This window comes from Ochlerotatus camptorhynchus, unplaced genomic scaffold (assembly GCF_037179485.1).
Source record: "Ochlerotatus camptorhynchus isolate MF236.1 unplaced genomic scaffold, CSIRO-AGI_Acam_v1.1 ptg000062l, whole genome shotgun sequence".
Classification (NCBI taxonomy): Eukaryota; Metazoa; Arthropoda; class Insecta; order Diptera; family Culicidae; genus Ochlerotatus; species Ochlerotatus camptorhynchus.
In genome coordinates this window covers 8726271-8798359 of record NW_027040552.1, presented here as the reverse complement: position 1 = coordinate 8798359, position 72089 = coordinate 8726271, and the positions used below count along the sequence as shown (strand labels likewise).

At 42.8% G+C, this 72089-nt stretch overlaps 2 protein-coding genes and 1 pseudogene across 2 annotated transcripts; 1 reads left to right on the top strand and 2 right to left on the bottom strand.

The window, feature by feature from the left end:
• Positions 1–26268: 26268 nt before the first annotated feature.
• On the top strand, positions 26269–67501 carry ca (claret). The gene is made up of 9 exons (XM_065239782.1): positions 26269–26372; positions 26614–27012; positions 39603–42013; positions 62721–63695; positions 63763–63932; positions 63992–64073; positions 64133–64378; positions 64439–64900; positions 65009–67501. The coding sequence occupies exons 2-9, from the start codon at positions 26754–26756 to the stop codon at positions 66425–66427; spliced, it is 6024 nt and encodes a 2007-aa protein (XP_065095854.1). The 5' UTR covers positions 26269–26372; positions 26614–26753; the 3' UTR covers positions 66428–67501.
• Positions 57045–59085, bottom strand: LOC135696870 (uncharacterized; annotated as a pseudogene).
• A 63-nt stretch (positions 67502–67564) lies between the features above and the next one.
• mRpL55 (mitochondrial ribosomal protein L55) lies at positions 67565–68055 on the bottom strand. Its single transcript, XM_065239696.1, has 2 exons — positions 67818–68055; positions 67565–67759 (listed from the first exon to the last, which is right to left on the bottom strand). The coding sequence occupies exons 1-2, from the start codon at positions 68013–68015 to the stop codon at positions 67613–67615; spliced, it is 345 nt and encodes a 114-aa protein (XP_065095768.1). The 5' UTR covers positions 68016–68055; the 3' UTR covers positions 67565–67612.
• Positions 68056–72089: the final 4034 nt, after the last annotated feature.

The following is a 72089-nucleotide window of genomic DNA, read 5'->3' as shown; positions in this document are numbered from 1 at the left end:
CATGGAACCTCGAGCCAGGAGGTTCCCAACCATATTACCACCTTCAACGGGGGACGTGAAGTCGTCAAGATAAAATATTCATTTGAGTCATGTTATTCCGGCGATAAACAATTCATTCGCTCATTTTTTGATAGCCATTATCGCGTGTTTCTCACTTGTGTGTGAAATCAGCACATAAATGGTCCAAGATTGACGCCATGAAAGAGGCATGGCTTCTGCACGAGAAGAAACCAAGTCCGTGACCATTGCGCCCCGTTGGATCTTGGACTGGACTTCCAAGATAATCTTTATTGTATTTCAGAAGCTCGTATTAATTGGATGCGTGTCCGTTTGCTAAAATAAATATAATAAAAAAAAAAAGATGCATAACAAAGCTCCATAAAAGTTATACGGACGACCCCCGAATCGGGCCCTCTTATCAGCTCCGGCAGGTTTATGTTTGACGAAAAGGTCGTATATTTTGTTTTTTTTTTTCGTGTTGTGCCGTTTTCCGGCGGAGAAAAATGAATTATTGTACGACTTTCATTATATTCATCACCATCACCCGGAGTCTATTTTCTTCGTCTTCACAGATGTAAAGTCGTAATACAAAGCACCGAAAAACTTCCAACCATATCCGTATACGAGCGACAACGACGACGGCGATCAATAAATCAAGCTACATACCTATTCCCAGAGTCAGACCAGCCAGGGGTTGGAAAAAGTGCGATTTTTTGTCTTTTTATGACCTTCTTTCTCCATCTAGAAAAGGATGGGTGCACACAGTTATTAAAAAATAGGTCGTTAAAAAACGACTGGTGTATGGAAATAAGAATCGCTTGAACCGGTAGGAAAGCTATCGCGCGTCGAGCTTAATCTTTGGGAGCAATCAGATTTTTATTTATCTACTGCTTTGCTATTGAATTATATGATTGTTTTAACAATAATATTGTAGATTTGGGATTACGAAACCGTTGGCATAAAATATGTTGTTTACCTATGTCATGAAAGGTGAAAAGTAAATTTTGCTTGTTAAAGCTAATGAATAAATATCTGATGGACACAATTAGAGCTACAATACTCAACATCCGGGGTGTACGCGCATTGTAAATCTGGTTGTAAGGTATTGTTTCAGTATGTTAACTATGTGAAGCTATATTTCTTATTTCCGACCCATAAGTTTTATTGCAACCAGTGGTGGTAATTAACAAAATATTCAATTGCATACACAGCCATCAAGTTATTGAGCCTTCCAAATCAACGAACTAGATAAAAAGTAAGAGGTTGTATCCAAGACACGACCTAAGATTTAACGTAGGATTACGTGCTCGGTATCAATATTTGTCGACTGTGTTAGGGAAACCACTTTTTCTGATCACGGAAATGCCTCGTTTTCTGATGACATTCAATAGATAGGTGGTTTATTCAATAGATAATAAAAAAGAGATATTTGCGATCAATCATATTAATTCGAGACATTTTTGCTTCTTTCTAGCGTCCTAGAGAAAGCCTTACCTTAATTCGAAGTGTTTCTGGTTAATTGACAAGGTTATGTGGTATTCGGTAATTGCGAGAATTTGTATGTACCACTTCAATACTGCTACGCTTTTGACCACAAACTTTTGGTTGCTGGGTACATTATCAAAGAGATTTGGGGTTAATGTGGATGGCAGTAAGGCGAGCGAACGTTCAATGAAAATTAACTCTTAAACAACAATAATTTATGGTGATCCTGAAAAGAACTGTTTTGTCGTGATGGTTGAGTAATGCTGAGCTATTAGGGTGTTCAACAAGAATGAGGCTGGCGAGCTGTTTGTTGTTTGTAAAGAGGGTGAAGCGCTTGCCATAGATGCCCCACAGCGGATCACGACGAGCAACTGAATCCGATCAGTAGCGATGCGGCTTCTTCCTCCTTCTTCGGTGAATCGAGGGCTCTTGAGAGCAGTCTTGATACCTAGCTCAGCGTTGCCAGATATTCAGATTTATAGGTATTTATACCGATTTCCGAACTAGATACCGATATACAGATAAGATCGGTTTTCGCGACCGCCGATTAACTATCGACCTACAATTCAGTTTCGAAGGGGAGAGATATTGAACCCGTACCCGGCGAGTGCTGAATTTCCACCTACTATAACAGCACATCCAACCAACCGGTCAACTTCAACTTCATCGTATGAGGGGTGCTCATGCTCATGTGTTTTCAACGCAATTTACGTGACCTTTGGTGGAAGAAAATGTGTTTCTGCTTAACCTGATGCTCTCTTCAGAGGTAGGCTGTGACTTACCGGATGCGGCTGAGAATGAAATTGACGAGGATCACGACGTTTCGCAGGAGATGGACCTGACGCACTTTTCTGAGGCAGACTGTGACGAACCGGATGTGACTGGTAGTGAATCCGATATTTTTAATAATATTCTAAGCTATGACGAACAAACGAAAATTTCATCTGAAACACATTCTACGGAAATTGTGGTATATTGTCTGAATTTTAATCGAATGAAAAGCGCAAAAATATGCAGGCAATATGCTTAATTTTCTAAAACGTTTCGGTCTCCACTTTAAAGATCCTTATACAATAAAATCACTTTACGTTGCTTATGTGAGGTCAATTTTAGAATATTGTAGCGTTGTTTGGTCACCTTATATGACAAAGCATGAAGAACGACTAGAGTCAAACCAAAAGCAAGGCTTTTACTCTCCCGTCATATGAAGCAAGTTGCTTGTTGATCAGCATTATTAAACAAAATCATTTCGCAACGCATTGACTCAACTGATCTATTATCAAAATTAAATTTATATGCACCTTCCCGACAATTACGCAACCGACATTTGTTCGCAGTAGATCGCCATCGGACCAATTACACTAAATTTGGACTGGTAAATCAGATGATGACTGTTTATTATCATCATTGTGAAATTGATTGACCTAAATATGCCCTCAAAAAAATTAAAAATATATTTCAGAACCCTGCGAAGTCATAGAACATCAGTCCTAATGTTAATATATAGTCTACGATTTGATTGATTGACGAATAAATAAATAAATAAACAATAAGGTTCCTCAGCATAGCGATTTTTGAGATCTTTACCGATTTATACCGATTTTTTCAAATAATCAGAATTATTATTGCCTGCCTGCGCTTGAATTAAGGTGAAAATTATTGTGAGAGACTTGAATCTTTTAGAAGATCTAAAATGTTTTGAGCCTTCAAAATTAAAAAAAAAATCATATATAAAAATGTCTTACGCTTGATACCCTTTCGACTAATCTTTCCATTTTTTTACCGTTTTTGGCTACCCATAAATCGAGAAACAGTCGATGGCTCTTCCGGTAATTCCTAGGGAATCGAGAAATACTTTTTAAACATTATTTAACTTCCTAAAGCTGGAATTTTCGTCTACCTTTTTTTTTCCTCTGTTCGGGACCAAACACTACTGCGACCAGTAAATTGATCTATTGTAGTATATCCCGTGTCCTTAGTTTAGTGCATGTCGTATTACTCCATCACTATTGAAAAATGATGAAGTATACGATTTTTTACAGTTGTCACTCTTGCATTTATCGCAAGGATCCGACTCTAATTGAAAGGTCCCGCTATTTATACCCTTCGGAGTGCTGAAACACCCTCCAAAGGCGCGCCCCTTTGTCAGTCAAAATTTGATTCCTTAGCAACAAAATTAAGGTATGACACCGATAATGACCATGCATCAGAACCCTAGTATTAACCACTTCAAACTAGGGAACAACGAATAGAAGATTAGGAATCACATAGATGAAGACAAGTAACTCATTTTTTTTTCCTTGTGTCAAGATCATCCTCGGTAGACAAAGCCGAGTCTTGTCACTATCAAACAAGGCATAAAAAGTAACAAGGGCTAAGATGTGTTCCTTGGATTATTGAAAAATCCTGTTCCTCTAGTTTGAAGTAGTCAGGACTAGGAATCGGTGATAGATCTTACATCCCGTAACGTATCACGAAAAGGTGATCCACCCACATTACGGGGCTGGTGAGCAGGTTACAAAAATAGATGACGCACAGTGGCTCACGACGAGCAACTGAATCTGATCAGTAGCGATGCGGTTTCTTCCTCCTTCTTCGGTGAATCGAGAGTTCTTGAGGATAGCCTTGAAACCTAGCTGCTTGCGGAAAGCCTTTCGTTGTGTACTGGAGAAAAATGTACAATGCCACTTGCTGAAAGTACTGCAGCTGATGACGAGACGACTGGACACCAGAACTCTCACCACACACGCCAACAAGCACCGTTCGGCGAGACCGGATGGAATTCGATTGTGAAGGCTGTGTTAGGGAATCCACTTTTTGCAACAGTTGTACATTTGTGTAGTTTTGAATAATGACATATTGAAAATTGATAAAATGTTCATTTTAGCAGATTCGTAGAAAAATTTCTAATCGATTGGCTAGTTTTGAATTAAAATCCATCCGCTATTGACAGAGTTATAAGTGGTCAAAACCTGACCACTTTTCGTAACGCGGTCGATTTTGGTTTTATGAAATTGCACCCCCAAAATGTTGCCAAAAGACGTAATCCTACGTCAAAAACCATAAATCCATCAACTTTGCTACATTTATTTTTGTTTAGTTTAACTACTGTCAATTGAGGCACATTCACATTAAATTGGCATAAGGCAGTGGTCTTGACATATCAACCCGATGTCGAACAAATGGTTGGTATATACCGTATGCGTGATAATGTTTGCACCATCGTACAAATAAGGTTCCCGTTTCACCTGTGCAAATGCCTTGGTTTTCTTTGCATGCACGTAACTTATAGCTCATACCGTAGTAGGCTGTGTATAAGAGAAAATGATTTACTTAGTTTGACAGTTGCACCATGACGAAGTGACAGTGTTCGTGATTTGTCCCACGCGCAAATGTCGCAAAAAGACATTTCAATCGCCGTGGGAGTGTCAAAAGGGTTTTAGACCGAGAAAAGAAAGGACAACTATCCGTGAAGGTGGCCACAGGTCGTCCGAGGTCAGCTCGGGTTCCGAGGGTTATCGCTGCTATCAAAAGGAAGATTCGGGTGAATCCAGTGCATTCATTAAAGAAAATGGCAAAGGAACACGGGATCAGTGACTTTACGACACGGAAGATCGTAAAGGACGATTGCGGGGCGAAGTCGAGGACACGGAAAAAAAACTCACATGATTACCAACCGCATCCGGGAGCTACGAGTTGAACGATGCAAGAAAATCTTGAACTTCCTTAAGCGAAAAAATGCGGTGATCCTGTTCACCGACGAGAACATGTTTACCGTCGATCCCGTATCAAATTCCAGAACCGACCGGTATATTAGTTCTCTTCCGGTAAAAGACGTGGCCGACGAGCATAAGAACGTGTATCTGACCAAGCATCCTGCTAGCGTTATGGTATTTGGATTGGTGGCTTCCGATGGCAAAAAATGGACCCGGTGTTCATTCCAGAAGGCGACAAGGTCAGCACGGAGGTCTACATCGGGATTTTAAGTAAGTATGTTCTTCCGTGGATCAAAGAACAGTACGGTCCGAAGCCAAATGTTGTATTTCAACAAGATGGGGCTCCATGCCACACCTCGAACCGCACTAAGAAGTGGTTGCAGGAACATCTTCCGTTCTGGGCGAAGGATATGTGTCCGCCATCCAGCCTCGATCTTAATCCGCTGGATTACTCAATATGGCGCGTCATGAAGGCCAAGGCCGGTTCTAAACGCCACCCGAGTACAGCAAGCCTCAGACAAACATTGACCCGTACCTGGAGATAAATGGATCCAGACTACATTATTAGAACCTGCCGTGCATTCCGCAAGCGTGTGGAGGCCATAATTGCAGCAAGTGGAAACTCGAACGATGATTAACATAGTTTAAGACTCTGAGAATAAATAAAAAAAAAACTCGAAAACGAATTTTTTGGGAATTTTTATAATTTTGACATTGCTTGATGGTGCAAACATTATCACGCATACGGTAGGGTGTCCTAGAAAGTATAAGCACACTTTCAACTCACCGCCATTTCCACCCAATGAAGGTTATCAGCTGTTCATCGATGTGTGTTGTTGTTTACTTATTTCACATTAAGTTTGTATGCGCAAAGTGCATTTTTTTTACAAAATCATCAAAATGTGAGACATTTCCCCGGAAAAGCGCAGACGGACCGTGCACAAATGGTGCACTATTCCCAACCTAACCCAACCTTTAAATAGAATGATGTCTTGTTATAATGAACATTATGAAACAATTGATTTGACAATGAACAAAAATGCTCTTGAAAAGCTTTTATTTTCGAGGTTAGTCAGAGATTAAAATTAAAATAGATATTAAGTGTTTTTTGTAACTTAAACTGGTCTACATTTGATTGACGACGAATATATAAATAAGTAAGGAAGTTGGCGAAAATGGAGGAAGTAAGTATCGGAGCAGTCCAAACCGCCATCCGGAAGTTCGGTAAAGAAGTTAATTTCGAGGACACATCAAAATATGACCGTAAATTGAGACCGGTGGACCGAAATGTGGACCAGAAGGTCACCCAAGCTTTCGTCAATAAGAAAAGTGCATTTGTTCGAGATTTGGGCAAAAAACTGAGAACATCTAAGAGTGACGTCCAAAGTGGCAAGGCAAGAAACGGACTGAAAACGTTCAAGAAGCAGAAGAATCCAAAACGGAGTCAGAAACAAACCGCATCCGTCAAACCGAGAGCTCGGAAGCTATTGACAAATTCATGTTTTAATCGACCACCGTGACGCGGTGATAAGTCCGAAATAATGTGTCAAACTGAATACATTTTTGAAATTTCAACCAAAAAACTATAATTTTCTATTTATTCTAGCGAGTTTCTGTGGAAGTCAAAACATGATCCGAGCAAAAAAGTAGTACTTGTAATAATGGTATATAATGCTGAATTTTATTGTGCTTTGTTTCGAAAATATCTTCCAAATAAACAAACATCATCCAAATCACCCGATTCGTCCACCGACTAAATCTATTGCCACTTAAAAATTAATTTCAGCCGGTATATAAATCAGCAGATTAAATCGTTTTTCGTCTGGTGCTACACCGAGCAATGGGCCTATTTAATAGTTTTTCGTCGATTGATTTATTCGGCCAACTTTGTCTGCTGTTTAATCGGTAGATGATTTCAAACCTTAACATGTTTTCAGTAATTTATAAGTCTTGAAGTTGCTTTTATTTAAGAACAATGCATTACAAAATAGTTTTATGCATTTTGTACAAGATTCATCCATGCTGACAAGAAATTTTCATGAAATTACATTGAAATTAAATAATTTTGCAAACAATCAATGAAATTTTCAAGGGCTGTCACAGACTTATCACCATCGGTTAGTGCTTATTCCTGCCACCAGGCGCACAGGAATTTATGTTGGATTTCTCAATATGATAGCCTGCTGTGTGGAAAACTGGCGTGTGTTATCATGGATGATGAAACATACGTCAAATTTTACTACAATACGCTTCTGGGAGACCAATACTACACAGTCCGTGATATTTATGTATCGGCCCAAATTAGGGACACTTAGGCCGACATTACATACATTTCCCTTATCTACGGAAACACTTAAAAGCAGCGAATTCAATCGAAGAATTTGAGAAAGACTGGACAAAAGTGGCCAAAATTATCGCCAAGGAATCTGTGCTGAAACTCGTGGGCAGCGTCAGAACAAAAGCGGCATACGATTAAAGGAACTGAGGATTATTTTCATCCAATATAAAGACAATACTATAAAGAACTTATACGGATGAGATTTGGGCGTAATTGCTTTTGTAAACAAACACGTCAATCGCCGATTGATCGTGAATAAAAGTTCAATCTTGAAAACAAACTATATCAAATGATAGAGGAGTCATTCCTTTACCTGTTTGTGTTGTTAGTTTTCGAGATTGAGCTTTAATTCGCGGGAAAACGATGATTGACATGTTGAGACCCTAATGACATTGACGCCCTAATCTCGAAGTTCTCCGGATACATATATGAAATAAAAAATTGAGTTTATTAACATAAAGTTGTTTTATTCCAATAATAAACTGTGCTTATACTTTCTGGGACACCCTATATCCATAGAAAATGTCACTTTACTGTCAGTTTGGTGTCTGGTACAAGTCATGTTGGTTTAAGATCGGCTCACCGTTTGCTTTGTAATGCTGAACACACGTCTTTTGCTCCGTAGGTTACAATTGGCTTAGCTGGGGGGAATTTTTGGTGTTTTTTTATACACCGGTATTTGGTCAAATCTTACTAAATTCATCGACTTATCAAACTCTGAGAATTATCAAACATGTTAATTTTCTTAATATTAAGATCCCTAAAATCCTTATGAGATCCGAAGAGATGAACTAGCCTATGGCTAAAAATCTCTATAATAAAGAAAAAAAAAAAAAAAAGCCTTTTGAGATCCAGACAATACATAATTCCATCACAGAATGCTTGAACAAATGACCATTGCTTGTTCAAAATCAGTAAGATTTTAAGGCAGATATTAAATGATTCAAGCTTTATGTAGGGTGACATTGGACCGGAGCATAAATTTGGTTAAGATATCTTAAAATATGTAAATGTAACGGAATACACTTGGTTATAATCACAATGTACTTCATATATATGGCTTAAGAACACGCATCTATCCACATAAAACTGTGTTCAAACTTTTGTATACCTGTGGACATTTTTAAAAACGTGATTTTACTACTATTTATGACACTTAATTGTACTGCACTATTTAAATAAAACAATTGGTTAATATCAAAGTGTTTTTTTTTTAACATGAAGCTTCAGTGTGATAATTTACTAGCTAGAGAATGGTCTGAAGAGGGTAGGTAGATAGTTCCGCTAGAGTACGACAGTATGAAAATTGAATAGAAGTTGAAAATGAACGAAGGGCCATTAATGCGACAGTACTAGTTACACGCACACTTCTTTACCTAACCCATACAATGTAGGAGGAGATTTGAAGTATTTCTTCAAATCTACAGGCAAAAAAGTGCACGTTTGACTTGCTCATATACTGTCTGCAGCTGTGGAATTCAATCTCAACATTGCATTAGGTCCTAAGTAACAATGATCGATTCTCTTTGTCGATCTTCTCTTTCGTTAATAACATGAGCAGATAACCGTTTCTTGTTGTGTTTGTCGCATTAGATGCTAGATAAAAGCTTTTTTTTTATCGAACTGTGTGCTGAAAATACCTGGGAATGTCTTTACCTGTCCGTGCGTATACAAAGATAAAGTTGACGAAGAAAATCTGTCAATGTTACTTAGCACTTACTGTTCGGTTTGAATTATTCTAGCAACATTTCATCACTACCTAAAGCCCCACGTTGCCGAAAGCATTTCTAGTCGATGGTGTGTTATCATGCAATTCTTCTTAACCCAACTATTGTGTTGTTCCTTTCGTCATGACCAACTTAGTCATCTCAGAGAGAAACCAGTATGTGGTTGACATTATGTCTTTTTTTCAAATTTGGTTTGCTATTCTAGGCGATTTTTAAGTCATTGTTGGTGTTTCTAATAGAATGTTTGACGTCTCAAAGCCACTTTTACCGTTTTTAGGGGCCGTTGATTCTAGGTTATTTTTGACGTCTATAGGATCATTTTAATGTTTCCAGGGACATTATGAAGTTTTTATAGATATTTTAGCAGATATTGGTAATTTTTCGGGTGTCAAGGTCTAATTGACATTTTTTGTCGATTCATCAGCCATTTTGGTATTTTGAGATCATGTTAGGCCTCACAATATTGATGGGTCGAGATTAGTCTCAAAGTTGGTCTCAATCATCTAATGTTTGAGAACCACTGCGAGCGTGACTCGCTCTAGAAATTGGAGACTAGCAACCACAAACCGAGTTGGGTGTAAAAACGTATGGATGATTTTTCACGAGGTGGAGGAGATTATTCTAAAATCTCTCAAAAACTGTCCCCGTGGCTTATGGACAGCCTATAATGCATGCAAAAACAACCCAACTCATCAATCCGCAGTTAGTAATGGCTAAAGTGAGAAATATTACAAACTAACACCTTCCATCTCCATCTATTAACCCATTTGAACCTTGTTGGCGGCACCATTCCATATTGCCAACGTTTCCATCATCTCACGGTTTAGATTATTTCCCCGAGAATCACGCCCCACAAACGCCGGCTCTCGATCGCGGCCCCATTGCCAGTGCCCTCGAGGGAAAACTGGGTGTTGTGCGTCTCTCGTCCCATGGACCAACGAAATCCGATCCCACCGCAGGATACCGCAGTGCACCGTTCAAATTTTGCATCATTCTCATAACTCGCTTGCAACGCCCCTCATTGCCGCAAGTGAATCGTTAGTAAATAATGTGCATACTGCTAAAAAAAATATGATCGCTATGCTTTTGAAAGAAGCACAAAAAATGTGCACTCACGATTTCTCCTTTATTGGACCGTTTTCTGCATTCCTACGACGGCGGACGTACCCTCTGTGGCGAATGCAATTGCACTTGCATATAGCAGGGTCCATACTGCTGCAATTGCACTTTTCCTCGCCTCGATGTGATGCATTCCCTCTTCTTCCGTCCGGCAGATTTTTCACTTTACTTTTCATATTTTTCTCCCGCTGCAAAAGTTCATTATCGGAGCGAAAAACCTGTTAAAGTTATTGCCAATATAATGCTGATTGACCTTTTGCACGATATCGACTCTTGTTTTATTATTATTATATGGTCTTCCCTATATACACACACATTCATCCAGGGTTAAGAGGCGACCCCTTACCCGGTGTGAGCTTGCACTTTATAGTAAATTAATTCGTTAGTTTAAATTATATCTGCACCCCCTGTGAGACAATTTGCTTTCCTGTCTTTAAGTTTGACGTTCGTTTGGTTGGCTCGTTTGTGGGCTATTGAAGGAAGGCTCGTTTGATGGGAAAATTGGTTGGTTTCTGCACGAGACAGCAATAAACATTATTAACGATGGATTGTTAAATTTCATGACGATATTGAATGACTTATGAAGCCCATCACAGATAAATAGCTAATTTGTCGAAAAATTACACACGTCATTTGTTTTCTTCATTATGCTGCTTGTAATTGGATCAATTTATGCGTTCTTATGTGGATCCCGGGGATTACAACAGGAAATTCTCGATAATCTGCGGGTTCCGTAGAGCTGAAAAGGTATCGAATAAAAGGAAACATTTACTATCTATCTTATGCACCACCACATTCCACTTAATTAAACGAAAGCATTGTTCAATTTTAATAATCCTCCAAACAAGCAACATATCTCGCATTTTAGACCTAACAAAACCTAGTCTATCATTAGATGCGGAAAAAGCCACCCCATTTTCCACCAACAGCAGTAAACACCGGTAGCTTTCACCCACCGAGTCCCATCGTCCCATTCGTTGAAACAATCGTATTTATGCACCTCTTCGACTATGGACTGATGGTGAATGCCTACTCATTAAAAGTTGCCGTTTTCGACGAAACGTACTATTTATTCAAGATTATCGCACCAGGTGCATCAGTGAGTGCGCCCAAGCCGAAGCGCTTGCGAATTTATTTTCGCACAAATTGTCAAGCACAAAAGGAATTGTTCATATTTTTACGAGCTTTGTCGATTTATGAACCTGCTCACTTTTCCACGAGGCAGAGCTACATGCAGGGAAAACGCGGTGACCACACGTCGCGGAGTGCGGTTGTGTGGGAGAACGGGTTGCGTTTTTGTGCGAACCTATGCAAAATATCCGTCGCATTATCACCGAGAGCATCACCTGGCAGCCGGCCGGTAGTCACTAACTGGTGTGGAAGCCGGAATCAGTGGACCAACAGTTTTACACGTTTTTGCCCGTTCGGGAACAATAGGATGGACATGATCCAAAGCACATCTCTGTTCGGGTGTTTGTTGCTATGTGGACTAATTATGGTTTGTGTGTTTCGAGTTAGTATCAGTGCAGTCATGGTGGATTTGGAGCTGGTTACTCACTGATGTTTCATATGAGGAGCACCCATAATGGTAATTTAGGAATGTACATACAACTTAGTTCTCTCTAATTAAAACTAGGGTACTGATAAACTTGTCTGATATCATCTTGCCGCAAAACCTTAAAATACTTAATTTTCGTATATTGGCTTTTCAGTTTAAGGTTAGATCAAAACGCTAGAATGTTTTATGTCCGACGTTATACGGTTTTTGGATTTGACCTTGTTCAGGGGATATAAAGTTGTATCGTCTTTCGTTCAGCTCAACTATCTTTATGATCTTCAACTAAAACTATCCCTGATGATGATTCCAACCCCTGGATCGAAACGTTGATGATGATTAACTGTAACACGTTTTCATGCAGTATGAAAGCCGACACAAAATTACCAATTCTTCAAGATCTTAAAATTCCCCGAAAGTCTAGACCATTCTGATGTTTTCGTAACTTCCCTGAAGTAGTTGGAACTGCCCTAAACTTCTCCTATCTTCAAGAAAATTTTCTAGACCTGAATTTCTCAGGGGTTTTAATAGTTGCCGCGATTTTTCTGATGATAATTGAATTGTCCCGAAGTTCTTTGATCAATCCTGAAGCTCACACAATTTTTTTTTATGTTTTATATTTAGATACTTTCCCATGCAATACACGCAGGAATCGGGTGCTACATGCTAAGACAGAAATACCTAAAATTCGGTAAAAAGTAACGATAATTGAACAAAAGTGCACATACCTAAATTATCGGTAAACATCGATTACCTAAAATAAGGTATTGGTAGTTGAGAATCGTAAGCGTTAATTTGCCTATTTTCAAACGTTACTTTTTACTTAAAATTAAGTTTTCTTTTGTTTTTGTTTTATAGGTTTTTGCAATGCGAGCGCGGATGATATTTTAAGATTTTTTTTCGAATTTGATGGTAAATTCAGTACTCAATCAGAATTACAGAAACATGCAAACATATTCAAAATTGTTACAGAATACCTTTAATTGCATTTTCGCAAATTACACCGCAAATTTGACTGCTCATTGCGCCCCAACGCTTATTAATCTACGGTCTAACACGAATGCCTGACCAAACTCTCCCCTCCCCTGCCTCTGATCGACCACTCCGATGACTAATCTGCTTTCGGAATCTGGTTGGTTTCCGCAAACCGTCGATGGCTCGAGTACTTTTCCGCAACTCAACAGCAGTGGGAGGAAGCAGAGGAGATGCCTGCTAGATGGACGGGAGGGATGCCTGCGGGATGCTGAATGGTCTGAGGTTTCATTCGATCAGAGAAGGATATTTTGGTACAGTGTAGATCGCACTCATTCTTCGGAAGGGAAGTTGGTCCCGGCCCATGTGTGTTGAATGGGTGCGATTTCCTACACAGGTGTGGAAGCTGCCTTCCTGCACATTCGTTTGCCGTCAATGGATGGCAATCGATGTCCGTCGGTGATTGGCACTATAGATTGCGGAACAAAAACCGACGTTAAATAAACGAATGAAGAAGAAGAAGAAGAAGAAGAAGAAGAAGAAGAAGAATAAGAAGGAGGAGGAGGAAGAGGCAGGATGCTGATAACTAGAATAGACAAAACAAACAAAATATCGATTTTGCTTGATCCAGTTGGTAATTCAATATCAACAGTTGAAATAGCCACATCAGCTTTTGTAAACAATACTTATTGCGGCCTTTTCCGTGAATCGGAGATCACCTACGCATACCAACAACGCTTTCAGATAGGGGAAACTTTCACAGGTTTGCCCAGGTAAGCTCCGATCCACGAGAAAAGACCGCATGATGTTTTGTTTACCGAAGCTGATGAGGTCTTTTAAATCTTCAATCTTCGATTCATTTTACTCACCCTACTGCTTGACTGTCGTTTAGTGATGAAAGCCACTGATCGACCACACGGAGGACCACCAAGAGGACCACTCTGCTTCCCTAATCTGGCTGGTTTCCGCAAGCCGTCGACAGCTCGAGTACCTTTCCGGAAGGATTACAGCAGCTGCAGCAGGAGCAAGAACAAGCAGTTGAGATGCCAGCAAGAAGACGGGACGGATGCCTGCGGGATGTTGAGGTGAAATTGGCTACTGATAGCTACAATTAGATAACATTAGCAAAAAATCAGTATTTGACCATGATTTGGGTTCGCGTACGATTACATGCACTGAAAGACAAAATAAAGTGCCCACCTCATCATTTTTTTTTTTGAATTTCTCTCATTTATTTGGTTAAAATTAAAGTAAATAGCCTTTTTTGATATCTTATTTTTTAAATTCTTTTAAAGTTTCACTTCCTTCGGCATTCCTTGTAACATTTTGTTTTGCACAACCGCAACAGAAGCTGAAGTTTGTTGTCGATGATTAAAATTTCTTGTATGATACCATAAAAAGGGTAATACTCATCTAAATGCTTTTTTACGCCTACTACTAGATTAATCCTGAATTCTACTCCATTCAAATGCGCCGTTTTGGGTACTAAAATGAGTTGTACGGAATGATCCAAATGAACTTCGCTCAGACATTCTTCGCGATTAAGAAGCATTCCAGACGGAAAAGTAAGCTTGTCGCATAGAGGGTTATCCAGTATGTTGATGACCATTCTAGCACATTGCCGTTTGGCTAGGCTGTGGCAAATGTTTTTGAAGTTTTTACACGTTGCAGATTGATCTTTTCCTACTTTATTAGTTTGTTCAAATTGCAAACAATTATACTGCTTCATGGCACCACTTTTCATTATGCATAGAGCGTAGTGTTTTAGATGGTGAAGTTTATTTATGTGACGGTTAAAAGTTGTATAAAACGTTTGTTTGAAGAAAGTTAGGTGATCCTGTAATTGAAGTAGCAGGTGTTCTGAAACTATTGTAGACATAATTATTCTCACAATGTTGATTAAGTGCCCGATCATTTTCATCAATTGGCAATCAGATGGGATTTGTGACCAAAGAGAAATGAAAAACTCCTCAGAAGTAATAAAGTTTGTGCCGATGTTTGCTTTATTCTGTGTAAATTGGGATGGGACAGCATTTCCTCCGTAAAGTTTGCTTTGTTATGGCGATCAGTGTATCCATAGGCAAATGTGTTTATACGATTGTTTATATAGGTTGCATTAATTTTCAGATCCTTTTGCTTGGAATAATTGGAGAGTACTAACTGGATTGACAATGGGACCACTCCTTCTGCTAGATCATGCATACCATCAAGGTTATAGTTTGCAGATGTGTGAAAGTTTTGAAGTTCGTTGAGGACACAACCGGTAGGCTTCAATCCGCAATCTTTCGAGGAAACCTCTCCTTTTTGGACTGCTTTAAGTTGGTTGTCATACCACTGCCTGTTTCGAAGGGGGAATTCACCAGAAGGATTGTTATGAAACTCGGCCCTGGATATCTGGCAAATACGGCAGAAATACTTGGCACTTGGCCCTAACAGCCCAAACACGTCGTGTACCGCTAATGTGTCACCACACAACATGGTGACCACTGCTTTTATCACAAATTGTTGATTGCCGTAGAACACTGTAACACCTCCTTCCAGTCTTTTCAAATCATCGATCAAGGGTTGGAGTACTTTTTTGTATCCATGCTTTTTAGCATCAATGGAGGTGCAGAAAAGTAATGGAAACACTGTTCGGGGTGAGCTGTTCCACTTTTCTGGTATATTCTGTATTTTAAAGCTGAAGGGGGAGCTAGCTCATCGATTCTTCCGGTTCGCCTCCTAGCATCGTGTTATAAGGTACCAGGCGATAACCAGGGTAGTTGATCGATAGCTCGATGACGTCGTTTCGTTGGGAAATGCAATGGGAAATTCTCATAGCAGGCGTTGACGATGGGACGTTGTCAAGTTGTTGAATACCAACTAACGTGGTAACTCACCGATTACCTGTCGATCTGCCAAATTTGGGAAGACGTCTGCATTGAATTGTCTCATATAATAATATTCCGCCCACTATATCACAAGAAATTGCGAGTAGCTGAGAGGAATGAAGATAAGTTAAGCATTGGGTACAGGACCAAGTCTCCCCTGGGTGGTGCCAGAAGATGAGCGCAATAGAATCATCAAGTTGCCATAAGGCACGGAATGAGACTATTGCATGGCTGGGTAGTCAAAGTCTTCCATTCGTTAGTCATTTCAGGTGGATTAGAATAGGTTTAGGTTTAGGGTGGGCGTTGACCAGATTTGGATTTTTCAGATATAATCCTAAATAGGACCTAGATTATTTAATACACTAGTAACCTCAACCTCTGTCACAATGTTTCATTGTGATTAATCAACACTCAATGGGTAAAATATCAAATTTGCAGTAAATTTGAAAGAAAGGGAACTTGGGAACACTGGACGATCCTGAAGCCTGGCCAAGTGAGTGGGTTACGGGTTTATTTGATTGTACATCACTTCCAAGTTATATATAGATACATTCATACCATTGGCATTTTGTATTTGAGATAAGACAGAGATAGGATGCGGAGAGCCCGCTTAGGGGGAGCGTAACCCATGTTATGGCTTCCATTTATTAAATAGTTCAGATAGGCTGGAAATGATAGGTTCATGGTGAGAAAATGTACCATATGGTGCCCGTTCACTGATCAAAATTAGATTAAAATTGTCAGGCCCTGCCCTGCATTTGCATATAATTGTAAGTTTAGGTTTGCTTTTGTAATTGTAAGATAGATAGTTTGCCTCATTAAGTTGTATAAACCTGACGAATCATACCTCTAAAATAGTAGTAGTTACAGTGTCGCATGATCTAACAACCATTGCCTGCAACTAATGTTGGAGGGGCCGGCAGGGCTGATTACGGATCAAAACTAACAAACTCTAACACTGAAATGATCCCGATACTAACGCTCATTCATTGCACTTTGAGTCATAAAGTAGTTTTATTTATTTTCCTACTAATCTATCTACACACTTAGTTTTTTCTACCGAGCTCGGCTGTGCGGGTCTCGGCGGGAGTGACATTTGATTGCTGAGTCTCGGATAATGCCTTTTCTAATAATCTGCCTACGTTTCTTTTCTTTGTTATCTACTTTATTTTTTTATTTTTCTGCTCTTCTTTCCTCTTCTCTTCTTTTGTTTTATTTGTTTACATATAACTAATACTAATACCTCCTTGTTTTCTCTCTAATTTGTCTACTATGTCCCACCATCACGATGAGAGATGAGCTACCGTACATGGTACACGCTCATATACACTCCCAAAATAGTATGCCACAAGTAAGTATATCACAGAGGCAACTAAAGATCCAGAAACAAAAACCGATGGCGCTGAAGATAATGAGCTGTGGTGATTTATATGACTATATAGTATTATTTATTTGTACTAACCTAAACACAACGTGGGGTGACCCAAATCCAAACGATCACTAACCAAAATAATAGACTTATCTTGTTTTTCAGCAGGTGTAATTTCGTATAGTTCTGTTTCTCTCTTTTCAGCAAAACAACAACAAAAAACCTCTATAACTCTTCTCCATTAGTTTAATCTCCTACTATCCCCTATAAATGTATCGGAAACTAGTGGGACTGTCTGTGCAAACAGAAACAGGCCTGCTAGTGGAAGAAGGTCGTTATGCTATACGATCTAGCATAGGCCTACGGCCAGGTTTCAGTAGGTACAAAGCTTAACTCCAACATGGAGAAAGGTTGGTTGATCGGTAGAGAGGAGGCGTCTTGTGGAATGGGAACTCTATCTAACGACGTTAAGGAGGTAGCATTGCTTCTGATGAAAAGTTGACTATAGCCACTGATGGCAGAAAGGCTGGCAAAATATTCTGCTAGTTTATCGGCTACAACCGAAGGGTCTCTCGATAACCCGTTCTCATGTCTGATGGCTATGCCTTTTGTTCTCCTCTTTCCGCTTAGGGTGTTTACCGTACCCCACAGTTCGATAGTAGACTGGTTACTATTGATCCCGTCGATGAAATCTTCCCAATTCCTGCGTTTGGCATCTCTGATGATTTGTCTGCATTTATTTCTCCTTTACCGATATTCTGCTATCATTCTTCCTTTTTCTGGGTGATCAGGCGGAAGTCTCTTCACTGCTCTCATTGCCTTCCTTCTAGCTTTGATAGCCGCCCTGGTCTCCTGGGACCACCTATGCAGGGCTTTACGGCCGGGGGTGACACTTGTCCTAGGTATGGAACCTTTAGCAGCGTCGAAGATAGTGGTGTGAGTTGATCGATACTAGACGGGTTATTGACATCTAGACTTGCCTCTATGGCCGTTTCAAATGCGCCTGATCGTAACGCCAGCGAAGGCTTCGAGATGTCTCGGGGGGTTTAATGTTGATACCGATTAAAATGGGGCGGTGGTCACTACCCAGAGGGTCCTCAAGACAGGACCATATTAGGCGCTTCGTTATATCTCTACTGGCCAATACATCGATTGCAGTGTCCGTTTGCCCCCGTGGGAGTTCCATTGTTTAAAACAACTAAATCGTAGTCTTCAGCTATCCCTGCGCAGATAGTTCCTCTAGAGTCCGGGATGCGGGCGCCCCAAAGTGGATGATGTCTATTAAAATCGCCAAGGATCAGTCGGGGCTCGTCAATTTTATCCAAAAGATTCCGAAGTTTAGTATTCAGGTTCGGTAGATCACGGCACTGCAGGTAAATACTAACAACTGATAATGGGAAAGGCTCCTCGATGCGTGCGGCTGTTGCTTATAGGCTAGAATCCAGACTAATCGGTCTGAATGGTATCGACTTGTGTAATCCGAGCACTACAGATTGGTACATGTTGTTTCCTGACTTCAGTAGCCATGTATGTGTACTGTCCTTGAAGGCATCGATTCATGGTATCCACACTGGTTCTGTGTGTTTCCTGGATGGCTAGGATGCAGGGTGGGTTGTTTTTGATGAGTAATTCGAGATCTGCCAGGTTATTGAAAAACCCGTTCATATTCCACTGGATAGTGATTGTTGTTCAGTCGCAACCTGGTCTATACAAGGTGTGGAGATCTAGCCCTGACGTATGTGTTGGTAGAGGGAAAAATGTAAACTTTGCGGGAGACGATGGTGACGACGTCATAACACTCGAAAGGAAATTTGCGAAATAAGAAGTAAAACAAATCCTAGCTATTTTTGCATGATGATTTTGCTTGACTGTATTCTTTTGTAAAGTCGCCGCGAAATATCAGCTGGTGATTTGTTAACTCCTTACTTCAAAACAGGCAAAAACTCACAAACCGGCCGCTTTTTCATGGTAAACAGTGTGATAGTTCAATAATTTATAAATTATCTCAACATTTAGTGGCAGACCATTCGTAAATTTTGGTAACATACATAAATTCTATCATCCAGATTAATTTTCCTATGCAAGCGCCAATCGAAACAAACGCTATGACGTCACTACAAGGGTGATTGAGTGAACGAAAGAAACGAATCGTGCGAAGCGGAATGAAAGCCGAGTGAAAAACGAAGTGCACTATTACATTCAGGCCTACCATTCCACACCTTGTATAGACCAGGTTGGTTCAGTCGATCGTCGGTTGGAAAGACAGGGGTCGTGTGTTCATTGCTGGTAAGGCCGACAACATAGTAGAAGCGATTCGAAGCGATTCGATGCGATAGCAATTGGCAAAGCGAAATGCAGCGGCAAGCGAAGCAACCTATGACATAGTGAAAGCGTTTTTGAAAACATTACAGTCGCGCGCGCAGTGCAAAATATTTGTTCAAATTTGTTATTCCTCACTAGAATCAGTCCACTTGCGTTCGAAGGCGTCAAAACACAACACGAACAGCTCTGTCGCTTTGCTGAACGCTTTACACCTCTTCGCATCGCTTTCACTATGGCTGGTTTGGGCGATTCCCATAGAACGCTCATAGAGGGTGCTTTCACGCAAGCGCTCCGCTTATTGCCAACGAATCGAATCGCTTCGAATCGCTTCTACTATGTTGTCGGCCTAAGAGTTCAATCGTGGTATCGTTCGTTGAGTGAGTTGGTTCATTAGACCAATCGAGTCCGAGCGTTTCATGTTGAAGTCGGTCATATTCGTCAGCGTTTGTTAGGGCTCGGAGTGGTAGGGCCAAGGGGAGCGTAACTTGTCTTAATTGGGTCGCATCGGATGGAGGTAACACTAATGTGTCAGCTGTCAACGAGGGAGTTGCGGTTGAGAGCATTGAGGCATTGGAGTTCCTGTCCATCCAGGGGAATGGGCGTAAAAACCCTTGTCCGTCCTCTTATGCCATCCCCGGGGTGCTGGGGGTTGTCCGCCAGTTCCGGAAAAAAAAGTGACGTCCGCACTGACGGGGCCTCGGCTGCCCCGAGGAGAGGGCAGGGAAAAACCGGGGGAACGAGGGGTGAACCTCTTGTGCGTCCCGGAAACGAAAGAAGCCACTGAGCGTCGGGAGTTATCCACTGGTTCCGGTGGTGGTATAGCTTCCGCACCAGGAGTGCCCCGACTACTCAGGGCATCCGTCGTTCGCTTCATCCAGTTTCTGTTGTTGGTCCATGTTGGCGATTGAGCATTTTACGTCCCTAAATCGTTCGTATAGAGTTGTGTAGATTCGTTGCTTGTTTGTTGGTGTCGATTACTTATCTCCTCATTGTCGATATTGTTTTTTTCAACGTTGGATAAAATATTAGCCATCGCGCGATGTGTTGGAGATAGCCTGGTTTGTAGCTGTATCGACGAAGAACGAAGCTAAGCTGGCGGTTTAAGACTGCATCTCAGGGTCATCATCCGACGGGCCATGTAGGATGTCCGGCGGAAGGTGACGGTTGTCACTGACGTTTGCAGATCTTATTTTGAGGGGTTGGTTAACTTTGGGATCGATCAGCGAACGCTTGCGTTTAGACGATTTGCTTCTCGGTTTCTCGTTTCTCTTGTGGCCACGGTTACGGCTACGGCAACGGCTACGGCAACGGCTACGGCAACGGCTGCGACTCTTACGGGGCTTGTTTTGTTTCTGTTGTTGCTCAGCAGTTCTATGTCAACGATTTTTTTTTCTTATTTTTTGATCGACCTTCTACGATTATGTTGAAACGTTGCACAGTTGTTTGTTATTGTCCAACATGAGTAATAGTACGTTCAGACTACAGAGTTATAACATGTTATAGCGCTATCTTGATGGTGCTTTCTGTGTTGCAATTATTTGACAACCGTTATAACATGTTATAACTCGCCAGTCTGGCCGGCGTTTAAAAGACGGTATGGGAAAAGTGTATTTTTCTGTTTGGCGCCATATACGGCTAGCTAGTTTAACTAATTAATTATATCTTAACTTATGCGTATGATTAAAAAACTGTGTACAGCAAAGTTTGAGAAAATTAATTGGGCATTTTGTTAAAAATATTTTCAAGATTGAACACTCACGAATAACATCTCAAAAGAGCGAAAATTGCCCAAATTATGCGATAAGTGAATTTTAACCTACGAGTATCTCGAAAATAACAACTTTGGGCAATTTAAGCATTATGAGCTTTTTTGTTGTAAATTTAATGTGTTTTAATGTTAACACTTTTTCAAAGATATTCGATAACTATCGGTAGTATTTTGGAAAATACTTATTTTTTTCAATAATTCATAACTTTTTTAATTATGATTTGCCCAGCAAATACACAGTGTCAATAGGTATTTATTTACCTAAGCTACAAAATAAATATAAAAAAATATATTTTAAAAAGATATGCAATTTGAGTAAACATCTCAAAAGGGCGAAAATTTCTTAAAATCTGCGATAAGTGAATTTTAACAACTTTGGACAATTTAAGCATTATGAGCTTTTTTGTTGTTAATTTAATGTGTTTTAATATTAACACTATTTTAAAGATATTTGATAACTGTAGGTGGTATTTTGGAAAACACTTATTTTTTCAATAATTCATAACTTTTTTGTTTATCACTTCGCGTTTGGCTTGCAACGCTAACAGTTCAGCCGGCGTTCTGTGTGTGCATTTTTTCTTCCCTTTGTTTGTGCGTGCTGACGTTCCGCCTTCCGGACGAATGTTGTCATCGTCGTGTTTGTGCGTTGAGGTTGTGTTTCAGAAATGCAATCGAAGTGTGCCGTGGCCACTGTTAAGGCCGGCGCACAATAGATACGTTTTCGGGTTTTTTGACAGATAATGCATGGGCTAACTGTCAAAAAACCCGAAAACGTATCTATTGTGCGCCGGCCTTTAGACGCGTGGGTTTTCGGTCGCTGGAGATTTTGGTTCTGATTTCGGCGTTGGTCGCGAGTTGATTCGGTCGATGAGGAGCTGGCGTCGCGAGTGATTGGTGATGGAAAGTGGATGCAGTCCTTTTTTTTCTCTGCTGAGATCCCTCTAGTTGGAGCAGCTAGAGTGTATTTCGTGGTTGATGGAGTTTGCGCTGCTGTGTGAGAACCGAAAGGCGAGAGTGCTGTTTTTAACACCGGTTGAAGAAGTAGCGCCAGCATTACTATTGGAGTTCTTCGAAATCATCGTGATGTCATGGATTCCTTTGCTACATATCGGGTGAGATCTTTCCTTAATTTTTCTCGTAATCGCATTTTATTGATAGTTATATTAGTTATACATCACACTTTACACTTTACATTTACATGCTTACATTATTAGTAATTAGAGATAAAATGTATATTTGCTTAATATAACCTTGAAATTTCAGTGTTACATCCACTTGATATTGTGAGCTGAAGAAACTACGCATAGAGCTGCATCTTATTATATGTAACATAATTATTATTTTCATTGCAGAATACCAACTATTTCATCAATATAGATAAATTTATATTCATTATTTCATATTTAATGTTCTGATATATTTCATTTCTCTATTACATATATTTTCATTATATAAATAAATACTGGGTTGGGAGGGAGCATCAGGGTATCATTTGACCTGGAACTGGACGATTGGAGTGGTATAACAACCGGAGTCTAGGAGGGAATAAACACTATCATTTTCTGTATCCTTCCGATTCGATTGTGGTGGTGTGAATTCTACTCCAACAGTTTCAGTGAGATTGACGCGCCCTTCTTTACAAACCATCCTGTAGAAAGCTTAATAAGTATTGCGAATTGCGTTATCCGATTTGTTGGATCGTATCGTTGGAAGGAGATTCTTAAATTCCCGTGGATTTCGCGTAAGTGTCTCTGCTTACGGGTCCGTTTTTGGCCCTTCATACAGCGATATTGTGAATTCAGATCGGTAGCTCAAATTGATCTTACTATTAAGTGGAGCTGCATACAAGACAAGATCTTTGAAGGGATGGTGGCTACCTTACATACATTACATACATATTCTGAAGCTTGCAACATAAAGCTGAAGTTGCAAATTTTATTAACTCCAGCCCTTGAACTTAATGCATTACACAGCTCAACATCATCCTGATAGAAGTTCAAACGAATGCAGTTTGGATTTGCTTGAAATACTCATTGGTTTTGAACAATTCTCCCATTTTGAACGAGCTAAACCATAGAGGTAATTCCATAGAGGTAACTCTAAGACCACTGGGTCCCGAAGAAAATCATTATTATTTTTGGCTCACTCAATACCAGAACAACGGTCCCAAGCAGTCCCAAGCTATTTCACTCACCCCTGCATGTTCTGCATGAATCCACACACCCCTGATGTTATCTGTCAAACTTTCATAGCGAATTAAAACAAACATAGTGTAGTAATAGAATTTCAACTAGAATAGGGTACGTTAATCGTTTGCTTGGGACCAATAGGCTACTAAAGTGGTGAGCCAATTTAAAATCATTAGTTTCGTATTGATTGTTGGTAACTCTAAGACCAGATGGTCCCGAAGAAACGAGCTCAACTTTTTGGCTCAGCTCTGGTACTATCTTCGGTCCCAAGCTAATCGATTCACCCCTCGAAACATAGGAAAATCCACTAATCCCTCATTTTATCTGTCAAACTTTCATACCGAATCAAAACAAACATAGTGTAGTACTGGAAGTTATACTAGAATAGGGTACGTTAGTCGATTTGCTTGGGACCAATAGGCTAGTCAAGTAGTGAGCCAATTTAAAATCGCTAGTTTCGTATTGATTGTTGGCTAAACTCTGTAACACAAGGAGTGTCTACTGATTCTGGCTCTTCCAAAAGCTGTCTTGCACTGGGATCTCTGAATAATAATTTAAGCGTATCTACAATGCTTATGTACGACGCTGTTTCGTTAACCAAAACCTTCTTAGGGAGCGAATTTATGTGACGGACATCTTGTCGACGGCTCAACAGAATGTCTCCGGGAGCAGGGGTTTGCACGGTCATTTTATTTAAACATTTGTTTTGCTTCGTAAACGAGTCGATTTGGGAAAACATATCGTTCAGATAAAAAGTGTTTCGCAATCTTATGAGCTCGCTATCAGGAAGCGTAATGCTATGAAGTTCCAAAAACTTAAAGACTTGTTTCTCCAAGTAATCAGTAACATGCTGGATAGTTGCATCACAAAACTTGATTATTTCTCTGACTTTGGATTGTGGCAGACTAACATCGCTTGTCAATCGACAAACGTTAAGATTAATAATCCTTCGAATCTCTTCCAGTTACATTACTTGTGCTGGACTGGAACTCAAATTCTGCTCATGTTCCTACTGTTCCTGATATTCGTCAGTGTTTAATGTATGCCGTAGGTCATGTTCAAGTGTTCTGTTCATAACATTATCCAAGGGATGTTTCTCAATTATGTGCCTTTTGAGAGTGTAAATTTGGCAAATAGTGAATTGCATTGTGGAAATGCACAATCAAAAAACGTAGCTTGCGAGCGGAAATCATTATATTTTATATAGCTGTTTACATGGCGGTGCAAGCCAGCAACGTAGCCGGGAACTTGGGCATGACAAAAAAAAAACAGATTATCGAAGGCTAGAACAAGTTCATAATTAAATAAGTGTTTTATATTACTTACGGAAGATACTGACTATCCTTTCGTCCTGTCCATGCAATTTGTCTATGAAATTGTCCATTTTCGCACCTTTTCCGATACTTTTAGTACCGGCGCGTCAAGCAATTGTGAATTGTTTTGCTTTCCAGATTTGACAAGATGGCTGCACAAGGTTCTTACAGAAGTTCGGTGAGAAATTACCGATTTATGGTAAATTTCCATGTGTTACAGATAATTCAGTAAAAAAAACATTACAGATAGTTCGGTATTTATTTTTATTTACAGCATTTCGGTAAGTATGTGACAAGTTGATGGAATATACCTAACTTTTACCGAATAATCTGTAATATACATTTTACAGATCAATTTCGGTGTTTTTGTTTACCGAATTCTGTAAAAAATTCTAAGTGTGTGACCATCATTATTAATTCATCATCATAAGGTATAAGGACAGACAAACAGACGTAACTCTTTGAAAAATTTGTTCTTGAAAACATAGTATCTCAAAACATATAACCTCAGTAACGACATCTCTCTGGCTTCTCGCGGAAAACAAGCTTGCTCGCTAACTCGTAAACAATATTGCATACAAGTTCTATAGAATATATATATAGAAACGTCACTTTGATCCGATGCCAGCGCTGCGGCGAGTAGTTCGTGGAACTGATAATATTCAAATCAACCGTTAAATGCATGAACGAAGATACGCAATGAAGAGTTACGTCTGTTTTTCTGTGGTATAAGCAGCCAAACCAAAGCAGCAAAAATAATAACGATATAAATATATACTTCAGTAGTTAAAATAAAATTGGTAAAGAGACAGCCGTCTATTGAGATTTATGGGTTTTAACCGAATCATTCACCCCTATTACTGAGTTCTAGATATTAAAAAAAAATGTGCTAGTAATTTTAAGAATGAAACACTCATTGATGGAAATTCTTGAGCGTCGTTCCCCTCGTTATTATCCTACGTATTTGCATACTTACAAACTAATATTGGTTGCAGGTATAACTCCGTAGATTTGACTTGGAATTTCTGGTTCGTTATCGTTGAGAAACGGTCATGGCCAAGCGTTATTAACGCATCGAGCTATGAAAGTTTATTATTTCAAACTCGTTATCATGTTAAAATATATTTTCAAAAAAAAATGATAAGAATCTAGCAACGCTGCTTCAGTTTTCCCGGATTTTCCGCCCAACGTTCAATCAAAATCACTGAGTGGGCCCATTTCATCGCCCATCAGTGTACATTTTCACCACCCCAACATCAACACAGCATAAACATTCTTCCGATGCGAGCAACCCATCGCCACCAACACCATGAAACTTCATTTGTAAACAAACCCACTCCAACGGCCAGCAGCTTTGCTGCATGCAGCCGGTCGTAAACAAAGAACGCATGCAACACCCCTACACTAAAGTCACGCACACATCTACAGCTGGTGGTGTAAGCGATGGACACGGTGAGGTGAAAAACGAACTGTCAGTACGATCATCTGATTCTTCTTTACGTTTTTTGTTGTCGTTTTTGTTTTGTACTGTGTTGCTGCCTCCTCCTGGGTTGATGGGAGAGTCAAACCCAAAAGTCCATTTTTATCTGTCAACTTTTTTCGCAGCCAGCCAGAAGTGAATCCCGAAAGGTACGTAGTTTAAAATCCGGATTTTGGCATGAAAAGCGCATTTTCCGCTCGGTGAAAAGTGGTGAAGATTTGTAAAATTCAAAACATTGTCCCAAGGAGGGTGGAAATCGACAAAACTCGAAAATTTGTTTTCGTCATGCTCGAGTGATAGTGCGTCCGCCGAGAAGGAAGTTTTTCAATTTTCTTTTCCGAAGCAATGTTCAACGCAGTAATAATTATTCATATTTTTCGCTATTTTCAGATCGTTTGTTGATCGAGTGAACGCAGGACGGGGTGCGCCTTTTTAGCACCAGCGGGAAAAAAATAATAAAGGAGTGACGAAACGCCGAGAAGGGAAATCGTCTGGCGAAGGACACGGATTGCAAGAAGAAGTAAAAGAAGATGGCATCACTCAAGGATTGGGACATAATCAAACTGAACACGCTTATAACGAATGTGGATGCCAAGCTTTCGGCTAGTACCAAAACGGACCGAGACTATCAAATCCTTTGTCTGGTTCGACGAAACGATCAAATTCTGCTTCGGTACATCGATGGCACGGGGGAGGTGCACTTGATGCTGTTGTGCTGGTTTGCCGAGAATCAAAAGTGCATCCAGGACATTTGCTTCGACAATAGCGAAGCGTGGCTGTTGGTCTTTTGTAAGTACCCCATTTTCAGTTTAACTACACTAAGAATGTATTCTCGAAAATGTTGCAATTTTGGATGTTCTATTTCAATCGTTTTAGAGAACACATAGGAGAATATATCTCTTTCATTTCTTCATTTAATGTCGCCTTCTTCAGTCGCTATGCCTATTTTCGTCTGGGGGTGACTAAACAGTTGTTGAGAATGCATTTTTTGCTTGAAAAACATTTTTTTACAACAATTTTGCACTCAAAGACAGACATAACCGTTTCTGTGTTTGTCGTATTAGATGCTAGATAAAAGCTTCTTTTATCGATCTGTGTGCTGAAAATACCTGGGAATGTCTTTACATGGCCGTGGGAATACAAAGAAAAAGTCGACGAAGAGAATCGATCAATGTTACTTAGGACCTAATGCAATGTTCAGCTTGAATTGTTAAAACTTCAAACTTAAGAGAAAATCCATGATCGTTAGGAAAATTGAGGAAATTTTAGAATTGGATGAGAAGTATTGTGAGCATCAGGCTAGTTTCTCAAACTACAAAAGAACTTCAAGGCAGTTTCATTAACAGGAATATTTTGGGAACTTTCAAGTAGTTGTGAAGTCCTTCGAATAGTCCATTCCATATTCAACGCCCATGATTATGATTCATAATGTAAGGTCTGTGTGGTGTTTATTACGTTTTATTCATGATCGAGATACAGTGGCGTCGTGTATACATAGAGTAGATAGGGGTATGTAGAGGAGCATGTATAAAGTAGGGGCTAGGTTTCTGATATCTGTTACATCTCCCTTTTCAAAAAGAACAACTACAAATTTAGTCTGGTTACTGGTTTGATCGTTCTTCCTGCTCTTGTCACGTATGGATGAAGGCCGCTATCATCATTGGATTGAAGAACTGGTAGAGAAGGTTGACCCTGTGGTGATACAGCTGGCGACGATGACGGCGTATTTCCAGTTTCGGATGACGGTCCATCAGAATCGATTCCTTCGGGATTCTCGGGATCATCTTCACTAATGGTTTCGGGTTTAGGTGTAATCGAGACAACGGATCTCCTTACATGCTTCATGTTGCGTCGAACGATGTCACCGTTGTTTTTCTCAACGATAATAGACCGTGGAGTGTCCGTTTTGGCGATCACTTTACCCGACTCCCAGATATTAGTCAACTGATTCTGCACCAGTACATTATCGTTGACATCCAATTCCAGGCGTTTCCGAGCTCCTCGATCATAGTAGTCCTTCTGTTTCTGCCTCGCAGCTTCTAGGGATTCCTTGACGTTTTCGACAACAATTGGTTTTAGTTTCTCTTCTACTATTGGCAGCGGAGTTCTTGTTATCCTGCTAATAATCCTTTGGTTCGGCGACAATAGTTCCTTAGATCGTGGAATATTGCGGTAGTTCAATAAACCAAGCTGTACGGAGCTGTTGTCTTCTTTGCACTTCCTTCGAATGTTCTTGGCTATTTGAACTGCTCTTTCAGATAGACCGTTGCTTTGTGGATAGTACGGGCTCGACGTTACGTGTTCGAAATTCCACGTTGATGAAAACATTTTAAACAATTGTGACGTATACTGCTTCGCGTTATCGCTGTTGAGTTCTTCTGGAACTCCCCAAACTGCAAACCATGTTTCCAGCTTCTCTATTACCTCCGATGACTCCATCGTGCGCAGTTTCTTAAAGTCAATCCATCCCGAATAGCTATCGATGAGTACTAGATAATTTACTCCGTTGAAGTGGAAAATATCCGAAGCGACTATCTGGAATGGATAGTCAGGAATCCTCTTGACGATCATCGGTTCCTTTACACAACTTCGACTGTGCTTTTGACACAGGCTGCATTCATCCACATACCGCTGGATGTCACGGCCCATGCCAGGCCAGAACACTAACTGTTTCGCACGTTTAATGCAAGACTGGATTCCGAAGTGTCCAGCATGCGTAAGGCTCAGTACTTTCTTTCGAAGCGATTCTGGTACCAGAATGCAGTCACCCTTGAAAATCACACCTTCATACGTTGATAACTCATCTCTGAAGTTCCAATAGGGCTGGAGATCACCATCCACATGTGATAGTTCTTCTGGCCATCCTTCGAGTAAGCAGCGAATTAGTTTCTGCAACACTTCAGACCTTTCAGTCTCAGCTACAATTTGATCCATCCACGGCTTCGTCACGTTGATAACCACGTGAACCTCTAGCTCATCCTCGTTTTTCTCCTTCGGGTTGTCAACGTCACGGCTTAACGTATCAGCAATTGGTACATTCTCTCCTCTTACGTAGATAATCGACGGTGCATACGGTTGGACATCGAGAATGATGCGTTTCAGTCGTGGTGGGGCTTTATCCAATGGTTTCTTGAATATCGATTCAAGAGGCTTATGGTCGGTTTCAATTGTTACCGGCCTCCCGAAGATATAAGGATGAAACTTCTGACATCCGAATCTAATTGCAAAGGCCTCTTTTTCGATTTGAGGATAATTTTGTTGAGATGGAGTCAGCGCTTTAGATGCATATGCTACCGGGCGTCCTTCTTGCAGGAGAACTGCTCCCATCGAGTGTGAGCTGCAGTCCACCGATAGCACGTTTTCCTGATTCACGTCATAGAATTTCAGCGTTGGGAGACTTGAGAGATGTCTTTTTATCTTCTCGAATGCTGCTTGTTGTTCGTGGCTCCAAACCCAAGCAACTTCCTTCTGGAGTAGCAATCTTAGAGGAGCTGTAATTTGCGAGAGGTTAGTAATAAATTTCGAAAGGTAAGTTACCATTCCAAGCAAACGTTGTAACTGCTTCTTGGTTTCCGGTACTTTCAGCCTTCTGATTGCCACAATTTTCTCGTCGTCTGGTTTCAGTCCCTCCGCCGATACGATGTGTCCAAGAAACTTCACGGATCTAACGGCGAACCGACACTTTTCCTTATTCAGCTTCAATCCAGCGCGATCTAGGCGGTCAATAACGTTCGCTGTGATCTCCTTTAGTTTCGCTTCGCTTGTTGCATATATCAATATATCATCCATCGAGACATCCGTGTTATCTAGTCCATCCAGCAGCGTTGAGATCTGATTCTGGAACACCTCTGGTGCTAATGCGAGACCGAATGGAAGACGTTTGCATGAGTAGCGGCCCCATGGCGTTCCGAATGTCAAGTATTTTTGGGACGCCTCCGCTACTTCTATCTGCCAAAAGCCCTTCTTGTAGTCCAGTATGGTGAACCAAGTTGAATCACGGATCCTTGCCACAATCTCCTCAATCGTCCTGAGTGGATAGTGTCTGCGCAGAATGCTTTTATTCACGTCTGTCGGATCAATACACAGTCGAATCTTCTTATTCTTCCGGACCATTACTAGGTTGCTTACCACTGGTGTTGGTTCTTCTTGCTTCCTTATAACTCCCAGTTTCACCATGTTTTCCAGTTCCTCCCTCACTTCTCCTCGAATTTTGTGCGGAATCATCCTTGCTGGTCGAATCTCGAATTTTGCGTCCGGCTTAAAGTCCAACTCGTACTCAAATCCTTTCAGACAACCCAAACCTTTGAAAATGTTGGTGTCCTCTCTCACGACGTGTACTCGCCTAAGCAGATTCAGCTTCACGCAACTGGTCCTTCCAAGAACAGGAACGACGTCTAGATCCACAACTTTATAGGTTATGTTCTCTTCTTTACCTTTCACTACACTTTTCATTGTGAATTCGCCTTCCACCTTGTTCTGGTGTCCATTGTACGAGACGATGTACTTGGTCGATGAGTCCAGTAACTTCGCGCCAGTTTTCCTAGCCAGATCCAATGGCACAACATTGCATTGTGCTCCACAATCCAACTTGAACGTAATTTTCGCAGGTCCCACGAACACATCCTCGAACCAATCGTCATCATCCGTGCTGGAGTTCTCCTGAGCTTGAATTGCGTGCAGATGCAGGTCCACATGTTCCTCTTCCGACGAATCTTCTGTTTCCTGTACGATAGACGCTGTTTCCTTCTCCTTATTCTTCTTGCTGCTACTGCTAGACGATTCCCGGTCCTTGCTCTTGTTGAAGCAGCACTCTGGCAAGTGTCCAGTTTTGTTGTAAACAGGACAGGTTTTCTTGAATGCAGGACAACTTTTCTTTCCGTGCTTAGTTCCACACCTACGGCAGTTGAAAGGTTTATCAGCTTCTCTTCCCTTGATGGCATCGCAACTCTTCGTGTCAGAGCTGATCTGGTGCAACGTTTCCGTCGTCTTTTCACTGGATCTGCAGATTGGAATTGCTTTCTCAAGGGTCAACTTGGAGTCACTGAGGAGCTTCTCCCGAACTTTTTGACTGTGCACTCCCAGCACGATTTTGTCCTTTAGCAGTCGATCTTCCGTAGACATACCTTCCTGTGGAATATTGAAATCACAATCCACAATAGCCTGTCGCAGCTTAATAAGAAAGCTGTCAAAACTTTCATCCGGGCCTTGGTCAGTCTTCAGGAATATGTACGTGCTGTACGTAGGGTTAGCAGTAGGGTTGAACGCTTCGGCAAACTTTCGCTTGATCACATTCGGGTCTTTTTTCTCCTCTTCCGTCAGTTGGAATCCCGTAAACGTTCCTATTACATCCGGTCCCAGACTGTTCATGAGGATGCCGACCTGCCTTTCCGCCGGGAGCTGTTTAATTCCTGCTGCTAGCTCGAACCACTCGTATTGCTGACTCCAATCTTTCCAGATTCTCGCCTTGTCAATTTGATTCCGGATGTTGATTCTCTCCGGCGGCTGGGCTGAGAAACTTTGAATGGGGTTATGTACGCTGTTCGCTTGCTGTTGAGGTGGTGGCTGTGGTGGATCGACCATTTTCGCAACTTTTACGCTTTACCGATCCGTATCCAATCAATATTTACGTTGTCCAACTTTACGTTTCGCGTTTCCGAACTATTTTTCCCGTATCCGCGATATTTTCATCGGTTTTTTCGGGTCTTTCCGCGCGCGAAAACCACTTCTGACACCATGTGGTGTTTATTACGTTTTATTCATGATCGAGATACTGTGGCGTCGTGTATACATAGAGTAGATAGGGGTATGCAGAGGAGCATGTATAAAGTAGGGGCAAGGTTTCTGATATCTGTTACAGTCTGTATCTACATTAATCCGGACACCTTCAAGTCACTGTAACTTTTGAAATATTGCTCGTAGGAGTTAAAAATTTCGCTGAGGTATAGCTGGGAATCATTGATGAAAAATACTATGATTGGTGTTTACATTCCATGCTTAGTGTTCAAGATGGCGAGCGGATTTTGTACGGACGTAATGCAAATCCTGACTGTGTGCAAACCATTTTCGGAACGTTTAACGGTCGAGAGGAAACCGAGGAGTGATAAAAACATTGGATTGGTGGCTCGTAAAATAGGCATGTCACCTGGGTTTGTCCAAAAATAAAAACTGTGTTTGGAGCTTAAGTCGCAAACATAATTTGACAGCAAAATCACGGGATCGACGTTTGTACCATAGAGGTAACTCTAAGATCAGAAGGTCCCGAAGAAACGTGCTCAGCTCTAGTACTATCTTTGGTCCCACGCTAATCGATGTACCTCTCGAAACATAGGAAAATCCACGAACCCCTCAGTTTATCTGTCAAACTTTCATAGCGAATCAAAACAAACATAATGTAGTACTAAAATTTCGTCTAGAATGGGGTACGTTAATCGATTTTCTTAGGACCAATAGGCTAGTCAAGTAGTGAGCCAATTTAAAATCGTTAGTTTCCACCGGTTGTTTGTACTGGATGAAAGAGTAAATCTTTCGTCACTACCGGCACATTCAACAAGAAGATTTACCAGAAAGACTGCCTGCAGAAGCGATTGCTACCCTTCATCAAAAGCCTTTAAGATAACCCTTTTTTTTGGCCCGATATGGCATCATGCCATTATGCTAAAACTGTGATGGAGTGGTACGAAGCAAATCAAGTGAATATTGTACCGAAAACCGCAAATCCACCAAATTGTCCAGAGTTACGTCCAATCGAGAGATATTGGGCTCTGATAAAGCGGAAGCTTTCTGGAAAGAAACAATGAATCAAAGATATCAAAAACTTCCAACAAATTTTGACAAAGATGGCCACCACGTTATCTGAGGAGTCTGTACAAACCCTAATGGATGGAGTTAAGTGCAAAGTTCGAAAATGTTATGCAAATTCCGATGAACTATGTTTTAACTTCGTGAATTTTTAAATCAAATACAATGAATCTTCTCCTTAAGACAACCCACATTAGATCTGGATATGATGCGTTGTGGCACAGTGACAGCTAAAGCTATTGTCTAATTGTCAAATTTACGTCAATGCAACGCAAACGGATCTAATGTAAAGGGTGATACGGTCAAAATTTGGTCAAGGGAAAACGCGTGTAAATCGGTGAAATCGTTTATTTAAAAAATCAAATTAAATTTCTTTTTCAAGTTCAATTAGTATAAAATTCAGGAAAAATATTCAGTTAGGCTTCCGCTTTTCCAAATCCGAATTGCCGGGCCTTACACTTGACCCCTGCCATCAGATTTTGTACAGCCACCTTGTCCACCTTCTTCGCCGCAGAAAGCCAGTTTGCCTTGAACTGCTGCTCACCCTTAGCAGTTTTTTTGGTTCCGCTTGACAATAGCCCAGTATTTCTCAATTGGGCGGAGCTCTGGCGTGTTGGGAGGGTTCTTGTCCTTGGGAACCACCTGCACGTTGTTGGCGGCGTACCACTCCATGGCCTTTTTACTGTAATGGCAAGATGCCAAATCCGGCCAAAACAGTACGGAACAACCGTGTTTCTTCAGGAAAGGCAGCAGACGTTTATTCAAACACTCTTTCACGTAAATTTCTTGGTTGACAGTCCTGGAAGCTATGAAAATGCTGCTTTTCAAGCCACAGGTACAGATGGCTTGCCAAACCAGATATTTCTTTGCGAACTTTGACAGTTTCATGTGCTTGAAAACATCTGCTACCTTTCCCCTTCCTTTTGACGTATAAAACTCCTGTCCCGGAAGCTGCTTGTAGTCGGCTTTGACGTAGGTTTCGTCGTCCATTACCACGCAGTCAAACTTCGTCAACATCGTCGTGTACAGCCTCCGGGATCGCGCTTTGGCCGTCGTATTTTGTTTATCATCGCGATTTGGAGTCACTACCTTCTTGTAAGTCGATAGTCCGGCTCGTTTTTTGGCTCGATGTTCGGTTGTAGACGATACACCCAGCTTATTTGCGGCATCTCGGAGAGAGAGGTTAGGGTTTCGCTTGAAACTACCGGCAACTCTCTTTGTCGTCTCAGCGGCTTCCGGTTTTCGATTTCCCCCCGATCCAGACTTCCTGGCTGTCGACAAACGTTCCCCAAACACTTTAATTACATTTGTAACGGTTGATTTGGCAACTTTTAGCGATTTTGCCAATTTTGCGTGCGAGTAGCTCGGATTTTCGCGATGCGCGAGCAAAATTTTGATACGCTGCTCTTCTTGCTTGGACGGCATTTTGACAACTGAAGAGTGAATTCCAAAATCAAAATAGAGCAACATTCTACACACACACACTTTCAAAATGAGGGGTGTTCAGGTTTTTTAAATGCAAAATTGAAAGAAATACGTCAAGTTGATATTGACCAAATTTTGACCGTATCACCCTTTAGTCACTTTTTTCAGCTATATGCCACTGTTTGGCAACATATTTCTTCACTAAAATCACTATTTTTGACTGCTTTGATCGCTACCAGCCCTGAACGTACACACTTAGTTTTTTCTACCGAGCTCGGCTGTGCAAATCTCGGCAAAAAAGTTTCACTGATATCTCAGCAAAAGTGACATTTGATTGCTGAGTCTCGGATAATGCGTAGCTGAATCTTAGCAAACAAATGGAATGTTTGCTGAGATCTCAGTAAAACTTTTTTTGCCGAGATTTGCACAGCCGAGCTCGGTAGAAAAAACTAAGTGTGTGCAATAAAACAAGAAACTCCATATTACGTCATCAGATCAATCAGTAGCGACAGTTTTCAATTATCCATCATAAATGATAGTCATATCTTCGAACAGGCGCTTCTAAATTAAAGCCTAGTGTCCACGTTAAAGTCCGGACACTTTTCTTTCAGTGTAGTTTTTGAAATATTCCACGAACCGCTGAAACGTTTCACTTATATGACAGCTGAAGCTCTCCACTTTATTTCGTGGTACAACATGTTTAAATTCTTGTTCAGTTTGGTAAAATGGCGTCGAATCAAGTTTAAGTACGGAAACGCATTTTGTACGAAAGGCAGCAAAATCCAACGTTGTCGGTACGCGATCTTGCCAAAAAGCTAAAACTGCCGAAGAGTACCGTGTTTAGTGTGTGCAAATCGTTTGACCAGCGCTTAACTGTGGATCGGAAGGTTGCAAGCGGAACAAATCTAAAAATATGCTCTCGAAAAAATGGACCAGAAGCTCGACCAAAAGGTGGTATTCATTATTGAGAAACATCCAAACCTTTCAATTCGTAATGTGGCTCGCAAAGTTGGAAAATCAAAATCATATGTACAAAAAGTGAAGCAGAGGCCCAATCGTAATGATAAGCAAAATTTCACTGCAAAAAGTCGTGCTAAGAAGCTTTTAATCCAGTTTTTGCAAAAATTTCCTTGTATCATAATGGACGACAAAAAATACGTACTCGAAGATTTTTAACAGCTTCCAGGTTTGGCTTTTTATACTGCAATGCAAAGGAATACCGTTGCCGAGTATTTCCGGACAAAGAAGCTGATGCATTAAATTCCCCAAAAAATATTTGGGCTCGAGTTGCGGCCGGTACTATCAACAAAGATGCGTATGAAAAAGAATGATTACAAATGCTGTTGCTACCATTCATCACGACACTCTAGCTCTGTTTTGGCCTCTTGTCACTTAAAGAGCCTTAATTTATAAAGAGGCGACATGTCAAAATTGGAACAATCGATTGTCTGTCAAAGTCATAGGAAAAGTCATTCCAATCGAGCAAATAATTATAAATTCAGGCTCTTTAATGTCACTATGCAAAATCCGTCTTGGAATGGCATAATGCACAAGAGGTCAAATACGTGCCAAAAATAGAGAAAACTGTCCAGAACTTCGCCCAATAGAAAAGTACTGGTACTGGGCTCTGGTTAAGCGAAAATTATTCGAAACAAAGAGGAAAGCAAATGGCATCAATGATTTCAAGAGGAGATCGAGGAACGGCGCCACTAAGGTATCTGAGGATACTGTACGAAACCTGATGGCTGATATCCCACAGAAAGTTTAAACATACTGAGAGGTAAGCACATATCATCGGTAAGCGACGTGTGTGTGAGAAATTTGCGAAAGAATCTAAGGTCACCGGTGGGATTCGAATCCACAATTCCCATTCAGTACACGGGTGCATTGCCCAATTATACAACGGTGGACCTATATGATCTACGGGTGTATTTGGTTAATTACATTTGAGTTTCGAATCCGTTTCCCACCCTATTCTTTTTGCGCAAGCGTTCTCTAATAGAGATTTTCACGCCTGGTTGTATTGGGGATACAAGACCTCTTCAACAAGCTCTGGCTCACTAACGAGTACCCAGCAGTATGGAAGGAAAGCTTGGTAGTTCCCATCCCGAAAGCCGGGGTAGCCACCCGTGAAGTCAGCAAGTTCCGTCCAATAGCGTTAACATGTTGTATGGCCAAAGTCCTGAGCGTATGATTAATCGAAGACTGAAGCAACAGCTCAAAGCTGGAAATTTCCTTGATCACCGACAGCCCGTTTTCCGAAAAGATTTCGGAACGTCCACCTATTTCGCAACCCTAGGGGAAGTTCTCAAGAACGCCTACGACAGTGGTCTGCACACACCGAGGTAGTATCGCTCGACATATCGAAGGCCTTCAACAGAACGTGGACGCCCCTCGTCCTTAAGCAACTAATCGACTGGGGTCTTAACGGACCCATCGTTCACTTCATCCAGAACTTCTTGTCCAACCGCTCATTCCGAGTCGCAGTCGGCAACACCAAATCCCGGCTTTTCCCCGAGGAAACGGGTGTCCCACAAGGATCGGTTATCGCCGTTACCCTGTTCCTCGTGGTGATGAACGGAGTCTTCCGTTAACTACCGAGAAACATATATGTGTTCGTCTACGCCGACGACATTCTCATCGTCACCACCGGACCCACGCCAGTACGTATAAGGATGAGAGCCCAAGCGGCAGTCTCCGCCGTCGCCAGGTGGGCCCACTCAGTAGGCTTTGAATTATCAGCCTCTAAAAGCATCAAGTGCCATGTCAAAATCGACGACCCGTCCATACCGCTGAAGAAGACCGTCCGAGTTCTGAGAGTTCTCGTTGACCGACTCCTCAACTTTGAACAGCATTGCAGTGCAGTCAAGAAAAATTGCCGCAGCCGAGTGAATCTCATCCGGACCATTTCCCGGCAGAATAGATCGAACAACCGCAGCATCCGTTTTCACGTGGGGAGTGCAATTATCGACAGTCGCCTTCTATACGGGTTAGAGATGACCTGCATCGCAACGAATATGCTTTTAGCTACGTTAGTACCAGTCTACAACACCCACGTCCGGATTGTCTCTGGCCTGCTGCCATCCACGCCCGCTGACGCTGCATGCCTCGACGCAGGCATCCTGCCTTTCTGCTTCCGTATAACCACAGCTATCGCAACGAAAGCCGCTGTTTTCATCTCGAAAACATCCGGAAATCAAGGGATCTTCCTCCTCGACGAGGGAAACAGACTCCTCCGCACGGCTGCCAACATAGATCACCCCCCCCCCCCCCCCAGTAGCCAGGGTCCACTGGCATGGAGACAAATGCTGGCAAACACCATTACCGAAAATCGATAGCCGGATTAAGGACAGGTTCGAAGTCGGAGACAATTCCGTGGCCATGAAAAAGACTGTAGCTGAAATGTTAAGAGAAAGATACCCCACGCACACTCACCGATACACGGACGGATCTTGCTCTCGAGCCGGGGTCGGTATCGGTCTAGCCGAAAACATCACACCAACCGCCGCAATGTTCTGTCTTCTCTGCTGAAGCTGCTGTCATTTTCATCGCTGCTACAACGCTCTCCAACCGACCGATCCTGGTCCTCAAGGATTCGCACAGCATCATACAAGTCCTGACATCCGAGGCCCCGACTCATCCCTGGGTACAGGCGACGATGAAGTCCGCGCCACCAAACACGGTATTCTGCTGGGTTCCGGGGCACTGCGAAATACCAGGCAACTTTGGCTGGATCGTGAGCAAAGTACGGGAAGCAAAACCGCTCGCTCTTCATCAGACGGATCAAAGGGACGACGAGGAAATGGACAGAACAGTTTAACAAGCGGGAACAGAAGATAGCGTCGCGTTTGAGGACCGGTCACACCAAAATCTCGCACAATTTCGGTCGAACGCCGTTCCACAGGACTTGCTTCGGTTGTAGAACTCTATGCGTATGCCTTTCAGCATCAGAACCTGCGGGAATTCCACGGATGCTGCATTGTATTTTAAAGTTTAGTCTTTTTTAATTTCCTTTCGGCTGTTGGGACATCTCTGTCTAGTCGGGGCCCTCCCGGTTCTCCCGGTGTGGAGCTCTGTCTTATTCAGATTTTAATGTTGTACGATCGAGCCAGGAACCAATTTTCGGTTGAAGTAAACACTGTAAAAAATTACTCTGTTGGGGGTCCTCCTTCTGAGGCCCCACCTTTCATGAACGGGATGAACTAGCCTACGGTTAAAAATCTCAAAAATAAATTTAAAAAAAAACGTTTTCTTCCAGCTTTTCGATAACGGAGCATAATAAGATTTATACTGTAATGATTCACTCTTAGAGCTTTAACCCTAGTTTTGTCTGTTGATTTGATTTGATTGAATTGGTTTTCAGCTCGTCGCGGACGTTGAATTTTACTCATGCTCATGCTCTAAGTTTATTTTCAGCTTTTCGATGATGGAACGTCTTCAGATTTATATTATAATGATCCACCATTTTGTATAGGCTTCAGGCAAATCCAAGTATAATGCATGATAACACTGATTCATTTAAAACCATGGTTGCATCACTTATCAAGGTGAATCCTGATCCAACGAACCCAACTTACTAACAAAATCTCCTTTCCTATGTCTTTTGTTGGGGTGAAGAGGTAAACACGGCCCACAAACAACAAAGGTCACTCTAATATTCCTTCCCTACTCCCACCTGATTGAAAGGACTTGGCCGGCGCCGTTATTGATCTACAAAATATGGAGTCACTGAAACTTGTACAATGAGAATGGACGGTCACTCCCAACCCCATTCAGTTGATTCATTGTACAATTTCACTGATTCTGATCAATCACGGAGTAGCAACCATTGATATGTGCAGTCAGTCTAAGCTAAGCATAAAAACCAAAAGATTAAATAAATTTTGTGAATTGTATGGAACTATGTGTATGCTCATAGCTGTGAATATTTTATCTAAAATTATTTAAAAGGTAGGTTAGTTGCAATAGGTTTACAGTATAGGGCTGACATAATAAAAAAACCAAAGGGTATTATTCTGCGATGTAAAACCTAGTTGCAGTGATTTTTCACTGGAGACCTGTCCCTATGACCCCCCTTTGGTGCTTGAAACCGAAAACGAAACGAAAGAATCTAGCAGAAACTAACCAGCTATTTTGCTTTTCTCTTCCCCTTTCAGGTTACGACAACACGCTTCACATCGTTCCGGCACTCTCGATCTGCGACAAATCCACCCATGTGGAGCCCACCTTCAACAGGGACGAAATCACCTCCTTCATCGTACCGTTCATCGGTCCCCATGAATGTCCAAATCCACAAACATGTCCCAACAACTCGCACAATCTATCCTCAGCAGTACAATCACACCGTTCGTCGATCGTCTCAGAAGTCAGCTCCAAATCGAGCCTATCGGGGTCCGAACTGGGCACCGACCCGGTTCTCAAACGATCCGAGTCCATGCACACCACTCACAAAATAGATGAGATTTTCTCCCTCAACAGCATCTACAATCAGCTTCACGGAGGTGAACAGCAGACGACCACGCAGGATCCCAGCACACCGATTGCGATGAAAACGATCGAGAATTTCTTCGCCGAAGGGAAGGATGAGAATGCTGCTGCTGGTGAGGCTAGTGGAGTAGACACCAAAGCTTCAACTCCGCAAGAATGTTGTAGTCGAACGATCAGCTCCAGCATCGGATCGACGGCTTCGGTTTCTTGTCCGTATCCGACGTGCTGCAGTTGGTGGGAAACGCTGACGAATGAACCGCGAGCGATTCTCGGATACTCAGATGGGTCCATCTGCGTGGTGGCGTTGACACCAAACTGTCCCTTTTTGGGGAACACAAACTGTGAGAGAGGATCGATCGAGAAACTGATCATCTGTCAGGATAATAGCATGGAAACAATCAGTTTGATGATCAACACGTCAACCAAGGAGCAGTGGAAGCTACTGCTGGAGCAAAAATCAATAAAATATACGTTTCCGGGGGATATTTCTCCTAGTTCTAGTCAGGAGTTGAAGGCGGAGATGTTGAAGTCGTTGGGGGATGGAGAGAAGCCGGATTCCGGATTGATGGATGATTGGCAGATTGTGCTTTCACTGCCGAAAGAGGGTTCGGGAAGTGGAGTAGAGCAGGGAGCCGATAGTGGTGGAGAGAAGGGTTCGAGTCCGAGTGGATCAGAACCACAGTCTAGTGATGATTTCGAGAAAGTCGAAGGAGAGCCCTCGAGTGAAGAGGGAAAAGTGGACGGGAAGGATCCACAGGGAGCGTTGCCAAAACTGTTCCCTGCAGCGAGGGCGAGACTTATGTCTTTGAGGGATCTAGGTGCGAAGAAGATTGGGACACTGAAGTTGAAACTGTCCGAGAGTAGGATCAAAGCCAAAGAGAAGGAAAGGATTAAGGAACATGCGGCGAATCTGGCTGTGATGGAGCTACCGGGGATGTATCCGGAGATTTTGACCACACCGGCTGGGCCGTACTTTGTTGTCCAGTACATGAACGGCAAGTACTTGTTAAGTGCACTACATTCGTACTCGGATACGCTTTCGGTGCACAGTATGGACATCAGTCTTATTCCGCTACACATCTACAAGGTGCCGAAGCAATGCAAATCGACTGTCCTAACGAGGAACGTCATCTACGTTATGCATCACCTGAACCTGGGATCGGAGAGGACAACCGAAAGCACAAATTCATCTCCGGATGCAAACACGGAGACGGTCGAAGAGCTTCAGGATCAGCCCCGACGCAATACGGATAGTAGCATCGAAAATCTAGGCAGCAGTCGAAGTCATACGCAGGCCGAAGACGCCACGACGGAGACTACCAATACGGATACGGTGAATGCTGTGTCTGTAGTGAGCTGCCAGATAGCTGCGGTTAAAATGGGAGACGACTGCGATTTCAACGAACATGCCATGCTGGCATTATTCCAGTTTCCGGATGAAAAGATCCTGGAAATTCATCGGATCAGTCCTTTGGGGGATAGGAGCGAATCGAAGGATTCAGATGAATTTAGCTTCAATGCACAGGACGAACCGGGGGACGTTCGATCGTTCTTCCAAAAATCGACCGTTTCAAACTATCTCAAAATGCAACGGAATCTACGAATGGACAAAAAGTTGGAAACTCACGAAAGCCAAGTGATGGTCGGCGAGTTTCCGAGGGTAGATTTCGATCGAGCTTTGATCATCACAGATAAAAACCTCTACTCGATCGAACTGAACGATACGGCGCGGAATCTGTTCCTGAAGTTGGCACACAAGTCACTATGGGCGGCTTGTGAAGATTTTTGCACCACCTTCGGACTGCCGCTGGCGACGTGTGTGGAATACGCGGGCGATGTTCTGCTGAAGCGAAGGAAAATTACCGAAGCGTTGATGACCTACAACGTGGCGCGGTTGTCTCCGATGAAAACGGCACTGAAGCTGGCTAGCGTGAATGAAAATGGAGCGTTGATGAAGCTCTGCTCGATGGCACTGAGAAATTCGCACATTATCAACAGCCAGTTCGTGATGCATGACGTGATGAGGCTACTGGTAGACGAGGCGCATCTTGGGAACGTCGTTTACGATTCGCTGATGAATGTGAGTATTAACATTATAAGATTATAAGATCAAAATTGATAAGCAAGGACACAGTTTGTAGACTTTACTTCATAGGTATTTTCTCCAGCACACAACTAGCAAACTTAACTATGTAGATATGATGCTTTTTTCCTTTGATTTGTTTTCCGTCGATCTTGTTTTCCGTACTAAGTACACAGAGAACAGACATGGAGGCTCGAACAAAATTTCTCTAAAAACTTGTGTAAAGATTCCTATTCGACTTAAGCGCCACTAACGGCGACTTCCCCACTTAAAAATCCTCTTTGACAACATGATGGCGCTGGCGTTGCACAAATTACACTAGACACTAAGTGCTAGTAGCGCCAAGTGGCAATTTTCAACAGAAAATTTATCGATACTAGCGCCAAAGTGGAAAATTTATAGAGAAAATCAGGAGATGCTAACACCACGTAACGGCGACGTTCCCACTTATTTTACACAAGTTTCTGACCGAGCTTGAACGTCTGTTCTCTGTGGTCTAGGAGTCTACTAATTGGCGCCTTGCAGTGAAACTTTTGCGAGCTTTCGCCACCTACATTGAGAACTAAAGGGTGATACGGTCAAAATTTGGTCAATATCAACTTGACGTATTTCTTTCAATTTTGCATTTAAAAAACCTGAACACTCCTCATTTTGAAGGTGTGTGTGTGTGTAGAATGTTGCTCCTATTTTGATTTTGGAATTCACTCTTCAGTTGTCAAAATGCCGTCCAAGCAAGAAGAGCAGCGTATCAAAATTTTGCTCGCGCATCGCGAAAATCCGAGCTACTCGCACGCAAAGTTGGCAAAATCGCTAAAAGTTGCCAAATCAACCGTAACAAATGTAATTAAAGTGTTTGGGGAACGTTTGTCGACAGCCCGGAAGTCTGGATCGGGGGGAAATCGAAAACCGGAAGCCGCTGAGACGACAAAGAGAGTTGCCGGTAGTTTCAAGCGAAACCCTAACCTCTCTCTCCGAGATGCCGCAAATAAGCTGGGTGTATCGTCTACAACAGTGCATCGAGCCAAAAAACGAGCCGGACTATCGACTTACAAGAAGGTAGTGACTCCAAATCGCGATGATAAACAAAATACGACGGCCAAAGCGCGATCCCGGAGGCTGTACACGACGATGCTGACGAAGTTTGACTGCGTGGTAATGGACGACGAAACCTACGTCAAAGCCGACTACAAGCAGCTTCCGGGACAGGAGTTTTATACGGCAAAATGAAGGGGAAAGGTAGCAGATGTTTTCAAGCACATGAAACTGTCAAAGTTCGCAAAGAAATATCTGGTTTGGCAAGCCATCTGTACCTGTGGCTTGAAAAGCAGCATTTTCATAGCTTCCGGGACTGTCAACCAAGAAATTTACGTGAAAGAGTGTTTGAATAAACGTCTGCTGCCTTTCCTGAAGAAACACGGTGGTTCCGTACTGTTTTGGCCGGATTTGGCATCTTGCCATTACGTTAAAAAGGCCATGGAGTGGTACGCCGCCAACAACGTGCAGGTGGTTCCCAAGGACAAGAACCCTCCCAACACGCCAGAGCTCCGCCCAATTGAGAAATACTGGGCTATTGTCAAGCGGAACCTAAAGAAGACCAAAAAAACTGCTAAGGGCGAGCAGCAGTTCAAGGCAAACTGGCTTTCTGCGGCGAAGAAGGTGGACAAGGTGGCTGTACAAAATCTGATGGCAGGGGTCAAGCGTAAGGCCCGGCAATTCGGATTTGGAAAAGCGGAAGCCTAACTGAATATTTTTCCTGAATTTTATACTAATTGAACTTGAAAAAGAAATTTAATTTGATTTTTTAAATAAACGATTTCACCGATTTACACGCGTTTTCCCTTGACCAAATTTTGACCGTATCACCCTTTACTAAAGACTGGACTCGGAAAAAATAAGACACACATAAATGATCACCAAAAATTCATTTTAAATCGGATAATTCTCAAATTTTCAGGGATTAAATAACTATATATAACTATATATGTTTTGGCATAATTTAGTTATTGAATTTCCTCCCCCAAGCTGAATGTTCGTACATTTCTCTTAACACTGCTCATGAGATCTTGGGCGAGGCTTTGCCCATCTTCCTTACACAATTTCTCCCAGTTTTTCTTCAAAGCTTCATCGGTTTTGAATGTTTTTCCACTTTTCTTCAACTTCTTCTTCATTATCGCCCAAAACTTTTCGATCGGACGAAGTTCTGGTGTATTTGGAGGGTTCGCCTCCTTCGGGACCACATTAACGCCCTTCGCTTCGTACCAATCCATTACAGGCTTGGCGTAATGGCACGAAGCGAGATCCGGCCAGAACAGCGTGGAACCACGGTGAGAGCGGAGGAAGGGCAGCAAGCGCTTCTGCAAGCATTCCTCTCGATAAATCTGCCCGTTTATGGTGCCGGTTGTAACGAACGGCTTGCTGTACCGTCCGCACTCGCAGATCGCCTGCCACAACAGGCACTTCTTCGCGAATTTGTCCATCTTTCTCTTCCGGAACTTTTCCGGAACCTCCATGCGGGACGTACCGACAAAAAACTCGAGGCCGGGGATTTGTTTGGTGTCCGCCTTGATGTATGGTCTCGTCGTCCATGACGAGACAGCCTGGCTTGACCAGCCACTCACGGTACAGCTTCCTCGCACGCAATTTGGCCACCGTGTTTTGCTTGTCAGTCCGGTTTGGCGCCTTCCTGACCTTAAAAACACGTAGCCCAGCCCGCTTCATGGTCTGCTGGACGAACCACTTCGACGAATTGACCTTTTTGGCCACGTCTCGGGTGGAAAGGTTCGGGTTATTTTTAAAGTACTGCCTTATCTTCCGCGCCTTCTCTGGGTATTCCGTTTTCGGTTTTCGGCCGCTTCCAGCGCGCCGCTCGATGGTCTTCATCTCCTGGAACATCTTTACAACGCGGGACACGGTAGAATGGTGGATTCCAAGCCTTTTGCCGATCCATATGTGCGACTGACCAGGATTATCGATCACCGCGCCCAAGATTTGCTGGCGTAGCTCTTCTTGTTTCGAATGCATCTTGAAAATTACTTGACAGATCGCGATACAATTTTGCACACATAAACATAACACTTTAAACTAGTATTACCCAAAAATTCATTAATTTTTACCCACGCGATAAAAAGTTACACTCAATACAAAGTGTCGCATTTTTTCCGAGTCCAGTCTTTAGAAGGAGAATAAAGCTCGATTCAAAGTAGGTCGGTTAACAAAATGAAAGCAAATCGATGTTAAATGTTGCAGTTCCTATCATAATGAAAGCTCATTTTGATTTCAATTGTCGCGACAGTAGTCTGATATCATGTTGTGCTTTCATTATGCAGTCAAGACTTTTTAAATGAAAGCAACTTAACTTGAACTTTTGCTGTTATCGTCTTGCTTAAAATTTAATTTAAGTTCATTTGTCGTTGAACTAACGAGTATTGTGTATTTGTTTTGTTTAACACATTTTAGGTCATTTGTGACTTGACCGGGGTGAGATTTGAGCTCAAGTCTTTCACCGTGAGAAGCATTGATGCTAACCATTTACGCCAGGCCCGTATTCAGTTATACATTATGAATGCAAAATCAGTAATCAAATTGATTTCATTGAAAGCAGGATTAGTTTTCCGTTTGATTCAACAGTGTAAAATATTGCCCTCATTTTTGCTGTGTTAACCGTTAAGTCAACCAAAATGATATAAACTAGAGTATTCAAAATAAGTTACATCATAAAAGCAACTACACGAAACGAAAATCAATTATTTTATTCATGTGTTTCCCTTATACATTTTTGCCAAAGCATCAGCCTTATACATTCCATAAGACAAACCACATAGGTCCTACCTGAGTGGTGCGAAGACGGACCTCAAAATCGAACCACTTTCGAGTTGTCAAATCGAACCACTTTTTTATCATTGTGGTTCGTTGAAATAGATAGAAGTATTGTTATCGTCCAAAATAAAAAATAAATATTTTTCAGTAATGTTTTTGATCTTTTTAAAAACGTGATTCGAAACGACTCAAACAATTAAAAATAACAGTATTATTGCGTATTTTGGACCAAAGTAGACTCCTGCGCTGAAAAAAACCCCTCCGATTTTTTTTCGCTCAGGAACGACTGTGACTTCGGAGAACGTTCTAAGGAGATTTGTGATGATAGTACAAAAGTTCCAGAAAATTTCAACAGATTTTTCCCGCGACAGAAGAGGTTTCAGTGGATATTTTAGTTGCTGCCAGCGAGGTTCTACGGGGGTTCTATAGAGTTTTCATGTTCGAGTTTCACACGATTTGGAGGGAAGTCAAATCGTTGCCATTGGAGGTCCCAGGGAATTTCGACAGCACTTCCATAGATATCGTCGGCCACATTAAATTTGCATCTGATTTGCAACAATTTATACAAATAAAAATTTTATTCCACTCCGTAAAAACTCCAGCTATGAACAATGTCAACAAACAATCACAAAGTCACGAATCGGGTCTGCACAAAAAGCCGTTTGACACTTCTCTCTACCAACCGACGGTGATGAAACGTTTATTTCAACACTACCAACATGAAGAAAATTTCACTTCGCACCACTCAGGGTCCTACAAGAATGCATAAAAGGTATGTGTGACCGCTTATACATTTCATTTGACACATGAGCTTCATTAACTTTTTGCAAGGCGTCTGCTTATTAGCTGACTTATACATTTTATGAATAATCAGCAATAGAAATTTGCCAAAAGGTATAAGGAGATTTCTATCCGTGTATTGATTTCAATTTGATTTCCAGTTTTGCTCGGGGCACCGTGCCCCTGGTGGTTGGAACAAAAAATGTTTGACAGGCATTTGTTGATGTTTCATTGGTGAAAAGTCTTTCTTGATTGATCTACGCATCCCGAAATTACGGATCATGGAACTTGAGAAAAGAAAATTAATTGTGGACAAACATCTATAGAACCCTTCGTGGTCTGCCTCAAAAATAGCAAAAGTGTTAAAATTCCCAAAGTCTACGATGAGTCTTGTAATCAAACGTTACAAGGATACTCTGAGTGTGGATAGAGCACAGCGCATCTATCATAAAAGTGGCACTAGGGACAAAGAGCTGAGGAGAAAGGTGTCGAGGTACGTGAAAAGCAAACCAGGTGTCTCCATACGTGATTTGGCAAACAAATACGATTCCAACTTTTCCACCGTGCTTAACAATCTTTCAAGAGAAGGATATAAGTCTTTTTGTGCCAGTAAACATCCGAATCGCTCCCTGAAACAAAATTTAGTGGCCAAAAAGCAAGCAAGAATACTATACGAACGAGTTTTGATGACATTTGATGGCTGTATTTTAATGGATGACGAAACATATGTCAAAATGGATTATAAACAAATCCCCGGACGAAAATAATAACCTGGTAATTGGTCGTGGGGATGTCTCTTCCAGATATAAATTTGTTTTTGCTGATAAGTTTGCTCGGAAACTAATGATTTGCCAAGGAATCTGCAGTTGTTGCCTTAAAACCAAGGTTTTCATCACATCTCACACAATGACGTCGAAAGTTTACATTAGAAGAGTGTCTGAAAAAGCGGATTTTACCCTTCATTCGGCAACAGGCATGGAAAATCATTTGCATTCATTTCGTGCATTCATTTACATTCAATTGCCTCTAACTTTTTTCTTCAACAGCATTCCGCAAAATGTCAAACTTTTGTTAACAAGTCAAATCCGTGTCTATTGTGCATGACGAACCAGAGCGAACAGAAGCCACTATTGTTTTTCAGTGAATGTATTTTCGAGAATTTCGACTAGAATGGGATACGTTAATCGTTTGCTTGGGACCAATAGGCTAGTCAAGTAGTTAGTTTCGTATTGATTGTTGGTTCAAGTGCCTCGTATTCGTGTGTGGCTTGAAGTCGGACAAAGATGCAGTTGTGCGGATGCGGCTGTTGTCGAAGATTGAGGAGCGGAATGATGTTACGCTGGAACAGCTGTCGGAAGAGTGTCAACGTTTGTTGAACTTGCGGCACGATACTGCGATGATTGAGGAGAACTCAATGTCTGTGAAAGCCTTGAAGACGAAGCAGTACCGTTTCAAAGGAACCTCGCCGTCGAAGTTCAACCAGTCCGGCAGTGAGAAGGGTAGTTGGAGAGTGAGCAGCGGGAAGACTAGTCCGGAAACAGCTTGTTGGCTATGCGGTGGCATGCATTACGCCAGGGAGTGCACGTACAAAAGCCATAAGTGCAGCGATTGCAGCCAGGTAGGCCATAAGGATGGCTATGTCGGAGTGCATCGAAGGTAAAATTCAGGCGACGGAAGCCCAACGTTGCAGCGGCCAAGGTAGTGACTGTGAATTCGTGCAGTGTGCAGGAGCGTCGAAAGTACGTGCCGGTTGGAATCAATGGATTACCGATGCGTATGCAAATCGATACGGGTCTGACATCACGATAATTTCGTCGGATACCTGTTGCAAGATTGGCAGCCCTTCAACGTCTGCGTCGACGATCATCGCAAAGACAGCCAGTGGTTGGCCATTGCAGATTAAAGGTGAGTTTTCTTGTTATCTTTCCATTGATCGGCGAGTGTTGCGTGGCTTGATTCGGGTCACCAAGGAACAGTTACACCTGCTGGGTTCTGATACGATCGATGCTTTCGGATTGTGGTCGGTTCCTTTCGACTCAATTTGCAACCAGATCAGCAGCACTCCGGCCAGTGTAAGCGGGTTAAAGGCAGAGTACCCTAATGTGTTTTCTGGCGATCTTGAGCTATGTAAGAAAACGAAGGTGAAGTTCCAGTCCAGTCCAGGCTGGAATGACCGCTGTGTTTCGTCCAAAGCGTCCGGTAGCGTATGCCATGTACCAGACGGTGGACGATGAACTGGACCGATTGGAGCGAAAGAAAATGATCGAACCGATAGACTTCTCGGAGTGGGCAGCTCCGATTGTGGTGGTTCGTAAGGCGAATGGTACGATCCGTATCTGTGGGGATTATTCAACGGGACTGAATGACGCTCTACAGCCCCACCAGTACCCTTTGCCTCTTCCGCAGGACATTTTCGCTAACCTAGAAAACTGCACCGTCTTCAGCCAAATAGATTTGACGGATGCGTTTTTGCAAGTGGAGGTGGACGAAAGTTCTCGTGACCTCCTGACCATAAACACGCATCGAGGACTGTACCGCTATAATCGTCTCCCGCCAGGGGTAGAGGCAGCGCCGGGAGCGTTCCAGCAGTTGATCGACACGATGCTGGTTGGCCTGAAAGGAGTGAGCGGCTACCTGGATGACATCGTTGTCGGTGGTACCGACGAGGAGGACCACAAGAAGAATCTTCGGGCGGTGCTGCAAATAATCCAAGAGTTCGGGTTCACCATTCATTCGGAAAAGTGCCTCTTTTGGAGAAAGCCAGATTCGCTATTTGGGACATTTGCTGGATCGTCACGGGCTGCGACCGGATCCAGCAAAGATCGAAGATATTCAGAAGCTGCCAGCAAGGATGTCAGTGGAGTTCGCTCTTTCTTGGGCGCCATAAACTATTATGGAAAATTCGTGCCGAATATGCGTACACTGCGGTTTCCACTTGATGAGTTGCTGAAAGGAAATGGAGAATTCCGGTGGACAACCGAGTGGCAGCGTGCCTTCGATCGGTTCAAAGAGCTACTTGGTTTCGATCTTCTGCTAACTCACTACGATCCGCGACGAGAGATCATTGTATCGGCGGATGCTTCATCGATAGGCGTTGGTGCAACAATCAGCCACAGGTTCCCCGACGGGTCGGTGAAGGTGGTTCAGCATGCGGCACGTGCGCTCACGAAGGCAGAGATGGGTTACAGCCAGCCGGATCGCGAAGGTTTAGCAGTTGTGTTCGCCGTAACGAAATTTCACAAAATGATCTTTGGAAGGCAGTTTCGCTTGCAGACCGATCACGCACCCTTGATTCGAATATTCGGTTCACGGAAGGGCATTCCCGTGTACACAGCAAACCGGTTGCAGCGGTGGGCGTTAACGCTACTGTTGTACGATTTCTCCATCGAGTACATTCCAACCGAGAAGTTTGGGAACGCCGACATCCTCTCAAGATTGATCAACAATCATGCAAAACCTGATTGCGAGCGTGTTTGGAGGAGGATGTACGATTCATTGCGGACGAAGTGGTCAGCGGTCTGCCGTTGAGCTTCAAGATTGTGGAGCAAGATACACAAGCCTATCTCCATGGGCATAGAGATTCGTTGTGTTCTGTTGGGAAATGCATCATGCTCGGTGAACGCTTGGTGATTCCTGAGAAGCATCGACTGCGGTGCTTGCGGCAGTTACACCAGGGACATCCATAGCAAGGAGTTATGTGTACTGGCCATCGATTGACGATGAAATCGTTGGGTTCGTGAAGGCATGCAAGCACTGCGCATCGGTGGCAAAATCTCCACCGCATTCCCCACCGGTTCCGTGGCCAAAGCCTAGTGGTCCATGGAAGCGTGTCCACGTGGATTATGCCGGCCCCATTGACGGAGTCCACTACCTGCTAGCCATCGATGCCCATTCAAAGTGGCCTGAAGTGGTGCCTACGCAACGAATAACATCCACAGCAACGATCAGCATTCTACGGAACATCTTCGCCCGCCTAGGAATGCCCGAAACGCTCGTTATTGACAATGGTACGCAGCTTACGAGCAGCGAGTTCCAGAAGTTCTGCAGTGACAGCGGAATTGATAACGTCACCACGGTACCTTTTCATCCTCAGTCAAACGGTCAGGTTGAAAGGTTCGTGGACACATTCATGCGGGCGCTGAAGAAAATCCAGGAGGGGAAGAACTGTGTTGGTGAAGCGTTGGACATTTTCCTTCTAACCTACCGTACAACGCCAAATCGTCAGGTCGAAGATGGAAAATCACCGTCCGAAGCTATGTTTGGGCGTCGCATCAGAACCAGTTTGGATCTACTTCGTCCTCCGCCGGCGCGTCCGCCGATAGAGCCTAATCCAGACGATGAAGTAAGGAGAAGTTTTCTGCACACGATCCGGTCTACGCAAAGGTGTACAGCAATAATAAATGGCGCTGGGCACCAGGACTCGTTTGCGGCAAGATCGGCAAAGTGATGTACACGGTCTGGGTTGAGGATCGTAGAATGGTTCGAGCACACGTCAACCAGCTGCGCAGTCGTGGTGGTACTCCAGTTAGCAACCGTACGTCACAATCGTCGGCACCACCACTCGACGTTCCGTTAGATGCGTGGAGTATTCCTAGAACCACGTTGGTACCGGCAGCACCATCTTCACTACCAGGACCATCGACTTCGCCGGATCTTCCGAATCCTCAGACCCCGAATGCTGAGTCTACACCGTTGCCACCTGTATCGTCCTTGTCCTCGTCGTTAGCTACGTCTTCGTCCTCATCATCATCGTCTACGTCTACATCAGCAGCATCTCCAGAGTTCGCTTCAGCAGATAGCGGACCAGCTACACCGGTACAACTTCCACGCCGGTCTTCTCGTATCCAAAGGCCGCCGCAGTGGTTTGACCCGTACCACCTCTATTGAAGAGGGGGGATGTTGGGGACAACTGGAAAACGGAGTACCGCTATACACTCCGCCGCCGCTGGACTCGCGGTGACTGTTTTATCCGTCATCCTTCAGATGTCAACAAAGCGCATAAAGAGTGAATGAGATATGTTCTCATCGTGTATGTAAATAGAATTGTTTTTAGTTCGTCATCGAAACAACGTGTTTTATTATCATTCCGAGTTTTTAATTAGTTTTAATTTGTATTCGCGTCCAATGTTCGCGTATCGCGAGTTCGGCCACCACGAACGGGCGCGGGATATACAAAATTGACGATAGTAGTTTTCGTCGTGAAGTAGGCCTCAGTTTTGCGCTATACACTCCAAGCCTATCGATGAACCTGCTGTCCGTGCCGGAACTCATCCAGAAGCAAGGAACAGTGATTTTCGATGCGACTGGTTGTCGCATTCTTCAAGGGAACGCCGTTGTCGCTGTGGCATACTTAAAGGAAGGTCTGTACCAAATCAAGCAACCGGCTGAAACTGTCCTGGTGGCAGGCGGTCACCCCAACAAGGATTGTAAGCACGTTTGGCATCGGAGGTTCGGTCACCGTGACCCGAAAGTGATCGACCGTTTACTGTAGGCTGACCTGGTGGACGGTCTGACGATTCACGACTGCGGGTTGGACGAAAAATGTGAGTGCTGTTTGAAAGGTAAAACACCACGTACTCCTTTTCCGAACGAATTCAAATCAAAATCGAATGCACCAATGGACCTGGTTCATACGGACGTTTGCAGTCCGGTAGAGGTGTCGTCGGTCAGTGGTTATCGGTATTTCATGACCATGATCGAGGACCACAGTCGCTATTGTGTACTCTACCTACTGAAAGAGAAATCGGAGGTCGCCACGAAGATCGAGGAGTATGTCGCGTTTGCCAAAACGCATTTCGGTCGGAAGCCAAAAACAATCCGCTCCGATTAGGGCGGCGAGTATAGCGGGAAGCAGTTGCGTTCATTTTACAAACGTGAAGCGATCACACCCCAATACACCGCCGGCTGCAGCCCACAACAAAATGGGATCGCGAAACGGAAGCACCGTTCCCTCATCGAAATGGTACAGTGCATGTTGTTCGATGCACAGCTGGAACAGCGATATTGGGCAGAGGCAATAAACACGGCCGTATATATCTCCAAAACGTTTCACCAACAAAACCCCTCGACGCCACGCCTTACGAGCTTTGGAACGGTGTGAAACGAACGGCGAAAGATCTACGTGTGCCGGGACGTCAAGTTCATCGAGAACGGTGCGGACACCAATTAAACGGATGAGTCGGACGCAGGCAATGGTTGAAGACGTGGAATTCGATCTCTTTCCACAACGAAACCCGGACGTACCCCAAGACCAACCAGGAGCGGAAGAAGATTACGATTCGGCGGTCGAAGAGGATATTCAATCGGAGGATGAGTTTCTCGGTTTCAGCGATGAAGGTCCTCTACTCGGAGAAGAAGCCAACACGGAAGCGAACGCACCAAGGCGATCGACACGCGCGACGAAAGGCATTCGCCTCAGCGTTTCAATAATGAACCCCAAAGCTACTCCGAAGCAATCGAAAGGAGATTGAAGCACTTCAAGACAATGGCACTTGGGAGCTCGCTCCACTACCCCCGGGTCGCAAGGCGATAGGCTGCAAATGGACGTTCAAATAGAAGAAGCATGAACACGGACGAGTGGTGCGACACAAAGCGAGATTAGTCACACAAGGATTCGCACCAAGCTACATCGACAATCTGATTCGTCGATTCGGACACGACCATGCGAAGCCTTCGAAGGTGCCGATTGACCCCGGATACCTCAAGCGAACGGAGGAGCATAAATTGCCTACAAACACGTCATACCGCAGTTTGGTGGGCAGTTTGCTCTACGTCGCGGTCAACACTCGGCCAGACATCTGCGTGGCCGTTTCACTGCTGGGAAGGAAGGTCCCCAATCCAACTAACCGCGATTGGACCGAATTCAAGAGAGTCCTCCGATACCTGAGGGCTACGAACGATCACCGTTTGTACCTGTGTCCCGGATCCGACGAAGTGGAATGCTTTGGAAGTCTCACTCCGGTTTCCTGCTGAAGTTCGGTGGCGGTCTTGTCGACTTGGGAACACGAAAGCAATCGTGTGTTGCCTTGTCCTCAACGGAGGCTGAATTCGTCGCGCTGGCGGACAGATGTCAGCAGCTCATGTGTTTCCGGAAACTTCTCAAGGACTTGCAGCAGACTCAAACAAATCCCATAGTTGTCTGGGAAGGCAACCAATCCTGTATGAAGATCGTAGAGTCCGAGCGTCTAGAGAGGCGTTCTAAACACATCGACACGAAGTACGCCTACATCACTTGCCTACGCCTATCATCGAACTCCGCTACATGCCAACCGAGCGCATGGAGGCGGACTTAATGACAAAGTCCATAGAGCGAGTTAAATTAGAGAGGCACAGAACTGCCATCCGCGTCTAGGATCCAACCGAGACGTCGAACTTGCATCGTTGAGGAGGAGTGTCGGTTGACACAACCGTGTAACACCGATGCTCATTCGAAAAGTTTTTTTTTAACCCAGCGCATAATCCCCAAACATTCATGTATCGTTTACACAACACCCATACACGCACACTCACATACTTTGCTATGTATCACAGAGAAGTAGAAATATACGTTATTCAGTAGTCGTCACTCAGTGGAGATAGTTTATCCCTTTATTTTCTCCGTTATAACCATTGCCCTGCAACAGGCACAAAGTGAAGAAATTCCTCGGTAATTCTCCACATTTCGCTTGTCTCCTTTCTTGAAAATCGGGAACATAAACGAAGATTTCCAACGAGTAGGAAATACACCTAGTTGTAATAAAATATAGAACAGTTTTGAAAGCGGTTAAAAGTTTATAATGTGTGACATACCACACAAATCTAATAAAACTGCCCAACAAATCGCCATACAAATAATCAAAATCCATTGATTATTGGCCAAGTTATAAGCATTTAAAGTCTTACCAATTTTCGTTGCATTTCCCTGGGTTGGCACCCAAGACGTAGTCCTACGTCAAAAAATATTCTTCCGGAGGTTGCTGTTTTTCATCTTTTTGATGCATCGATACATGTGTGAATTTCAACGTTGGTCTTCAAGGTAAGGGCAAATAGTTGCACGTATCTGTTTTTTATATACCCATTCCTCTGACTGTTTGCTTGTGAATCGTCTCTCTCCCAGTGGAATCGTTCATCATAGGGTGGTTCTTTAATAATAAATTAATTACTTCTTAACGAAAGTTTTAAATTTCGTATGGATGAAGCACAGGGGGGCGTTAAGCCTCCCAATGATAAAGTAAGAAAGCGTCATTACCAGGCGTCTTCTGCTTCGCCTTGGGTTGTCTACTTTCGGCAGAAAGAGAAAGCCCTAAACTTCTTAGGGATTAAAAGAACGTTGACGCGGCGTTTCCCGGGGACCGAATTTCATCAGGTCAATCGGAACAAACTGCGTATAACTGCGCTCACATATAAAGTCGCAAATGAGATTGCTGACGATAAGGGTTACAATGAAGAATATTACGTCTACATCCCATCTCGAGATGTGGAGATAGACGGCGTGGTCTCTGCAGTGAGCCTGACGTGTGATGACGTCATGGAAGGTATGGGGCGCCTTCAAAATGCTGCTAAAGGGTGATACGGTCAAAATTTGGTCAAGGGAAAACGCGTGTAAATCGGTGAAATCGTTTATTTAAAAAATCAAATTAAATTTCTTTTTCAAGTTCAATTAGTATAAAATTCAGGAAAAATATTCAGTTAGGCTTCCGCTTTTCCAAATCCGAATTGCCGGGCCTTACGCTTGATCCCTGCCATCAGATTTTGTACAGCCACCTTGTCCACCTTCTTCGCCGCAGAAAGCCAGTTTGCCTTGAACTGCTGCTCGCCCTTAGCAGTTTTTTGGTCTTCTTTAGGTTCCGCTTGACAATAGCCCAGTATTTCTCAATTGGGCGGAGCTCTGGCGTGTTGGGAGGGTTCTTGTCCTTGGGAACCACCTGCACGTTGTTGGCGGCGTACCACTCCATGGCCTTTTTACCGTAATGCCAAGATGCCAAATCCGGCCAAAACAGTACGGAACAACCGTGTTTCTTCAGGAAAGGCAGCAGACGTTTATTCAAACACTCTTTCACGTAAATTTCTTGGTTGACAGTCCCGGAAGCTATGAAAATGCTGCTTTTCAAGCCACAGGTACAGATGGCTTGCCAAACCAGATATTTCTTTGCGAACTTTGACAGTTTCATGTGCTTGAAAACATCTGCTACCTTTCCCCTTCCTTTTGCCGTATAAAACTCCTGTCCCGGAAGCTGCTTGTAGTCGGCTTTGACGTAGGTTTCGTCGTCCATTACCACGCAGTCAAACTTCGTCAGCATCGTCGTGTACAGCCTCCGGGATCGCGCTTTGGCCGTCGTATTTTGTTTATCATCGCGATTTGGAGTCACTACCTTCTTGTAAGTCGATAGTCCGGCTCGTTTTTTGGCTCGATGCACGGTTGTAGACGATACACCCAGCTTATTTGCGGCATCTCGGAGAGAGAGGTTAGGGTTTCGCTTGAAACTACCGGCAACTCTCTTTGTCGTCTCAGCGGCTTCCGGTTTTCGATTTCCCCCCGATCCAGACTTCCTGGCTGTCGACAAACGTTCCCCAAACACTTTAATTACATATGTAACGGTTGATTTGGCAACTTTTAGCGATTTTGCCAACTTTGCGTGCGAGTAGCTCGGATTTTCGCGATGCGCGAGCAAAATTTTGATACGCTGCTCTTCTTGCTTGGACGGCATTTTGACAACTGAAGAGTGAATTCCAAAATCAAAATAGGAGCAACATTCTACACACACACACCTTCAAAATGAGGGGTGTTCAGGTTTTTTAAATGCCAAATTGAAAGAAATACGTCAAGTTGATATTGACCAAATTTTGACCGTATCACCCTTTATTGCCAACGGGCAAGCATCACTAGCTATCATTCGTACGATTCTTTCTGATTCTTCATCAAAGCTAGGTCCATTATCTGGTACAGATTGGCAGAGTCGTGACAGCGGGTCAGCGATGTTATTCTTTCCTGGACGGTACATTACTTTGAAATCGTAGGACATCAGGCGCAACTTCCATCGTTCAATTCTTGGTGACGGCTTCAGACGATCTCCAAAAATCACGACTAACGGCTTATGGTCCGTAACCAGATGGAAAAACTTCCCGTAAAGATAATAGTGAAACTTTTCACAAGCCCATACTACTGCTAAAGCTTCTCGCTCAGTCTGCGCATACTTCTGTTCTGTCGGAGTGAGAGTTTTAGACGCATAACAGATCACACGATTGCGATTATCTTTCCCTTTCTGTACCAAAACAGCACCAAGGCCAACAGGACTCCCATCGGCAATAACATAAGTTTCATCGTCAACATTATAAAATCCAAGGGTATTTTTGTTAAGTAGAATCATCTTAATTTGCTCGAATGCTTGTTGGTGTACTGGTTTCAATGATGTCCTGCTTCTCTAGCTCCCGAAGTTTTTTCAAGGTTAATTTTTCAAGAGGAAATGGTATGCGACGAAGGCTTTGGCGGACTGGAGCTACAGTTTTATCGATTTTGATATTAGCAACAATACCTGTACACATGTGAAGTTTAGAATAGATTTATTTAAATTTACCTGTATAAATTATTGCTTACCATCCATATGTGGGAACGATTCATCATTCACTGCTTGCAAAAATTTCACCAATCCAAGTTTGACTGCTGTGTCACCTGAGAGAAGCGTTCTGGATCACGTAAGACGTAGTGTCGGTACTCCGACCGTCGATCATAGCTTCTGCGTCGACTTCACCAAGCACTTTCAACGGTGTATTTATCCCATAAGCATTGAATACTTTGCTGCTTCCTCTCCTGATAGAGTATGCTTCAAACCCAACGCGTTTCAACGTAGCCCAATCCGCTTCGCTTAAAACGTCTTCGTCTGCTCCTGTGTCAATCACGAACTTCAAACAAACTCCTCCAACAGATACTGGAACCAGCTTCTTTCCTGCTCCTAGTGGAAAAGATCAACTACATCTGAGTTGCGCTCGGTTCCATCTACAAATACTTCTCGTACGAATCGCTTTTGTTTACTGGAAGCTCCGAAACGATTGTACTGGGACGGTTGTCCGTTGGTCTTCTTCCTTTTTAGAAAACAGCAGCGGGAAGAGTGTCCCACTTGACCACAACTTCTGCATTCGAGTGATTTGGCTGGACACGATGGATCTTTCGAATCATGTCTGCCATTGCATCGGAAACATCTGAACCGCCTTGGTCCTCCGAGTCAAAATTGACTCTTCATTGGCCTCCGTTTCGACAGCGCTGATTTTTTGTAAGTTTCCGTTCCGATTGTCCAAATCGCTCATCTGTATTTGAACAGACTCGTGGGTACGACCGATCGCTACGATCTCCTTGAAGTTAAAGTCTTTTTCCAGGCACTTCCTCTTCAGACTCACATCCGTTGTAGTTGTAATAATTTGGTCAGCTACCATGCTTTCCAGCTGATCTCCAAAATCACAGTAGGCTGCCTGCTTTTTCAGTCTGATGACAAAAGTGTCAAACTTTTCACCTACAGCTGGTTTCATCTCGCGGAACTTCTGACGTTCGAACGTTTTCGAGAGTCTCGGTACAAAGTAATCGTCCAACATTGACATGGCAATGTGGTACCGGTTCTCCATAGCGTGTGATTCGTCAACATGAACTTGCTTGACCACTTTCCGGATGTCTGGTCCACCGAACATCATCAGGGATTTGAATTTTTCCTCCTGATTGTCAACGTCCTTCCATGCTAGGTATGCCTCAAAATGTTCACGCCACTTCTCCCAGCGGGCAGACACTGGTCCGTCGGCATCTTCGGCAAACGGAGGGATCAACACGCATTTTAAGGTACTTTACGAGCTACACTACGTCTGTGGCGTATTTTTATCAAAATTCATGTGATCTGCGTACTACACAAAACTCAGGTTCCGCACTGAAATACATATACACAGTATCACTCTGCGTACTTCATCCCAAATGTTGGGTTCCGCATTTAACATTCTCTAAGTTCAGATTTACTGCGTACTACATCCTTAAACGTCGGATTCCGCTTAAAATATCTCATATTTTCCTGCGTACTTCATTCCAAACGAAAGGTTCCGCTTTCTTTCACATTAGGAATTTCTGCGTACTGCATCCCATGAAACATTGGGTTCCACATAATGATACTTTTTACATATTTCACTGCGTACTTCATCCCGTTGCTATGGGTTCCGCGTATTTTGTTTAGAATTTTCCAGAATCACCGAGTCTCACGTCATCAACAAAATTGTTTTAGTGAGAATCATCCCTAAGCGATTAGGATTTTCATTCCGAAAAAAAAATACCCTGAACTGCCTCTATTTCTTAGGATGTTAAATGCCGGGTTTACGGGAGAAATTGAAATTCAATTTTCTCAGATAAAATCATCGCTAAGAATTTTCTATCCACGGAAATGATTTCAGGTTTGGTACATTAGAATTTTCCACTGCAAACTCTCTCGAAAATCTGCTTTATCACAAGTACTCACCATAGGCCAAGCCATCTCACGGGGGTCCGAGTAAAATTTTCTGGGATGGAGTGTCCAAATCCATGGGTAACTTTTATCGCTCGTCGCCAAAATGTAGAAACGTCTGGTTCGGTCCGAGGTACAACTGATAATGAATATTTATTCTCATGCTTTAAGGTTGTTACAAAACCAATGGTTGCTTAGATCCTACACAAAGGTGGGCGCACAACAAGGCGAGATTTATGATAGAAGAATTTCACATGATGAATTTTTCCCATTAGTACTCAGAGTTCTCTTTTAAGTTGGCAAAACGATTGGACAAGTAATTCTCTTGGGCGGTGGTTACATTCCATTATTCCAAATGTTTCTTCGAGAGCGTGGTTCAAAGGTCTGGATGTAAGTCGGGGATTCATTCGAGTGATGTCAAGACTTATGTCCAACCACTACTCGCTAGACGCACATCTCTACAGAATAAACCTCGTTGACAGCAATATATGTAGGTGCAGAACCGGTTATGATGACATCGATCACGCAGTTTGGTATTGCCCGGGTAATGACGCCTCCAGAGCACGACTATTGGATACCCTAGTGGCCCGAGGTAGACAACCCTTCCGCGAAGTAAAAGATGTATTGGAAACACGTGATCTTCCCTACATGCAAGCGATCTACGAATTCCTTTGTTTGTCTGATGTTAGAGTTTGATGTGACCATCCCCTCCTTTCCAAACAATTTCCCGCCATTGTGTCCCAGTCTTATTATCCTCCTGTTCCTGTGCTACTTGCCCCTGCCCAGCCAGGATTTGGTCGACCGTCCGAGAGTAGTATCTGAAGGAGGCTTCAGAAACCAGTTTCCTACCTAGCTCCTTCCAATCGAAATTGTTACCCATTAACCTCGAGCCCGCCACGAGTAATTGGTACCCAATACTAACCTAGATTACTGCTGTTTAAAATGTTAATTCAAAAATTACGGATTGTTGGCTCCGCAAAGTGTTGCACAAGACTGAGCCTAGTAAAAAACAAACTAGTTAAAAAAAGTCGTAAGTGCAAGATTTTCAACAAATGTTATAACTGCTTTGATTTTAATATCTCTCGTGTTAGGCTAAAAATCTGTTTTATAATGTACTTTTAACTTCCTGACGGTTTCTGTTTTCTTGCTTGAGCTTGATTGACCGCCCACGGTTGCTACTCTGTTACTGCCAGATCAGCTGTAATTACCCAGAGAACCAATAGACGATGCTTGGGACTAGCCATCATCCTTAATGTGTAAAAACTGGTGATCTTAAATTAGGCAATACCAGCGCCGGCCGCGCCCGAACACAGGTCAAGAAAGGAATGGGAAGGATTGTGTTGACATGACACTCGCTTTGATGGAAGCCGAGAACACCTCTGCACTTCCACGAGGAATCACTGGGATGTTGGATAAGAGGGTTGGGTTAGCACCAGGGTTCGTTTTGGTAAACGATAAGCTGAATTGATGTCCTAACGATCATATAACGCGAAGGAGCTTGGGACTAAACTCACGGTCTTCTGCTCAGTAAGCAAAAACGTTTACCACTAGGCAAACGAGCACCTTTTTAATCACCGAGTTGCTGTTATTATATTAACAAATAAAACGATTGACGAATCTTGAATGTGGATGGGCCTGAGATTAGACTCATGATGTTCTGCTCAGTAAGCAAAAACGGTTGCTCTAAGGCCACCGAGCCCCTCATATCACATAATACCGTTGCTCAAATTTGTGTATCCATTCAAACCCGGAACCAACAACAACAAAGAGTTTCGCAAAATACACGATACACAAGCGATTTTACCATAAATCTCTTTGGTATGTAAGGACCTGGGACCGCGTTTTTCTGCTCAAATCCGAAAACTAAAAACTACGAAAAAGTACTTAGGCCTTCATTAAGTTCCACTTTCACGCGACGTTCAATGACAGGGTCCTATCCAGGATTACATCTGAAAAATCCAAATCTGGCCAACGCCCACCCTAAACCTAAACCTGTTCTAATCCACCTGAAATAACTAACGAATGGAAGACTTTGACTACCCAGCCATGCAATAGTCTCATTCCGTGCCTTATGGCAACTTGATGATTCTATTGCGCTCATCTTTTAGCACCACCCAGGGGAGACTTGGTCCTGTACCCAATGCTTAGCTTATCTCCATTCCACTCAGCTACTCGCAATTTCTTGTGATATAGTGGGCGGAATATTAGACAATTCAATGCAGACGTCTTTCCAAATTTGGCAGATCGACAGGTAATCGGTGAGTTACCACGATAGTTGCTATTCAACAACTCGACAACGTCCCATCGTCAACGCCTGCTATGAGAATTTCCCATTGCAGACGTCAACGAAATGACGTCATCGAGCTATCGATCAACTACCCTGGTTATCGCCTGGTACCTTATAACACGATGCTAAGAGGCGAACCGGAAGAATCGATGAGCTACCTCTCCCTCCGTTTGTACCTATGTCCCGGATCCGACGAAGTGGAATGTTTGTGGATGCTGACTAGGCCGGCCACGAAGGCAACAGGAAGTCTCACTCCGGTTTCCTGCTGAAGTTCGGTGGCGGTCTTGTCGACTGGGGAACACGAAAGCAATCGTGTGTTGCCTTGTCCTCAACGGAGGCTGAATTCGTCGCGCTGGCGGACAGATGTCAGCAGCTCATGTGTTTCCGGAAACTTCTCAAGGACTTGCAGCAGGCTCAAACAAAACCCATAGTCGTCTGGGAAGACAACCAATCCTGTATGAAGATCGTAGAGTCTGAGCGTCTGGAGAGGCGTTCTAAACACATCGACACGAAGTACGTCTACATCACTTGCCTACGCTTATCATCGAACTCCGCTACATGCCAACCGAGCGCACCGAGACGTCGAACTAGCATCGTTGAGAAGAAGTGTCGGTTGACACAACCGTGTAACACCGATGCTCATTCGAAAAGTTTTTTTTAACCCAGCGCATAATCCCCAAACATTTATGTATCGTTTACACAACACCCATACACGCACACTCACACACTTTGCTATGTATCACAGAGAAGTAGAAATATACGTTATTCAGTAGTCGTCACTCAGCGGAGATAGTTTATCCCTTTATTTCCTCCGTTATAACCATTGCCCTGCAACAGGCACAAAGTGAAGTAATTCCTCGGTAATTCTCCACATTTCGCTGGTCTCTTTTCTTGAAAATCGGGAACATGAACGAAGATTTCCAACGAGTAGGAAATACACCTAGTTGTAATGAAATATAGAACAGTTTTGAAAGCGGTTAAGAATTTATAATATGTGACATACCACACAAATCTAATAAAACTGCCCAACCGATCGCCATACAAATAATCAAAATCCATTGATTATTGGCCAAGTTATAAGCATTTAAAGTCTTACCAATTTTCGTTGCATTTCCCTGGGTTGGCACCCAAGACGTAGTCAAAAAATATTCTTCCGGAGGTTGCTGTTTTTCATCTTTTTGATGCATCGATACATGTGCGAATCTCGACGTTGGTCTTCAACTCTTGAATTTCAGGAGATATCACTTAATATGACTGAACTTCTGGTTGATAACGTATTAATTGACATCGGAAATGGATTTGAAAATAACTCAGGATGCATTTTTTTATATTTTTATGAAATATACCTAACCATACACACATCCTCTTATTCCAGCTCAATGCCAAGGTTTCGCTGAAGCCGATCAACGCCGGCGCCCAGTGCAGCGATTTTTCCTATGAAAATGATGACGTATCGTGGGACGTGCAGATTTCGACCACCGCACAGTTCCACCTGTCGAATCTGATGCTGCTGACGTTGTGCGAGCGCTGTGTCCAGGACAAAAACTACATCCCGCTGTGGAACTTTATCGTCACCAATAGTAAATATCACACCAGCCTGGCTTGCATCATCCTCGCCCACGGTAAGCTGTACTCCTCCGTGGTCCTGCTGGCAATGGTTCGTGGCACTTGTCTGGACGTGTTCAGCTGCCTGATCGGAATCTGGGAACAACTTGCGGATCATTCTGCGGAAATCAACGCCTACGTCTACAACCTTTCCAACGAACTGTTTATGGAAAGCTTGATCTATCTTCAAGAGTACACCCTGGATTACTTTGAAATGATCCACAGGTGCATGGACAGGTTTGATATCAACGTCCTGGAACGTCTCATCCGCCAGCTAAACCCGTTCCACCCGATCTACCGGCCGCTGATGCACAAATTATCCAATCACGACAGCGGCTCCGGTCGGGAACTGGACAAAAACCTGCTGCTCTTTTGCAAATCTCTGATCGAAACCTTCCTAGCCGTTTCGATCCGTGCTCAAATGGTCAAGATGCATAGTGGTAGTTTCCTGAATGCTCTGAAGCACGTGCGGGTGCACTATGATGAGAAATTGGTCGAAATGCGCTTGCGGCAGTACTCGCCACTATCGGCTGGGTTTTCCCATGCCGGTTGCGTTGTGAATAAGGTAGCCTACCTGTGGGGTTCCAATGGGGTCAATTGTGCCCTTAGCAGAACCCGGCTCCAAGGTGATCCACTGGCTCCGAACGGATCACCACCGACGGCGTTCTTTTTGATGCAACTCGATCTGGAGATGATTGCGGTACAGTGCGGACGACTGCATACGCTTCTGTTGACCAATAATGGGGTGAGTAGTAGGTTTGGGTGGGTTCTAAGGAGATAAGTCCTGATGGCTGGTTTCTTCTTTTGATCAGGTTTATTCGATGGGTGCCAATAACCTGGGCCAGCTGGGTATCGGAAACCACGTGCTGAATGCGTTGCAGCCAATGTATGTACATGCTTTGGATGGGAAGAGCATTACGCACATTTGTGCCGGACAGTACCACAATGCTGTCGTGGCGAATGGATTGCTGTACACCTGGGGGTATGTTTTTCGATGAGTTTCGATGTTTTTTCGATGTGATCGCAAAAATGTCTTTTTAGATGGGGAATTTTTGGTCAACTAGGTCACGGCTCCGTAGCTGACTGTGCCAAACCAAGGATGGTGGAGTTTTTCCGGAAGAAGGTTTGTTTTTCCGTGTTGTGTCGATGGTTTCTTTTAAAAAAATACGTCCAATTGAACAGAATATACAACAAATCGCATTGGGTCACGCCCACACTCTGGTGCTCTGTAGACAGGAAAGCAATTCCAAAAACGTCCTATACGTGTTCGGATCCAATCACTACGGGCAGCTGGGATTGGGCCAGGAAGATAAATTCAACTTCACCGTCGATACTCGCAATGGAAAGTCCTTTGTCCTATCGCTGATCCCACGTCGGGTAGATTTTGACGAAGAAATCCTCCTCATCAATACAAAGCTCTTCGTTAATGTAATCGTCAATTCGAATCCCCGTTGTAGGAAGAAAGCTAAAATCTATTAAATTTTGCAGTTGGTCCTCACTAAAAGCAACAAACTCTACACGTGGGGCGCTTCACCGCAGGCGCTTCGTTTGGCAAATCAAGCTCGCAAGCGGGCGAAATCATCGCACAGCAAATGCCGATCAAATGTAGCGCCGCAGTCTGCTGGTCCTTCATCGAGGGCCACAGCGGAACCGGAAGCCACAGCCGAAGGTGATTCGGAACAAAAATCACCGGCAGGGCTGGATGTGGATGGGGAATCGAAAGAACAACCAAAGAATGAGGCGGTATCGGAACCGCTAGAAGCGGTAGCGGAGCCAAGGACACCAATCGGTCCGATTCCGGATATCAAAATCGAGGATACCAGTGCCGGGGAGGAGTCGAAGACGCCCGAAACGGATGAAAAGGTTGGATCCGCACCTGGAGAGGAATTCGCTGAACATCTGTTCCCCAGTGTGGTGGATACGACGCTAGTCCAGGACGATATTGTCAGAGTAAGTAGAATTATTTCACGGGGTGGAACGTAGCCACCACACGTTATTTGGTACCAGGTTGGCATTCAGAAAATTTCTAAATCTCGCCAATTATATATTTGTTTGCAGATCTCCAGCGGCCTGTACCACTTTGCCCTGGTGACGTCGCGTTCGAATATCTACACCTGGGGAAAAAACATTGAACGCCAACTGGGGAGAGAAAATGGTCGCAACGAAGTCCTTATCCCAACCAAACTGGAAACCGTCACCGGTGTGGAGTACGTCGAATGCGGTGCCGATTTTACCCTAATAATGACCGACGGCGGAACGGTTAAATCCTGGGGCAATAACAACATGGGCCAATGTGCCAAGGAAATCAACCAGGAACGTAGTGGCGTTCCGGGAAAGCTGGTACGCTTACCCATCTCCAATAGGTTGGTGCGGATTCCGGACAGTTCGCAGTTTATCGAATTGCCGCACGAAATCAAACTACCTGCAAGCGATGGAAGTCACGAGTTGGGCAATCAAACGATGCGGTTGATCAAGTCGATGCCGAAATTTAAGCGGAATTTCGTCATTAAGAGCACCCTGGAGAAGACCATTAGCAATAACATTTCGACCATTAGCTCCAGCTTGAACGATGTTAGCAATACAACGGAGATGGATGACTTTGTTGGAGAATTGAGAAGTGCGTTCGATTGTAGGATTCAGCACCAGAACGCCAGTACGATGTCCTCACTGCAGTCGGTGTCGTACGCTACTTCCCCAACATCGCTGGCCGTCGATGACGATGAAGATGACGAAGGTTTGGAAGATATGGACCCGGATGATGGGAGTTCCAATTCATCGCGTTTGTTCAACGAACGTCATCTGCTAAGTAACGATTTCATCCACTACTGCTTGTATATTTTCCACGGGCTGTACGGCCAGGATAACATCCTAGAGTTGACCAAACGCTGCAACGAGTACCACATCCGAATGATGATGTTGAACTATGACTACGTGGAAGCGTTCCACCTGATCCTAGAACTATTATCCGGATCTCTGTCCTCATCTGCCTCGCCAGCTACCATTGCCAAAACAACAATGAACTTGGTCAAAATCTTCGAATACTTTACCAAAGACTCCAACATCATCCCGATGGATACGGCCAACTTCAAGTACTTCATCTACGAACTGTTCATGTTCTTCATCAAGCATAACATCAACCTGGACGTATTGGAGGAGTACTTCCTGCGTAACCTCGAGTACTACCTGGTCCAGCTGGCATTCGTGCTGTACTTTAGCAATACGAACAACATATCCGCTGGAATGCGAGGTAACGTAGACAGCGAAACGCTGGAAATGGAACGCCGACTGCTGGACAAGTTCAACAACAACGGAAACAACCTGCTGGCAGCGGAAGCTTTCGGTCCTAGTTCTCCGCAGTCGACCGGAAAGGTGGTTCGAAAGTTGGAAAATACGGAAACTATCAGCAAGGCCCTGTCGACCAAGTTTAGCGTGATGCTGTGCCAGAAGTTGATGGAGTACTTTGAACGCTTCAAATGACTACATATTTTCGACGACGAGGACGACCGTGGCGAGCGGTCGCGCTGAATTTCTGTTTTACTAGGTTTTTTTTTTTTAATGTGTGCAAGTCAAGTCAAAGTTTTTTTTTAGTAGATTGTAAACAACGTACTTACGACATCACACTGTTTGTGTTGTATGGATAGCTTTTTATTTTTTTATTATTGAAACTAGAGATTAGCTTATATATTTATTATGCAAAGTGTCGTGTGTGCCGTTGTATTTTCATTTAAATAGATGATGGATTGCCTAGGTCTCAACTTGAACTGAATAATGCAGACGTAACAAACACATAGGCAAGTTAGTTTCAGTAAAGTTTCTTGCAAGAAATTGAAAGACTGAAAATCTTACTGAACAAAAATACTACTAGAAGTTACATCACACTGTCAACATTGAAATTTTCTACATGTTTCACTAATGTTCTTAATTGTCTCAAACATCCAAAATAATTGCAGAACTTTTAAACTGTCTTCTTTATTTTAATTTTCCTCAATTTCTTTCAATCTCCATCCGCTTCCACTACACCTACTCTTTCCCATTTTCCGAAACACTTTCAATCGGAATTCTGAACCACACTACTTCATAAGATTGATCCGTAAATGATGCGCAACAAATATTTTGCACATTTTTGTGTGTGTTTGAAACAGTGCAATGTTTAATTGCAATACTTATTTTAGAACACAATCACGAAAAGCTGCAATACACTCTTAGGAAAAGATTCGGAATGAATAGCTAGCCTTTGGACACAGCTTGCGTGGACATTGTTATTTATTTGCCTCGACTCATCGCGTAGTTTTAAATGGTAGAGAAATTGGCATTCGACTTACTACTTAGATTTAGGAAACATATTTCATTACTCTGAAAATAAACTATCAACAAACCCATACACGCAAAAGTTTAGAATAAAGAAGAATGAAGCATCATGGATATTTGAACCCAAAATGCTGGATTAGAAAGACAATTAAACTCTGATATTGTTGGAATTGTTTGCGATACCTATATTGAGTTGACTCAAAATATTAACGCAAAATAAAGGAATGTTTTTCATGATTAAAACATCGTTGAACTATTTTTAATTCGAAAAATTCATTTTCAGGACCAATTTATTAAATAGCACTACCCTCAAGTTAAAACAGTAACTGTTATCGTATTTACAATGTCACTAGCTCACTTCTTCCTTATAAAATTAACATATTTCCTAGCGTTGAAAGTGTCCTCCACTTCGTCTTCAACGTGAATGACTTGTTTCGGCTTCCGCTTCTCCAGACGGGCCTTTCGCTCGGCTTCCGACAGGAGGCTCAGGTCCAACGGGAGCTAAAAATATAAGTTCCTTCAAAATAAATCCTGCATTTAAATAGTACGACTAAATTACCTTGATGATCCTCCGCGGTTCGTGGTAGCTAACGTTGATGGTGGCACCATTCGGCAGGACGACCATCGTGGGATACCTTCTTGCGTAAACACTGCGGTGAACCTTCACCACGGCGGCTGTGCTGGACGAAATGAACCGGCAGCTTGCGATGGCCATAGATTGACGCGCTAACGACACCAGGGGCAGGTTGGTGAGCATGTTGAACAGTGCTTTTTTATATATAAAAAGGTGAAAACTACAAATTTAAATTAATTTATGAGGAAATTATCTAATTTAATGACAACAACAACAGCACTACTCGCAGTTTTGAAGTTTTTCGTTCTCGGTCTTTACCTTTATCAGACACTGAGGTATGTTCATTTGTACGATAAATGCGCCACCTTTGTATGAGCATTCGAACTACACGGAAACCGCAAAATACGCAAAAATGACTATAAAGGACTCAATTTTGACTATAAAGTATGCATATTCGGCTAAAACGGGACTACACCTAAAATGTGTGTATTTTTTACACATTTTATGAGTATCTGGTACTCATAAATGCATAAAATTTATTCATTTTTGTACTAGTAATTACTCATAAATGTGTAAAATTTTACTCATTTTGTGGGTAGTCCCGTTTTCATTCAAAAATGTGTACTTTATAGTCATAAAAGAGTTTTTTGCAATTACCGTGTACTGATGTATTTTCATTAGGGCATGATTAGCGGTACTTTATTTTCTTTGCCAAATTATTATCTGTTTCGCCGAAAACGACGCAGAAATCATCGCCATACAAATTCCTATGGCGACGATTTCTGCGTCGTTTTCGGCGTGTTTTGTTACCAAAGAAACAGATAATATTTAACTGGGTACTGCGGAGTCGACCAATTTTGATTTGCAAGCTAATGGAAAACTGCTTGAAAATTTTCCCAAAATTAAAACTGGTTTTCTCTTTCTCAGTTGATTCCCGCCAAAAGCTCTGGGCCAGGAGTGCTCGAGCCCCCATGACTCTATCAAAGTTTGTTTACATACATGTTTCGCAAAAGATTGCTTTACTGTAATTGAAAACTCAGCTGCCTCATAAAAATTATGCTGGTTTTTATACTTTCATCACTGAGCCTGTTGGTTTTTATCATTGAGCTTAAAATTAAGAATGTGTTATGAAAAAGTATAGATCATTTTTATGAGATTAAATTCTTGACGGTAGATAAGAACAGTAACTGTATTTGCTGCTTCTGAATGTTTGGCTCCCGTCTGACAGTTCATACTGGCTCCCAAGTGACAAGCACCTTGAGTGAGTCCGCAGTACTCAGATATTTAATTGTTGGTTGCAACCAAATATATCATAATATTAACAATATGATCCATTCATGCCTTTTCCAAATGTTGCAATGGCGACCCGCAAAATATTGCTTCACGCACCATCTAGCGTAGAAAAAGGTCAGCAACAATCATTCAATTACAATCGAGGGGTGTGGATATAGCACTTATTACAAAAGTAATACCCCGGACAGACTATGGCTTATATCATGTAATATAGGTTGTCTTGCAATGAGCACTCATACATCTAGTTTTCACTGGAAATCCTATGTATGAGTGCTCATTGCAAGACAGCCTATATTACGTGATATAGGCTGTAATGTGAACGGGGTATAAGAGTCAAATCATTTTCATTAATTACATTGTGTATGTTACTTTAAAATTTGTCTGACATGTCACTGTTGTCATCAAATAAATTAAAGTGCTGAAATATATTAATTTTAAATATTAAACAAATTTTCATTTGGTTTACCCCTCGTGACGATAAAAAAATACACTAGTAGCCTTTTTGGCCACAGAGGTGCTTTCATCGCTGAAAATTCGGTTCGCCAGCTAAGTGAAAGAGTGGATCATATTGTTAATATAATATATTTGCTCATTTGTTTACCTGTGCACCAAGCTTTGTTCGTTATAGTTTACCACCACATATTAGTTTTTGTTTTATTTTTCAATGCTCCATGAATTCGAGGGACATACGTGGTGTTAGCATTTCCTGATTTTCTCTATAAATTTTCCACTTTCGACCAATTTGGCGCTAGTATCGATAAATTTTCTGTTGAAAATTGCCACTTGGCGCTACTAGCACTTAGTGTCTAGTGTAATTTGTGCAACGCCAGCGCCATCATGTTGTCAAAGAGGGGTTTTAAGTGGGGAAGACGCCGTTAGTGGCGCTTAAGTCGAATAGGAATCTTTACACACATTTTTAGAGAAATTTTGTTCGAGCCTCCATGTCTGTTCTCTGTGGTAGTTCCAACTGCTGCCGCGTCGTTACCAGATGGCAGATGGCAAAATTGGCGGACGCTGTATTTTAGAAACGGCTCATTCGATTTAAACGGCGATTGAATTTTCGAGTTAAGTACCTGTGCAACTCCGCTATTTGCTGCGGAATCCAATTGGGACCTCGTCAGTTACTTACCCAAGCGTCTGCACGTGGTGACGGGTCTGAGATGAAAGAGAGGACGAGGATTGTTCGTGACGCACCTTCATCGTTATTTGTCGTGTGTGGGTTTCGTCACGATGTTAGTCGGACCCGAAGCCGAGTTATGTTCGGGTTTTATAGCATACGCCTAACATACCACATATTAATACCACACATCTCCCTTCTACATTTAAAAAGAAGAACACATTCTTTAGCTCAATTTAACTGGCCATGGTTACACTAAAGACTTTCTCCCTTTCCCATTCGAGTTATCCATATTTTTGGTAAATTAATATTAGCTATTTACTCTGGTGTGTAAAACCTTATGCCGCGCTACAATTTACATTGATTTCTTGTCATTTCCACTGGATTGTGTACCCAATGGTAGCTAAATAATCAAAATAAGTTTCTCTGCAATACAACTTTGAGTTAATTTTCGGATTTACAAGTTTTCGATTAGAGTGTGTGAAATGTTTCACTCTGTTGATTTAATTGACATATCAGTCAGTGTCGACCGAGAACGTGTCGACATAAGTTTCAGTTCAGTGGATTTTCTTCCCATCGCTGTCAGTCCAATCTAACTGTTTACATGATGGTTCGACAGACTTGATAATTTAATTTCCGTTATTTCAGTAACTGTTGTTGTACACAATGAGAAAAGTTTAAATACGTTCAAATGAAAAAAAAGCTTGTTTCAATTTGCTGATAAATACGTCGTATGTTTACCGTCCGGTGTGATCGTCTGGTAAAATGAGCGATGCATGTGTCCTTTATTCGCAAACAAGAGGAATTTACCGGATACATGTTAAGTTGTTGTTCTCAGGTGTAACCAAGATGGGGACGAAGACAAAATGTTGTAAGAAGTTTTAGGTGACGATGTGGCGCTCAGCAGAGGTAAATAAAATAAACTCATCGTTTGATTTCCGTCTTTAATTTTAGAAGTGAGTAAATTCAACCTACAAATTCTAAACTGAATGCGTATGAGAAAATAAATCATGTCAGCAAATAAACGAGTGCAGGGGTGTATTAGTTAGCTGGTGGATATTATGTTTTCGTCAAACTTCAAGCATCTGCACGTAGTCTCTTAAGTAGCTGGGAAGATTCTTTGCTCTGCGTGGCCGCTCGGATGTTCTTTCTTGCAGAAGGTCCTCGGCGCTTCGACTAGCCGGACCAGCGCCCTCACTTTTGTCGTCGGACTCACGCCAGTGTCCTACTTTCTTGGTGGGTGGCGGCATTGTGCGCATTAACAGCAGCTTGCAGCTCTTTCTTAAAACATAATCCGTTACTGACAGCAGATGCCATCGCTTTATTAACGAGTTTCATATAATTTTCGACGAGGCCATTCTGTTGCGCCATTCTGTATCGGAGCAAATATTCTTCGGAAAACCTTCGCGTGCGAAGACTTCGTCGAGGATCTGTTTTGTTTGTTCAAAGTTCGTCGACTTAATCGGTCGAGCAATTAAGAACCTGGATCGATAATCGACAATTAGTAGAATTGAGATTCCGCCGAATCTAGCGTACGGGCCATTAAAATCCAACGCTACGGTTTCCCAGACAGCTTGGGGAGCGAAGATTCTCTTCATTGGAGTTGGTTTTTCCGGTAAGCCATTAGTTGCGCAAGTTTTACAGGTTTTGACCCACTCTTCTGCGTCGGTATCCAGGCCAGGCCACCATACGTGCTCTCGTAAAATACTTTTAAGCTTAGCAGTCATTGGATGCCCATCGTGAGCCAAGTTCAGAGTCTTCTCCCGGAGCTTGCTTGGGACCACAGCACACCCATTTTTCACTAAAATTCCGTCGTGAACTGATAAGTTTTCTGCTATGCTTTCGAA

Excerpts from the sequence above, each read along its gene's own strand:
- ca (XM_065239782.1), top strand. The coding sequence starts at position 26,754 with ATGGCATCACTCAAGGATTGGGACATAATCAAACTGAACACGCTTATA. Across the intron at positions 63,933-63,991 it reads GGATTGCTGTACACCTGGGG|ATGGGGAATTTTTGGTCAAC; the intron begins GTATGTTTTTCG and ends ATGTCTTTTTAG. Across the intron at positions 64,074-64,132 it reads TGGAGTTTTTCCGGAAGAAG|AATATACAACAAATCGCATT; the intron begins GTTTGTTTTTCC and ends CCAATTGAACAG.
- mRpL55 (XM_065239696.1), bottom strand. The coding sequence starts at position 68,015 with ATGCTCACCAACCTGCCCCTGGTGTCGTTAGCGCGTCAATCTATGGCC. Across the intron at positions 67,760-67,817 it reads AACCGCGGAGGATCATCAAG|CTCCCGTTGGACCTGAGCCT; the intron begins GTAATTTAGTCG and ends TTATATTTTTAG.